The sequence below is a fragment of the Macaca mulatta genome, chromosome 14, assembly GCF_049350105.2.
Source record: "Macaca mulatta isolate MMU2019108-1 chromosome 14, T2T-MMU8v2.0, whole genome shotgun sequence".
NCBI classification, from domain to species: Eukaryota; Metazoa; Chordata; class Mammalia; order Primates; family Cercopithecidae; genus Macaca; species Macaca mulatta.
Window position 1 is genome coordinate 82,462,507 of NC_133419.1, and position 72,089 is coordinate 82,534,595.

Sequence of the window (72,089 nt, forward strand, 5' to 3'; positions counted from 1 at the left end):
TCTGTCTGTAATTGTGGATATTTCTGAATTACTTTGAAGTTCTATTCTTTTCAATATTCGGTGTACTAATAGAGACAATTATCAGTATACAAACAGAGACAATTAACAGTTAGGATATTAAAGATTATAACATTATCAACCAACTGCCTAATTGACATTCATAGAACATAACACTCAAAAGCAACAGAATATGCATTGTTTGTAGGTTCACCCGGGCATGTAGAATATTTCCAAAGATATATCATATTCTGGGCCATAAAACAAGACTAGATACATTTAAAATGATTCATGTAATAAAAAGTATGTTATCTGATCACAGTAGAATTAAATTAAAACTCAATAATAGGCTGATCTCTGGAAAATCCTCTTGTATTTGGGAACTAAATAATACATGTTTATATAACCCATGGGCCATAGAAGACATTAGAGGAAAAGTGGGAAAGTGTTTTGAATTAATGAAAAATTAAAACATTCATATCACAATTTGTAGAAGGAGCTAAGGCAGTGTCAGAGCGCTGTACACTTATATCAGAAAAGAAACAAAGTTCTCAAATAAATGATTTCAGTCTTAAGAAACTAGGAAGGAAGATACAAAGTAAGTTGTAGAAAAAAAAATAAAGTTCAGCGAAGAAATCAATAAAATAGAAGACATAAAAATATTCATTATGAGCTTCTTTTAGGAAATAAATAAAATTATTTAAACTCTAGTCAGAATGACAAAGCAAAAAGGTAAAATAAATTACTAAAATAAAGAAATAAAGAAGAAATAATTACATATATACATATATCAATGAATAGTTAAGAAAAAATTATTCACAATTATATGCTAATAATTTAAGCAACTTATGATGAAATAGAAAAGTTCCTTGAAGATACAACATATGGAAGCTCACTCAAGAAAATTTTAACATCTATTAAGGAAGTTTAATTTATAGTTAAAACATTCCTACAAAGGGAACTCCAGGCCAGGATATCTTCACTGGTGAATTCTAATAAAGCTTTCAGAAAGACATTTATACCAAGTGTACATGACTTCCTACAGAAAATTTGAGAGGAGTAGAATTTCTCCAAAACCTTCCCTGGCACTTACATTAATACATTACCCAAACGACAGCTATCACATAAAACTATAGATTCTATACAAAGTTTCAGAAAATTGATTCCAACAACATAAAAAAATATGTTATGTTATGACAAAGTAGGCTTATCCCACAAATTCAAGGTTGGTTTAACATTTGAAAATAAAATAATGTAATTCACAATATTAACACTCAATTTTTTAAGATGGAAATTCTACTCAAATTGATCTAAAAGTTCTATGTAATCTCAATCAAAATTCTGTTCATTTTGGTTTTGTTTTAGAAATGTATAAACTGATTCCAAAATTCTTGTCATATGAAGATATAGAGGATCTAGTCTAAACAAAAGAAATAAAACTACTTAATTTCAATACTAATCTAAAAACTACATTAGTCAAGACACCATGATACTGGTGCAAAGACAGTCTCAAATAACGAAATAGAGATTCCAATAATAGACCCTTACCTATATGGATAACTTTTTTCCAAGTTAATTTCTGGGGATGATAATATGTTCATTATATTGATTGTGATGATGTTCTTTTGTGTAAAATTTATCATATGGTATACATTAGTTATACACAGCTTATTTTATGTCAATCATAGCTCAGTAAAGCTCTTAAAAATATATCATTCACCTTCAGTCTTTCACCCTCCACATATTTCTTCCTTCCTTCCTGAAGTTTCTCTTTTTAATTCCAAAAAATACCTTCTGAAAAGTTGGAGAAAAGCCTAATTTTTATTTCATTCTCTCTCTATTGTTACTTCAGGTAGTCATACTCAGAACTAGCGTGGCTAAATGTAATGAGGAAAATATGTCTTCGAAGTTAGACGGCAATAGGTTCAAGTCCCTGCATTCTCACTTTGCACGTGTGTGACTTGGAGGAAGTCACTTACTCTCTCTTAACCTCAATTTTCTCATCTGTAAAACCATGGCAATTATAGCTTTTCAGTAAATATAACATATGGATTGTAGTTAAGTGTACACTATTTGAAGTAAGATTCTTTATCTGTTTGAGCCTCAATTCCCTAATTTAAAAAATATGGGGAAAATTGTAGCTAATGTCTCAAGGATAATATAAGGATGAAATTTAGATAATGTATGCTAACATTTCTCGTCCTCAATACTAAACATGATATTTTTTCTTCCCCTTTTTAAGAAAGGGTATTTCTGTTTCTTCTTTGTACAGGAGTTAGAAGTTTACTTCTAATAATGTTAGAATTGAAAATCATCCTAGAGATAACACAATTTCAAAGCTCTTATTTCCATGAAGATAGAATGCTGAGGTTCTAAATCGGATGATTCAAGACTGCCTGGATGTTTGTGTGCCTCTCAAACCACTGTATTTTTCTGCCACGAACTGTATAAGATTGAGTAGAAATTTCCTTAGACCTCTAACGTGCAACTGCCCTATTTGAGTCTTCAGGAAAGCTGGCAATCACTAATTCTAGGCTCACTTCATTACTGCTGCTTGCTATGAAAAGGCAGTACTGTCTTCCCTGCTGCTCTCTTGCAGCCTGACTGTTCAGAGTAATGAGGTCTAACTGGAAGCCCCAAGTTTTTCCTCAGTCATTGTAACTTTTTATCCTTCCTTTGCCTGAACTGCCTTCTGTCAATAGAAATCAAGTTGAGAGTCATCCTTTCCAAGCAGCCCAGCCGAGTTCTGCATTTTTAACATCACTTCACCAGACATTGAATGGATCTCTGCTTGGGCTGAATAAATTGTCAGAATAGAGTTGAAATATGTCACAATTTGATAATAACCAGCTGGAGCTCTCACAGGAGGAGAACAATCAGTTGGCTTTCTACAGGTATCTAGGCTGGGCCTGTAAAGGGCAGGCATTGGCCTTATTTCTCCTTGAGATGAGATTTGCATGGCCCGAAAGGCCCTTTACTATTTAGAGTTGTATAGCCATCTTCAACTCTGCACAACCCAAAGGTAGCAAATTATCTTCTCCTTCAAGCATATTCTTCCTGGATGTTTCAGTACCACCATCTCAAGTTCTGTGAACATGGAAAGAAGTGTCAAAGTCTGATAGGCCAATGTGAGGGAAGAAACTTTGGGAGGGAAAGCTAAAGTAAAGTATGTTCTGTGAACTAACACTGATCTAAGAGTTGATCTCTTTCAACAATCAAACAAACTTTTGAGATATTATTCCTATTTCACAGATGAGAAAACTGAGGCTTAGAGAATTGTGATAATTTGCTGAAAGGCACAGTTCTGTTAAGAATGGAATTAATTGACTTTACATCTCATGAATGATCATATAAATCTGTATTTATTGCCATATATATTCATTAATATGTTTATTAGAAAAAATAATTAAATACTGTGAAGGACAAATATTAGCATAAAGCTACTTTTGTATTTAAATTATGCCTTTATAAATATGAACATTATAATATATTTATCACATTACCAATGTGACTAACTTTTACCAACTTAATATTCTACACACTTGTTTAATTTTTCTCATCTCCCTTCAGTTTCCCCAATTTTAGATTTCTGATTGCTTAAAATGTTCAAAATGATATCAAATAAAGTTCAGTACAGACACTAGCAGGGAGGACTATAATACATGGTTCAAAATGAAAATTTCTAGTAATTGAGGTAACCACCATTTATTTAATGCTTTATATGTTATCTAGCCCATTTTTCTAGATAACTTCACTTATCATCACAAAAAAATGGTATCAGAACATACTTCGTCCTTTTAAAGAAAATAGCTAACATCGAAGCATGAAAATAAGGAATGTGCATTGCTATATATGCCAACTCTCACCTTTAAAATTGGGAATGGACGCGTAGAGAAGTTAATCAATCTTGGATACTCAGCCAGTAGTGTTGGGGTTGAGATACCTACTTGATTTAGTCTTACTCTGATTCATGTCCCTTCTGCTAAAGCTTTTTCACTGCTCAAAGTAATCAATTGACTCATCCCCACTATTACTCTCTCATCAAAAAACATGGCTACATTCAGTGTAGTATCCCCTCATCCTTGGAATTGTTCTTTCCTCTAAAATTTAGCTAATATTGGTGGCTGATGTATTTCAATTAGGATCAACATTTGTGATAAGGGTATGATAATACTGCAAAAATGGCCACATTGTTCCTTCCCATCCGTGGCCTTTAGAAATGTCCTCCCTTACTGACACTGAGAATGACCTTGTTACTTCCTTGTCTAGTGAGCCATTAGTAAATGGCTAGAGGAGACAAAGTCTTGAAAAGTGCTTATTCCTGAGGATGTGCTACTCATGGGACCCCTGCCACTGCCAAAACGTGAAGAAGACTGGCTAGCCTGGTTAAAAATGAAGCGCAGTATGTTCCAGGAGCCTTTCATCCTGGCTGAGTATCTCACTGCCAGATTGGGGTGAGGTCATTCCAGATAGTTTAGCCACCAGCTGACTGTCAGTTAACTTGAAATAGATAAGAAGAAAGCCTAGAAGAGATCTGCAAAGCCAAGTCAGACCAGAAAAAGTTCCCAGATGTCCCACAGAATCATGAGTTGCTTTAAGTGGGAGATGCTTTAAGCCACAAAATTGCAATGTGTTTGTGACACATAAAAAGTTATCTAATGCCAAAGGTCTATATTCCGCCCCCCACCCAGGAGACATTTGCTGTTAAAGAGCAGCTGTATTGTCAAGGTTTCTTAAGCTTGATGCACAGGCTAAATGGGCCTGCTGGTCTCCTCTCTCTAGGATTCTTAGAATTCCTCAAATATATATATTTTTTGATTCTAGAACTTGTCTATTTTCAATTTTCTGCAACCTAGAATATTCTACATTTCATCAAACCTTGGTACAGCGCCCTTAGTTGTTTATTTTACAGTTGTGCAATGTGTTTCTTTTTATGTTTCCTTAAAGCCTGTGACTTCAGGGTAACATAAATAGTATATATTCATACGGCTATATAAACAAACTGCTTTTGTCTACTTATGTTTTAATGTAGGAATTTATGAACATGTTTTGATTATGTATATGAGTTTGTTTGAGATGATGTCTCAAAAAAAATTTTTTTTGGTCTGTTTATTTGCATGAGTAGTGATATGGTTTTGCTGTGTTCTCACCCAAATCTCCTTGAGAATTGTAGCTCCCACAACTCCCACGTGTTGTGGAAGGGATTAAGTGGGAGGTAATTGAATGTTGGGGGCAGGTTTTTCCTGTGCTGTTCTTTTGATAGTGAATAAATCTCATGCAATTTGGTGTTATAAAAGAGAGTTCTCCTGCACAAGCTCTGTCTTGCCAGCCACCATGTAAGACGTCCCTTGCTCTTCCACCATGATTGTGAGGTCACCTCAGCCATGGAGAACTGTGAGTCAAACCTCTTTCCTTTATAAATTACCCAGTTTGGGGCATGTCTTTATTAGTAGCGTGAGAACAGTTGTAATACAGGTAGTGAGAGGTAACTTAAAAAAACAAAATGTTATGACTTAGAAAAGTTGTTGTTAAGCTGCTTCTTACTTGGGCAACTCTATCTAGCTTTCCTTGGGATAAGTTTAACCAGTTACCTATGTTTTACTCAGCCACATAGAGGGTACTAGCTAAGATGCTTTGCATTCATACTCAACTCCAGACTAAAATTTTCTTTCTCAGAGTTCAGGATAAAACACATCATTGGTGGCCTAGCACTGTGGTTAAGAACATGCAACTGCCTAGGGTTGAGGTACTACCACTACCTCCCTGGATATTTAGTTAATATTTGTTTTTTGTTGTTGTTGTTGTTGTTGAGACGGAGTCTCGCTCTGTCGCCCGGGCTGGAGTGCAGTGGCCGGATCTCAGCTCACTGCAAGCTCCGCCTCCCGGGTTTACGCCATTCTCCTGCCTCAGCCTCCCGTGTAGCTGGGACTACAGGCGCCCGCCACCTCGCCCGGCTAGTTTTTTGTATTTTTTAGTAGAGACGGGGTTTCACCGTGTTAGCCAGGATGGTCTCGATCTCCTGACCTCGTGATCCGCCCGTCTCGGCCTCCCAAAGTGCTAGGATTACAGGCTTGAGCCATCGCGCCCGGCCTATATTTAGTTAATATTTGTAACAGTACTTGGTATGCATCTAGTATAAATTCTCAGTAATGCATTAGTTAGATTAATCTATTTATTTTAGCAAAAGATGTTTGGGGAAAGTAAGTCAGCGGGTATGATTATCTGAAGGACTATATCAGCAGTAATCTCAATTCTCTTTTATACCACCTATCAGACAAAACTCATTTTGACTCATTTTTGTAGTCTGTAGTTCCAGCCCAATACCTTGCTCTTGATGTGGACTGAGTGTTGTGTAGAGACTAAGACCATAGGCTCTGAAGTCAGATACTTGGATTTAAATATTCATGGCAGCACTGTTTTGTTACAAAACTCTAGGAAACTTAAATACCTGCCGGGCACGGTGGCTCAAGCCTGTAATCCCAGCACTTTGGGAGGCCGAGACGGGCGGATCACGAGGTCAAGAGATCGAGACCATCCTGGCTAACACGGTGAAACCCCGTCTCTACTAAAAAATACAAAAAACTAGCCGGGCGAGGTGGCGGGCGCCTGTAGTCCCAGCTGCTCGGGAGGCTGAGGCGGGAGTATGGCGTGAACCCGGAGGCGGAGCTTGCAGTGAGCTGAGATCGCACCACTGCATTCCTGCCTGGGTGACAGCAAGCCTCCGTCTCAAAAAAAAAAAAAAAAAAAAAAAAAGAAACTTAAATACCTGTGGCACAGTATCGTCATCCATAATATGGGGGAAATAATCACTTGTTTTTCATGTTGTTGTTTTAAAAGGTAAATAAAAATATAAATGCTAACTGCTAAAATGAGTGTTTGGCACATAGTAAGCACTGGTAAGTTACTGTGAATAGGATTATACCCAGATTGCTAAGTGTTGCTAATAAAGTCAACTAAAATATAGCCATGTACCACACAACAATGTTATGTTCAAAAACAGACCAAATATAGGACAGTGGTCCCATAATATTATAATACTGTTTTTTTTTTGGGGGTATCTCTTCTATGTTTAAATATATTTAGATGCATAATACTTACAATTGTGTTCCAGTTGCCTACAGTACATGCTATGGTGTACAAACTTATACATGCTGTATAAGTTTGGAGCCTAAAAGCAATAGGCTATAACATGTAGCATAGGTGTGTAGAAGGCTACACCGTCAAGGCTTGTGTAGGCACACTGTGTGATGTTCACGTGGGTACAAAATCACTTAATAATGCATTTCTCAGAACATATCCTTGTGTTAAGTGGCACACGTCTGTATATACTGGAGCTACTACAAAGTCATGCCTTCCAAATTCAGCTGGATTGTACGATTATTTTCATTTTACTTAACTTTTTGTTTTTTCAAAGATTAATTCAGATAGCATTGTATTTTAAAAAGGCATGGATTTAATGAAAAATGTATGGATTCATATCTAAGCTCTATTTTTTGCTGAATGAATAAACTTGAACAATGTAACTCCTTTGTGTCTTAGTTTATTAATCTATAAAGATGAGTAACAAGATATAACTAGTATAATTGTCATTAAAGATTAAATAAAAAATCATATGTAAAATGTCTGACACACACTCTCAACAATTATGAGGGCGAACACAGTGGCTTACACCTATTATTTCACCACATTGGGTGGCTGAGGCAGGAGTATTGCTGGAGCACAGCTTGAGCAACATAGCAAGACCCCATCTCCACAGATTAAAATAATTTAAAATTAGCCAGGCGTGATGGCATATGTCTGTGGTCTCAACTACTCTGGCAGCTGAGGTGGGAGGATCACTTGAGCCCAGGAGGTAGAGGCTGCAGTGAGCCATGATTGCTCCACTGCACTTTAGCCTGGGTGACAAAGTGAAACCTTGTCTCAAAAAAAATTTTATATATATATATACACTAAACATTAAATTTTCAGTTATGTCTTTTTTGACACTCAACAATTAAATTTATTTTTAGAAAGTGTTAGAAAATTGGTAAAGCTTTGTTTTAATGATGAGATTTCACAAGTAAGTGGAATATGGTTTCCTATTAGTGGAAATCAAATTGGTAGTATTAGTTCCTATTGCCATAGTAACCATAACTTAGCAACAAGAAAAAGAGATGAGAATGCCTGTTGTACCAATGTGATGCTGTTCTGCTCACATTTTCATTCAATAATATTTCAAGAATTCTATATTTGGTAGATCAGAGTGATGATTGGAATTAAGACAATACTGCCTATCCGTTATATTGAATTGTTCTATTTATTATAACCCCCAGATTGCCCTAATTTTATTTGAGTAATAGCTGCACTACAGTACTTTTCTAGTAATGGTGTATAGCAGCCCCTTTCCAGCAACAACTGAATATTCTGTATTACATAAAAGTGCAGAACTCAAAAAACAAGTAGCAATTTCTGTAAATGTAAATATCAGGGCAATGAGAGCCAAAGGTAACTGAAAATTCTGTGAAGTCATTTGATTTGCAAGAGAAGAAAAAAGAACAGATTACTATCTAAAGATTATAAAGAGACATAAAAGACACACTTTTCCTGCTTCAGAATGTATCCATTTTTACCTTTGTCACCCTTGGTTAAATGGGCTCCAGTATCATATAAAGTCTTTGATGTTAACCATTCATTTCTTCACTCTACTCAGAATCTACTGTATTTAAGGCATTTCGCTGGGTTTTTGTTAAGCAATAATTGACAAAGATATTCAAATTTTAATTCTGTCATTCTTTTAAAAATCAAATATGCAAGTACCAGCAGGAAACTATTATTTTTCAACTATAAAAATGATTTTTATCACTCTGAAGATTCAGACATACACAAACAAGTATGTGTGTGTGTGTGAATAATTGCTAATATTTATTGAATGTACCTCATATAAAAAGCATGCTTTTAAGCTCCCCACATTTATTAGGACATTTAATCCTTCTAATGACATTATGAGATGGGTACTAATTATCCCCACTTTATAGAATAATTAGGTATTATAACTATCTCCATTTATAGGTGAGGAAACCAAAAGACAAATGAATTAGGTAACTTGCCTAGAGTCATATATCTCATAAAGTAGTGAAAAATTGATAGGGAACCCTGATAATCTGACCACATGCTCACATATTGCATGATAGTTAATGAAATACATAATACAGGGCCTTGAATTTGGAGATATTCAATGAGCAGTCCTCTCCACCAGTTCAGTGCCTAATGATCCACTTGGTTTTCAAGCTGAACAAAAGCCCAGAGAACTCCTGGCCCTACCCTCTTATTATTATACAGTTGAAACATCTGAGTCACCAATAAATAAGATATGCTCAAAGTTACAACATGGCAGAGCTGTAACCCAAACTCCGGTCTTCAGACCTCTTGAGCTATACTGAAATTTTATGATACTCTACTGCTACTGTCAATTACACACATTAATTTGTTATATAAATATCAGCGAAAATGAGCACAGAAGTTGGGATAGAACATCAGAGTTCTTATTTTTAGCATAAGTTTATTCTTACAACTGCATCAAATAATCTTGATTGCAAAGTAAATTGGTTTTGAGTGCTGACAACTTCAATCTAAATCAGATTTCAATGGTAATATTTTCAATCCAAGAAAATAAATCATATGAAAGAGAATGACCACTGTATCCTTTACTAGCCGTTATCCTCCCATGACAGCCTTCTGAGCATACCCTGAATTTAACTTCATCATCAGTTGGAAGCAAATTCATCATAAGTGACATCTTATTTTTTTTAGTACACAACTGTTTTTCATTTTGTTTTTGTTTTTATTTTTATTTGACTGGGTGCTTTATTTCTTCTCTTATTCTGTCTTTGCAAAATCTTCACTTTCTGTGCACCAAGCTGAAAACTGGAAAGTCCTATAGGTTTTCCCCCCTCCTTTGTAGGATACCAATAAAATCTCCATCTGTGTTAAAAAATTAATATTGCTGTGCAGATTGAGTATAAAAGTGTTCCTAGGCAAGCTTCAAATAAGTTTTGGTGATTCCATTAAATCTTTTTAATAGCCCTTGTCAAGCCAAACCCCATGTTCTCAGAGAAAATGACTTGCAGTATTTCTTCTAAATAAGTATTTGATTTTTTTCAGGAAACAGCCTGAAGCTAAAACAATAGACAATTAGTTTGCTTAAGACCAAATTAATTAAAACTCACTGGCTAACTTTCTTTGTGTAGCATTTAACAGATGTGCATGTTTTAACATAGAACAAGAAATCTAACTTAATGGATTCATTCTGTAACTTATTGGACCACATGAGAATTCTGTGTTTTCTGGATCAAGAGTGATTTTAAAATTACAAATCTGGAAAGAAATTGTGACATGGAGTTGGAATTCTGCTGTCCTGTGATTGTAATCAGAGTCCTGTAACACACTGTCAACAATCTATTGTTCTCTGGGTGGCTCAGAGTGTTCAGGGATTATTTATGGTTTCCCTATGATGGGTAAAGCTAATCAGTGCTTGAATTAAACCTTCCTTGTCTAGGTTTTAGTGTACGAAATATTTTCATATACACTGGCAGAAAAGTTATCAGTATTGCATCTAAATGAGGGTATGTAGTAAATGTTCAGTGGATATTACAGACTAAAATGTGAAGATGGATCCAAGAGAAAATTGGTAATCCTGGGGGAAAGAAAGATATCAAATTAGCTCTTAGCATTTGTGACCATCCTTCCACAAGACCACAAAGGACTTTTTTTAATAGAAGCAAAAATCATTAAAAGAAAGCATGTAAAAGATGAAAAAAAATTAAAAAACAAAATAAAATAGAGAATAGAATGGAGAGGGTTGAGCATAGATCACTTCAAGAAAAGTTTACCTGATATTATTCTGCATCAGGTACCATATTCTGTGCTAGGCATACCTACTGTGCAGGTAGTAAGGGCAGCAGACACATGAATAATCAATTAAAGTCCAATGCGATAAGTCCTACCATAAAAATGATGTATATACAGTGTTGAGGGGAAACACTAAAAATGAAACTTGCAATGGTAGGGCCCATGAGAAGAGGTGATATTTTAGTTTCCTTTTAAAATTCGATTTTCATTTTTAGCAAAGTCCCTCAGCTCCTCAGTTGTCATCTCTACTTTGAAGTTTTACTTCCTAGAGGACTTCAAATCTTTCTTTTTTCTTTTTTTTTAGATGGAGTCTGGCTGTGTCACCAGGCCACAGTACAGTGGCATGATCTTGGCTCACTGCAACCTCCGTCACCCAGGTTCAAACGATTCTCCTGCCTCAGCCTCCCGAGTAGCTAGGACTACAGGCCATGCCACCACTCCCAGGTAATTTTTGCATTTTTAGTAGAGATGGGGTTTCACCATGTTGGCTAGGATGGTCTCGATCTCTTGACCTCACGATCCACCCCCCTCGGCCTCCCAAAGTGCTGAGATTATGGGCATGAGCCACCGTTCCCGGCCCAAGGACTTCAAATCTTTCAATTGTTTCCTCTGTTTCTGGCTTCATTGTTCTAAATTCTGTTAATACCATTTTCATCTGCTTTTGGTTTTTGACATTATCTATTGAAAGCTTCTTGCTAACACATTTTCCACCATTTTATTTTTTTCAGTATATAATTACCACTTTTTTTTTCACTGTCTGAAAATACTGATGAATCAAGTTGAAAACTATGATTATGTTTCTTTTCTTCCTTTTTTTGTTTTCCTTCAACAAAAAAAATTCTAGATTCTAATTTTTTTGTTTAGTTTGTATTTATGAACTTATTGTTAAATTATTTGAAATGTTCCTAAGAACTATAAAGCATCTATTAATATTATCTTCTGAATGCTTGAATTCCTCAAATATACTATCAGTTAATTTTTTGGTTGTTGTTTTTGTTGGGTTGTGTTTTTCACTTTGTTGCCTAGTGCCACATGTCCCAGAATTCTCCATCCTTCTACCCCAACATGGACTTTTGGCTCTGTATCCCTTCTACACAACCATTCTTCTGTTTTTTTTTTTTTCTTTGATTTTACCCCAGGGTTTTCTCTGTTTTCTGATATTAATTCCCCTGTGTAGCTAAAATTTGTGATTCTATTTGGCATATGAAGATACATGAGGCCTTTATATGCAAGTAAAACAGACTCACAAAATAGAAGCTGAAATGGCCAAAGAACTTCCTGGCCTCCCTTACAACAAGGGCATGCACATGACCTGGTTTCCATAAACAAGATCCATCAACGTTGGACTTTGAATTAGGAGCTGTTGACACAATTAAACAGGAACCAGGCAGCTCAATCCTGTGTGGCAGTTGCAGCAACAGTGGGAGGAGTCGTAATTTTAACAAACCATATCTGCTGCTGGAGATTTTGGCAATAGGCTATGTGGCGTCTATGCCCAACAACAGCAGTGCCTGTGTTTTCACAGATCAGCTGGGAAAGCTATTGATATGTCTTAGTTTTGGCTTCTGTTTAGCTTTCTGAAACTTCTATTAGTTGAATGATGGATCATTTTCTTACTCTTTGTCTTCCACTTTTTCATTTTCTTTTTTAATGATATGTGTGTGGGTGGGGTGGGAAGCTTACTTCCAGAGAGAGTCTCTCCACTTCATCTTCCACCTCCTCTATGATTTCTTCTCTAAATTTACCATTTATATTTTTAATTTCAAACAATGCTTTCTTGATTTTCCATTGTTCCATCATTATTTTGGTGTTTGTAATGTTGTATTGGTTTATGAATATGACACTTTAATTCTTTATGCATAGTATTTATAGATTTTATTTATTTACATTTTATTCTGGCCCACATATATTTTCTTTGTTTTCTCTGAGTACCTATATTCTATGTTTTCTCCCTCCTTTCTTGGGGAGGCTTTATTTATATATAGGCTTATTTTTGTATTTCTCTTCATAGTTAAAAGTAAAGTACTAAAAAGCTGATTTAGAGTCAACATGTGTAGTCAGGGCTATTGACTGGCATCCTTGTCTATATGGTGATAAGGTAATGATCCGTATTTTTCTACTAGTGTATCCCTAAATATTGGATCTGGAGATCTTTTTTGATTCAGTTGCTCCAAAAACAATCTAATATTCTACCAGGAAAAGCATTCCTGACTACTGATGTTTTAGGTCCAGAAGAGAGATCTGCACACCCTGTCTTTCGCTATATGGCCCTGCTCTCAGTTTTTGTCCTCTCAGTTTTTGTTTATGACTCTCGCTTACCTGTGCTGTGCCGTTAGCTACAAGTTGGGTGACTACATAATTTAATAATCTAGGTAATTAATCTTGCACCTAATGATGTCAGTTCAGGGAGAGGACATGGGGGTTCTCAAATCACTTTTTTAGAAGGCTGATAACCTATCTTCTCTTCTTATCAAAAAACATCTTCCAGCTTTTAAAACTACTCAGTACTTCAGAGTTTCAATCCTCTTAGGAGTTCTGTGTGTAAGTCCATTACTTCTGTTTCTGCAGGCCGTTTGGTTGCTTCTGCAGGTACTACTATGTCACACACATTTCATCTTCAAAAATGTATTGAACCCCACTGTTTTCTCTGCAGCCATTCTGTGTTCTGTGAGAATCTAACTTTTCTCTATTTTGCTGTTATTTTATGTGTAGTCTTGAGAATTAGTTCAGATAAGTGCATGTGAACAATCTGCCATATTATTGGGAGTGCCTATATAAATCTTAAAAGATGAGTAAGATCCCACTAAGTAGGCAAGAATGAGAAGTAATGGGAATGGCATTCCATATTGTTAAAGGGATAAATAAGAGTTAACAGTTTAGTTGAAAAAACACAAGTAATTAAATGTGGTTAGAATAGAATATCCAGCCATGCCATTATTGAGTATATACCCTAAGGATTATAAATCTTGCCGCTATAAAGACATATGCACACATATGTTTATTGCGGCACTATTCACAATAGCAAAGACTTGGAACTAACCCAAATGTCCACCAATGATAGACTGGATTAAGAAAATGTGGCACATATACACCATATAATACTATGCAGCCATAAAAAAGGACGAGTTCATGTCCTTTGTAAGGACATGGATGAAGCTGGAAACCATCATTCTGAGTAAACTATCGCAAAGACAGAAAACCAAACACCGCATGTTCTCACTCATAGGTGGGAATTGAACAATGACATCACTTGGAAAACAGGATGGAGAACATCACACACCAGGGCCTTTCATGGGGTGAGGCAAGGAGGGAGGGATAGCATTAGGAGATATACCTAATATAAATGACGAGTTAATGGGTGCAGCACACCAATATGGCACATGTATATATATGTAACAAACCTGCACATTGTGCACATGTACCCTATAACTTAAAGTATATTAAAAAAAAAAAAAAAAAAGAAGAAATAGGAAAAAAATAGAGTATACCTAAGTGGAAGATTGAAGTTTGTGGGGAGGAAGGGTTGTAAATCTGGGTAGAGATGAAAAATCGAGCCAGATGTTGAAGGGCCTTTTTTCTCATGATAAGATATTTGACTGTCCACCTATAGGCAACCAGAAGAGGAATTCAATGCACTTGAAGGAGTAAAGACTTAATTAGGTAGAGTAGTGCACTGACCGGAAGTTAAGCTTTGTAACCATACAGATGAGAATATAAACCTTCCTACTGGTGAAACCTATGAACTCAGGGCCATTTTAAGGTAAGTTGGCTAATATCTCTGGATCTGTTTCTTCATCTATAAACTGAGGATTAGAATATAAAAATTAAATATGTGTCCTGAGGAACAGAGAAGGTAACACTTGTAAAGCATTTTTTAGCGCAGTGGCCAGCCTGTAGTAAATGTGCAGCTAATTATAGGTAGTTCTTGATTACTCTGAGAAAAATGTGGAAGATGTATAGAGACAGTGTAATGCTGAAGAAAGAAGAGAAGCTATAGTTATTTCAAAAATCTGAGAAAAAGACAAGACATTTTGGAAAGGGTGAAGGAAGAGAAAAAGTCTATAATGGTACTCAGGTTTGTGGCTTAAGGACCTGAATGAAAGACAATTATATATTTCTAAATAAGTGAGGTGGAAGTGTTTGATGATGTGTTAATCCACGGGTGATAAACAAGTATCAGGGAAACTCAAAAATGGGAAAGTAAATATTTTAGTGTAAGGAGAAAGTTTCGGTGTAGCAACCTACCCTTGAACATTTGGAGTGATTTAATAGATGGAGAAGGATGGGAACTCATAACTTGTGACCCTTGAAACCTAATCTCACCAAGACTGTCAATCAATTTCCTTTTTCATTTTCCATTAGTCACCTCTTATCTTCATTTCATTTAAATAGTAATCAACACTTCCTTGACTCCATCTGTAATCTCATCTATTTGGCTGAAAAATCTTATTCTTGAATCTAGACCAAAAAAAAAATTTTGGTTTTGCACCAAGCAGACTGTAGTTTGGAGAAAATCATACCATTAAGGAAGGTAGATCTTACTTTAAAATCCTGATCAGAAATCAAAAGGTCCTTCAGGATTTCCTGGAAATTCTAACATATTTCTATATTGCTGTCTTATCTTTCTAAGAAAATATTTTATGACTTCTCATTAAATTATCTTTATAATTTTCTCATTTTCAGATAAAATCTCATATTATTATTTGTTATGATGTACATAAAACATAAATATATGTACATGTGTTTACATGCATGTGTCCATTTTCATGTGTGTGTGTGTATATATGTTTTTCTTTTTTTCTATCCCTTCCTCAATTACAAACCTTTTAAATACCTAATTTCTGAAAGCTAATTCTTTTCCATCTTTTCTTTCCTGCACAATCTAGGTCTTCTCTCTTCAATATTATAGCCATTTGCTGCCTGTGGCTGTTCAAATTAAAAATTTTAAAGATTAACATTTCAGTTCCTTAGTCACATGAGGTTTATTTCAGGTGCTCAATAGTCACATGTAGCCAATGGCTACCATATTAAACAGCACAGATATAGAACAATTTAATCATAAGTTATATTCAACAGCACTGATCTAGATTAATGGATTGCATTGCCATAATTTTAAATAACATATGCTTAAGACTCCTGAATCAATTTCTCTATCCATATTAGACATAAGTAAGCTCACTCAACTCCAAATCTCATTTCCTTTCTCTCTTGTCTGCCTCTACTTTAGAGGCTGTAAAAGTAAATACCCACTTCCAAGATCTCATATGGACAGAGACAGGAGAAAGTCATTTGGTCATGGTTTAGTGAAAATCTGCTTGCCCAGTTCCCTTTTTCTTCCTGCTTTGACAGTAGGTCATGGCTGAAGCTGGAGCCACCATCTTTTATTCATAAGGAAATACAAAAGTATCACAGGGATGCAAACCCTAAACCACTGCCACTGGTTAGATACGTCCTGACATTTGTTATACAACAAGTAAGTTACTATTTAAAACTCATCATTTTGTCGTTGTATTGCTTGAAATGAAAGAGCTTTTCCAATGGACATTCCAGGTAAATCTGTTTGGAAGAACAGATGCTTCCATAAAAAATGTTTATTAAACACATTTCCTATACCATCACAGTGATTACCAACCCCAAAACCTGTTCACTGTCTCTATCCTTTGGAATATAAGCTCAGTGAGGTCTCAAACCTGGCCTGTCTTCTCCATAATTTTATATTCAATGTTGAGGGAAAAAACTTCTCATATGGTTAGTATTCAATAAATACATGTTGAACAAAAGCTAAATAACCTGTGTATTTCACCTAATGGGTAGAATGAATACAGAACTGAAGACCCTGAGATGCACAGACTGTGAAACGTACTGAGATAATAGGTCACCCAGCTAAAATCGTTTCAAATAAAATAGAAAAGCCCGATATCTTTTAGTGTAGGGGGGTAGAAATTGTGCCTGTGAGGGGAAGAAGTGAGACAGAGACTTCTGCTCTGCCTTTGTAAATGCCCAAAGATTTTGTTTTTGTTTTGTTTCACTTTGACTTCATTTTACTTAGCTCTCCAGTGGAAATAATAGAAGCTATTCTAAACAAGAGTAATCTCTAATAGAATCCTTAACATAAGTGCCCAACTCTACCTGCCTTAACATATTGATTATGATTAAAACACTAATTTTCCTCATTTCAAACTGAAGTGCTGAGAATTTGCACTATTCTTGTAATATATGCATTCCTTTAGAGGCTGTGCCAATCCTGGGACAAATCATTGCCCGTCAGATGCAGTTTTATTAGTCTCATGACATCAAAATATGCATTATAAATGGTTCTTTATGACAACAGTAAATTCATATCTTCCCACAGATGCCAGAATCTTTTCAAGATCAGTGTTAGAAAGATACACAGTTGGAGATGTTTGTCATGTTGTACTCTGATTTATAATAAATTATTAGAGTGTGCTAGGTAGCCATAATTTTACAATTTGTATGATATAGTGAAATTATTTAGTTCTCTGTGATAGAAAACTGATATATTGCTAAATGTTAACTGTCACTTGAGTTTTCCAGTTTATTGGGCATTATTAATCATTCTGTTTGTGCTGGCATGTAGCTGAAAATAATCCAGTACACACAAAAATTCATTCAAAATATTTCTTAAATAATAGTTTTATTATGTTTTGTATTTGAATGCCTTGTTTTCACTTAGCATGAGGCCTACCCTTAGTTTCTCACTTAGCATGAGACCTACCCTCTTAATACATTTTTAAGTGTACAATATAATATTGTTATCTATAAGCACAATGTTGCATGGCAGATATCAAGAACTTATGCATGTTATATAACTGAAAATGTATACCCCTTACAATATAACTGGCTGTTTCTCAGCCCTTGAACCCTAGGGAACCACCATTTTACCCCCCGTTTCTATGAGCTTGACTATTTCAAATACATTCTACGTGTAGAGTCATGCAGTATTTGTCCTTCTGCAACTAGCTTCTTTCACTTAGCCTAAATCCTCAGGGTTCATCCATGTTCTTGCATATGGCAGAATTTTCTACTTCTTAAAGTCTGAATAACATTCTATTTTAAATATATATATACACACACATATGTATACATATATATGCATACATATATATGCATAAATATGTTATATATAAACATGTTATATATATATACATAAACATGTTTTATATATGTATACACATATATAATATTTTCTTTATCCATTCAACTGTTTATGGTCACTTGATCAATAACTTTGGCCAATTTTGTTAGTATAAAATATGATCATATTTAGTTTTTATTTTTATTTTCTTGGTTAAAATTAAGTCAGAAATGCATTCATGTATTTATTGGGTATTGCGACTTCTTCTTTGGAAAAAACGGTGTGTGCCCTTTGGTCATTCTCTCTGTGAGATGGTTTGCCTATGTTTACATTGACATTTAGAAGATAGTTATGTATCTAGATAGTAATCCTTTGATAGTTATGTTTATTGCAGATATCTAATGAGAAAGTAAACTCCATAGAGGCAAGATTTTTGTTTTCTTCACTGATGTATCCCTGTAGAACAATGTCTGCCACACAGCATGCTTTAGGAAAATTTGCTGAGTTAATAAACTAAATTTGTATGTTTAATGTATTCCTTTATGGATTTCACTTTTGAAATATTTTAATGAGAAGTCCTTCATTAGCCCAAAGTCATAAATATAATTTTCTGTATTCTCTTCTAAAATATTTTGTTCCCTATTCATAGATAAGTTTACTTTTCTAATCACCTAGATTTTAATATTGCATATGATGTGAGGTAAGGATCCATTTGCAAAGTTTTTCAAGTGTCTGAGCATTATTAATTCTTAAGCCTTTCCCCAGTGATTGGCAAAGTAGGCTTTTTATATATCAAGTTTACGTATGACAAGCAAAATATACCTGTGTTCCTTACAATTTTATTTGTCTATTTTCTATTTTCAATCCAATTATTTCCACATTCCTGAGTAAATGTTTTAGTGACCATAAATTTAGATAATTATCGATACCTCACAGAAAATATACTTCCATTCTGTTCTTCATTTCCTTCAGAAGTGGTTTGGCCCTTTATATCTTATTGCTATGATAAAACTTTAAAGCATCAAGTTCATTTAAACAAAGAAACTATTGGGTTATTAATGGGATTTTATTAACACTAAAAATCTTAAATTGACAGAAAAAAAGTCTATAATATTGAGAGGTTTTTATTCAAGTCCTAATTATATTTTTCCCCAATTTAATCTTCATAATATCCTTCAATATTTATTTCTCAACTTTACAGTGAGGTTTTATACTTCTTTGTTGAATTATATTTCTACAAATTCTACATTTTGTTATTATGTAAATGGTAACATTTTACAAATTACATTTTGCATTCTGTAACTACTGTACAAAATTACCATGGATTTTATATATCTGTTTTATATCTAGTCATCTTGGAAAATATTTCTATTAATTATAACAATTTACAGATTCTTTGGAGTATTTCTTATTCTAAACAATTTTTTTCTGCAAATATTGGTGGTTTTGTTTCTTGCTTTATAATCTTTAAATTGTTAATTATATTGTATTTTTTCCCTTGGTTCAACACAACGGCAAAAATTTCTGATATATTGAATCAGAAACAGAGTGTATGAGCATTTCAATCTCCTCCCTTACTTTATGAACCACTTTGCTGTAGGTTTTTGGTACCTAATATCCGTAAGGTTAAGGAACTCCTTTCTATTTGCTACTAGTTAAGATATCTTAATGGATATTTTCTATTATCAAATGCTTTTCTCTACGTTTATGTAGATAATCACATTTTTGTTTTCTCTTTTAATCAGGTAATATGATGGATTTCATCATTATATTTCCTAATGTTAAACCCACCTTGCTTGCACAGTAATCTCAGTGTGCTCATGAATTATAATCTCTTTTATGCATTGCTGGATTTCGTTGGATAACATTTTGTTGAGGGCTTTTTAAATTCATTCGTAAGGGAAATTTACCTGTAACTTTCCTCTTAATCAAGCCCTGGCAAGGTTTGGTTATCAAGATTATATTAGCTTCACAGACTTAATTAAAAAGAGCCCTTCTTTGTGAATATATATATTCACAAAGACTTTTTGCTTAGCCAAATTTTAGCCAGGCTTTTCAACCTTCTCCTAATCCCATCTGTGTAACCACTTGTAAAATCCAGTTTCAGCAAAAAACTCTGCTAAAGTCAGTTTAGCAAGAACTGCCCCCCTTCCATATCTAATCACCCTTGAGAACTGATATTGTTCCTTATCCTCCATCATGCCCTAGGAGGCGGCTGATCACCCTGGGCTGATCACCCTGTCTTATTAGCAAGAATTGTATTAGGTTGGTTTAGCCAGAATCCTCCTTACATCTGATCTTTCATGTTAGCAATTTTCCATCCACTGACACTCACTGCAAGACCACCTAGGTGTAGCGGTACCTATACTTATAGTGATGGTCTGAATAAAGTCTGCCTTACCCCGCTTTAACCAGTATCATTTAATAATTTTTTCATCAATTTTACACACACACACATACACACACACACCCATATGTTTGTTAAAATTATGCTGTTATTATGCTTTTAAAATTTCTGTTGTAGGTATGGTAATGCCATTACCATTTTCATTCCTATTGTGGTTTTATTTGTGTCTCCACATTTTACTCATTTTATTTTGCTAAATATTGTTTATTTCACTCTTGTTTAAAGAAAAACTTCCATTATTTTGCTTGTTTTGATTTCCACTCTATTATTTCATGTTTTATTTATTCTTAAATTGTATTCTTGGCTCATTAATTTTCAGTATTTTTTCTTTTCTAATATAACCAAATACGGCTTCTCATTTCCCTTGAATTTCCAGCCTTATCTCCTTAATAGAAAAAATGAAACAAACAAATAAGTTTATTAGTCAACTCAATACTAAGCATTAGAAAAACTGTTATCATTTATCTTATAATCTATAACTTAGAAGGATTTTTGGTAATTTTCAGATTCATTAGGGGCAGGGATATCTCATATTTGCTGATTTCTAATTTAACAGCATATTATTTCTTAAAAAGTGGAACATATGATAAAAATGTTGCATCATTTTGAGATATTGCTTTATGGCCAGGAACACAAAGTATTTTGTAAATGTGTTATCTGTTTTTAATTTATATGAATTTTCCCTAAGTTTGATGTACAGCATTCTGTAAATTTCCATTAAATCAGGCACTTTGTGTTTAATTTTCTACATCTTTACTAGGATTTTGTCTCCTTTCTGTATAAATGATTAAGCAAATTATGTTTTTCATGTTTTGTATAATTTTCCCTCTGATATATATATATATACACACACACACCCCACACATATGATGGATATCATATATGCATTATACATAGTGTTATATTTAATATGTATGTGGTAATAATGTATATATAATATACATGTATCAATCGTTCTATTATAAACATGTATGTATGTATTTAAGATTATTTTGTTGGGTTTGCAAAATGTATATTTGTTCATTCTTTATTGCAATTGAATGTACCATTATTTCATGTTAAATTTCTTAGTTTCTAATTATTTTTTAAAATAAACTTTATTTTAGAACATTGTAAAAGGTACTGAAAAATTGTGAAGATATTATAAGAGCTCCTATACCCAGTTTTCCCTATTACAAACATCTTATATTAGTATGATGATTTTTTTACAATTGCTGACCCAATAGTACTACATTATTACTACCTTAAGTCCATAATTTATTGAGATGTCCTTAGTATTTGCCTAATGTCTTTTTTTCTCTTCCATTCCAGGATCCCATCCAATATACTGATTACGTTGTGATGACATGTCTCCTTAGGCTGCTCTTGGCTTTGGTAATTTCTCAGCTTTTCCTTGTTTAGGAAGACCTTGACGGTTTTGAGGAGTACTGGTCAGTTTTTGTCTTTCTATTGGGATAAGTTAGATGTTTTCCTGATAATTAGACTGGGGTATAGGTGTTTGGGAGGAAGACCACAGAGGTAAACTGCCATTCTCATCAGATCATATAATGGATACATTCTATCAAAATGACATATCACTGCTGATATTGACTTTGATCACCTACCTCAGACAGTATTTGTCAGTAAATGCATGAGGTTATCAATACCTTAAATACCTTGACTTGATCATCACACATTCTATTCAAGCAAGAAAATATTATATGTACCCCATAAATAGGTACAAATATTATATATCAATACAAATAAATAAACTTTAAAAAAATAAAGTTACTCCCCTTCCCCTTTCCATGCTGTACTCTTTGAAAGTAAGTTACTACGCGTAGCCCATGTTAAAGAAGTGAGGAGTTATGTTCTGCTTTCTGAAAGTGGAATATCTACATAAATTATTTGGAATATTTCATAAATTACTTAGAATATTTGCAAGAGATTTGTCTTCACTTCCCTTTGATTTATTCAATTATTTGTTTATATTTATTCAAATATTTGCTTGTATTTCTATATAGTCTCAATATTTATTTTGCACATTTATTTCTACATTGAATTATAATCCAATACTGCTTTAATATTTTTCACAAAGTTTTCCAGCTTTGGCCTTTGGAAACTCTTTTAGTTGACTCCTGTGTCTTTTTTTTATATCTCCATTTTTATGGTTACTTTTGTTGAATTGATTTTATTTTTGAACATTTCTCTAATTTTATTGCATTACAAGATGCCTCAGTACCATCTTCTGTATCTCCTGCCCCAGTTCTAGAAGCAGCCATTTCTACAAGCAGCCATAACTCCTTCTATTGAAGAATTATATTAGAAACTATGTTGTAGTTGTCCTCATTGCTTCTTGGCTTTCTGAACTTCCAGAGCAAGGAAACGTGGTGTGTGTGTGTCTGTGTGTGTGTGTGTGTATGTGTGTGTGTGTGTGTGTATTAACCAATGAATATGCATATATCTACACATTTATAAATATATATAAAACCATCTCTATCTACATGAAACCAAACATACATTTATACTGATACCTTTAATGTATTAGTATGTCTTATTCAATAGTACTTTTTTTTCCCTTTTTCTTCTTCTTCTTCTTTTTTTTTAAGTTCTGGGATACATGTGCAGAATGTGCAGGTTTGCTACATTGGTATACATGTGCCGTGCTGGACGGCACAGGGAGGGGAACATCACACATTGGGGCCTGTCTGTGGGTGAGGGGCAAGGGGAGGGAGATCATTAGGACAAATACCTAATGCATGCAGGGTTTGAAACCTAGATGATGGATTGATAGGTGCAGCAAATCATTAGTACTTTTTAACTCTAATTCATTATATGGACCATAGCCACTTCTTCTCCTTGCTAATTTGAATCCTCCCACTCCAACAGTGAAAATCCTGGGTAACACCATTGGTTATCTGTTTACGTGATTGTTCAATTTTAGAATATATGGCTAATGGTATTAAAATTGTTAACTCACAATACCACAGTAAACAACTGTATAAACTACAATGCTATGTACACAGTTACTTTGGCCTTTAGTTTTACACATTCACTCATTAGTTATTCAGTTAGTCTAAGTTATTTAGTTCAGCATCTTTTCCCCAAGTCCTTCTGTAAAATGCTAAAAATATTTCTAATACAGGTAGATTCTTTTGTCACAGTCTGCATTCCATGGCAGTATTCCCTGACTTCCTAAATATTTATAAAATTGCATACCTAAGGTTCAATCATTTTACTTCAGAGTTCTATGGATTGTGGTAAATATATAGTGTCATATATCTGCCATTAGAATATTATATATAATAGTTTCACTGCCCTAAAAATATTTCTGTGAATCGTCTATTCAACCTTTCCTCCAAAGAGAGGAGAATAAGAAAATTTAAGATGTGTGCAAGTGAGTGACTACAATGACTATAAATGGAATCTGAACCCATCTAGTTTCTCACTTACATTTTAAATATTATTTATTTAATTTTATACATTTTGGACATAGTTATTTTATATTCTATGTCTGATACTTTCAATATCTGAAATCTTTGGTGATCCAAAATTTTTGTTATTTCTGCTTACTTTTACTCATAGTTTATTTCGTCTTGAATATAGTAAGTAACATTGTTTTGTATTGTTAGTTTATATTTCACTGAAGTTAATCTGTCAAATTCTGGAAAACCTGAGTTGCAGGTACTTGCCTTATAAGAAAACCTGCCTTGTTTGCATTGGTTGCCAACAGATGCCATATAATTGGGATCATTTTAATTTAATGTATTTGTTGGAGATTTCCCTGACTACTTAGACCAGGCCAATGATTGCAATTAGCAAGACAAGGCAATTTTATTGTGTCATGTACTACCCATTGGTCTCATTTCATTATTTTTGGAGGGATCCCTTAGGGTTTTCCTTACTTTTATAATGACAGAGGAATGCTTTTAGGGGTATGCTTTTTTCATTTACCTAGGATCTAATTATACAAAATTAGGAGGGATCTTCAGAATATCTACAATGCCATATTTTCAGATGAAATCCCATTAGTTCTGTTTTAATCATGTGGACTGTCAGAACTCCATGGAACATTTAAGTAGTCATATGTAGCAGGCACCTAGAAATAGGAATCCAGCTGCAAGCTTTAGTTTTGGGAGTCATCCACACAAAAATAAGAATTGCAAATACAAAATTAAAAAATGGTGATTCAAGGGATATCGATAACACCTACATGTATTGAATATCCTTTCAGAGGGGCTCATAGAATTAGGCAGAGTCTATCACAATTTAGTGACACACACACCATGATAAACATATGCACTAGGTTAGATGGGAGATAAAGAAGGTTCATGTGATCATTTTTGACAGGCAAAGTTTTTTGTAGATGACAGCAAAGCTGTCGTCAGTCAATGTATATGTCAATTAGCAATGCATATTTTCAAAAGAATAGGCCGATAATAGTTCTTAAATTGTGATAAAGCTATATGCATCTATATTATTTTGTACAACTTCTAAGCTTACTTCTTAGGAAATATTAATTTTAAGCTGAAAAGGATCCACATTGTCTCCCATGCCAAGACCTTTGTGATTTGGTCCTTTATTATGGTTCCATCATTATTTCTTACAACCTTTTCTTTCACCAGAATGTTTCATGCACTTATCAGAATATTCATCTGGATATTCAGACTCATTTTCCAGAAATAAATCTTTCAAAATCCTCTCAGGTAGTAAGAAGCCACATTTTCTTTGCTTACTTCTATTATAGTTACTTTGAATATATTCTACTTCTATTCTGTTTGTCTATTTGCTAGTCTGTAAACCTAAAAAAAGTGAACAATGGTGTTTTATTTACTAACAGATTGAAACTGATTAAGAATATTATGTTGTTGTCCTGAATTATCTCATCCTGAGAAACAAATCTAAAACGCACTTAATTCTCAGCATACAATTACGAGATTGTTATAATTACCCCCTTCTTTTGGTTAGAAAATAAGTCTCAGAGAGTTTGGGTAATATGTCCAAGGATACAGAGCTTTTAAGTAACTTAAATAAGCATCTATTCTAGTTATTTTTTCCAAAGCCCCTAATTCCTACAGATGCTGTCAAAGCCAGTTGCTGCAGAGAGGGAAAAAAGATAACTAAGAAAAGATCAATAAATTCAGTGATCAGAAGTCCTCTAGTCACCTTACAGAGCCTAATTACACTAGAGAAGAAAAATTAGTAAAACATTTTTCAAAATATCATAGACTCTTTTACAGAAAAAAATTGTTCTTGTCCCCTAATACATGAGACAAACGAATTAGTTCCCCAGTATTTGAATTCTTTTTCTTTTTTTAAAAAATGTTGTTTTTTAAACCACTGAAGTGCGACCCCAAAACTAAGTGTCCTTTTTACACGGTGAAACATCCAGTAGAAACAAGGAGATGTGAAAAATGTCCAGTCGAGGACTCCTGGTCCCTAAATTTGACTATGGCCTCAAGTCTAAGATATGAACTCTGAAAGCATTAAACACAAAAGAAGTGAGTCTGATGAGTGGTAAGAAAGACTGTGTTATGAGGACAACATAGATCTAGAAAGGCTCGCAAAACCAAAAATGAGCAAAAGCATCAAGGGAGATTGTCTACAGGAGGAGCAAGTCAGCAAATTAGAAAAATCATCATAGGCAAGTACATTAAAGTTAGTAGTCCTAAAGAACACATGGGAAAGGATTCAGGCATCACCCCGCAGAGTCATCTCGATCAAGTGTGACAAGTGGAAGGCAAAGATCTGACACTTTTATTCATCCTTAGAAGTCTGAGTTCTGCTTGCTTTCACCTGCTAAGTCAGAGCACTCCAGCCTGCCAGGTCACCCTTAATCCTCCTTAGACATCTTAGGCAGAATTAAAATACTTGGTTCTACCTGTTCAGACTACAGTCAGAAGCTGACTTTTCAGCATCTCTTATGAGTCTTATTTCTGCCATTGCTGACCAGGATGAGTGCAACCCGAAAAGGCTACTACTGTTAGGGCCCTCAAGCTTTGTGACGCTTGGCATGTCCATTCGTTGGTTCATTCCTTCGTTCCTTTCTTGCTTCCTTCCTTCCCTCTGTCTTTCTTTTCTTCTGCCTCCCTTTCTTTCTCTCTCTCTCCTTTCTTTTTTTCCCTTTCTCCTCCCCTCCTTTCCTTCTTCCCTTTCTTTCTTCTTTTATTCCAAGACACTTGGTTCCCTTATTGGAAAATAGGATTAGAAACCAATATCTGGGTGCTAAGCATGCTCATTGCTGCTAGGTGTTGTTTCTTTTGGACCCTCCTAGCTGACAGGGTAAAAAGTATGTGCATTCGTACTAACCTGTGTTATGTATTTAACCAACTATATATATATGTGTGTTATATATATGTATAGTATATATTATATATATAACCAATAACATATATATATATCAGATAGTTACATATAGAAATGGTTTTATATATATTATATATAACTGTTGGGGAGCTCAACAGTTATATATATAACCATTTCTATATGTAACTATATGAATCTATATTTAGCTAAGCATGAGCTCATACTCGTGTTTAAGCCATCATTATATCAATCCATATACTTTTCTCCTTGTCACAAACTCAAAACTCTCACTCCAACAATGAGAAGTGTATATCCTCCTATGTGCCATATATTTACTCAATAGTTCTAATCTAGTATATATGTACAGTAGGATCAGAATTGATAGCTTGTACTCCCATGGCAAACAAAATTTTGCCTTTTGCCTTTAGTCTTATAGATGTCCATTGTCTGGATGTCTCACAGTTTATCCATTCACTTACTGAAGGAAATCTTGATTTCTTCTAAGTTTGGGCAATTATGAATAAAGCTGCTATAGACATTCTGCTTACAGGTTTTGGTGTGAACATAAATTGTCAGCTCCTCTGGGTAGATACCAAGGTATGTCATCGCTGGATTGTATGATAAGAGTACGTTATGCTTTTAATAAACTGTCAAACTCTCTTTTAGAAGAAGACAGAATGTATATTTTGCTATTTGGGGATGAAGTATTCTCTAAATATCCATTAGATTCAGCTGTTTTTGCATTTCTCTGAAAAATAAATCCTTCACAAGTAGAAATTGCATCTTGCGGTTCTTTCAGCTGTAATCCACTCTTACACCGACGTGGTAGTTGGGTATGGGGAGAAAGGAAGATTTCTATAACCCTACAATTAAGCCTGAGTCTTTTTCTTAGTGACTTGTTTTATGAACAGATTTTTTGAGGTATAATTGATATATGAAACACTACATGTATTTAATGTATGCAGTTTGATGAGTTTGGACATATGAATATATCCATGCAGCATCACCATAACCATCACCTCCAAAAGTGTTCTTGTGTCCCTTTGTGTGTATTTGTGTGTGTGTGTGTGTGTACTATAAGAACACTTAACATAAGATATTAAGAAATTTTCCAGTGAACAATATAAAAATTTTCCAGTGAACTATCAGAACTATGCTATATAGCAAATCTTTATAACTCATCCATACCGCATAACTGAAGTTTCAGCAAGTTCTTAACTTCCCATTCTGTCACCTGTCTAATGGTGATTATGGGAAATAGAGTGTCTAACAAATAATAGATGCATGATAAGTTTTAATGGATAATTTTATAAATGCTCAGTGAAACTCTATGTAAAACAAATAGTGCAATTGCTTAAGAAATTATAGTTGTTAGTGTTAGTACTATCTTACATATCATAATGCTACAAAAATGGCATTTTTGACAGTAGTGAGAAAGGTGAGCATATCTTCAGCAGTTCCAAAAATTATTTTAAAATTTAATATATATATTTGTAAATAGAAACAAAGGAGTTATACCAAGATATTATTTCCATCTTTAATGTCCCATTTCTCACTCTGTAATGTGTATAGATCTGACAGTAGCTGCCTACTCTTCCCTAATTCTCCCATGGGTAACAGAAACATAGCTAGAAGGAAACTAGGGGATGGATAATCAAGTATTATCCCTTCATATCACCCTAGAAGAAATTGAGGCTCAAAGATGTTGAATAATTTCCTCATATTCCATAGCTAGTTAGATTTTTCTTCTAAATAAGCCTACTGCACTTTACAGCTGCTCCCTAGGCCTGCATAGTTGATAACATCTTGCAGCTTTCAAATATCCCCATCTAATGCAACAGTCATTAATTAAGTAGTTCTAAAATCAACTGAAAATATCTCTGGCTATGCTTTGATGAATACAGTCTGCAGCATTTGCAAAGTGATTTTTTTTCCTTGATTATGTTCTTGGAGATTATTTTGGATACATAAAGCCATTTTCTCAAAGATAGGGAGATTGTACTATACTGTATTGTACTGATTGGCTGACAAGAAATGATTTTAAATTGTTTCATAACAATCCATTTAAAAGTAATATTTTGAATCTAAAGTATTTTCAATAAGGGCTCAGTGATATGTGAATGAAAAGAGAAGCAGTGAACAGATTACTTGTAGGATAAAGAAAAATCAAGTAAGAAAATATACCTGAGACTCTTGAAAGAATAATCTTGTTTAAAATACTCACTGTTTTGTTGAGAGTTTTAATATGAAAATTACTCAAATAGATGTCATTTTAGTGTTCTACATTAACAACTCATATGGGTACCTTGCTAATAGTTTTACTCTCATCTCTCTCACCAATCCCCACCATCAAGTCTGTAATATGTGTTTTTTCCTGCATTTCTTATCAAATACAACATAGATCAATGGCTAGAGTCTTATATATAATAAAATAGAAAAAAAATCCACGAATTTTAAATTGAAATAAGCTGAGACTGTGTCCCAGTGCCATCATTAATTATACAACTATGAGTAGGTTACTGAAATGCCATGAGGCTCTCTTATTTTATTGGTAAAAACTGAAATAATAAAATCTGGTTTTCATGCTTACTGCAAGAGTGAGTGAAAACATATATACAATACCTCAGTGTAATTCTTGATATGTAATTGATATGTAAGATGACAGGAATTGTACCTGCAAGTATTATTATTGTCTGTGAATCTGAGCAGCCATTAGGAGGCTAAACCTCCTCTTCCTAAGTTGCTCTGCCTTTTACAGCCTTCTGCTCTGTGCTGGTGTTTCCAAGAGTGATAAAACATAGGAAAGACTTTAATCAAATGTAGTACTTATATCTGAGATTTGAGTAGAACTTTGGCCCAATCTTTCATTTCATTCCTGCTTATTGAACAGCATCAACCTGTTGGTAAAGAGGTAAATATTCTTTTCTTTATTATGTAAAACTGAGAGGTTAGGGTCTTAATGTATTACATAAATACTTACTAAAGATTGAGTTTGCATTGAACATTTGTTGAAATCTGGGCATGCATTGATTAAAGACAGATTCTTGTCTTAGGGATCTTATTGTTCCTGTGAGATTTAGTAGGAGGTATTTATACTGATTGTAAAGACAAAGTCAGTACAAACTCAAATGAGGGAGCCTCAAATATATCAGCGACATCATGAAGTATTTACAAAAAAAGGTGAAACTGAAGGTTATATCAGAGTTTAGAGACAAAAATGCGAGCATGTTCTAGATAAAGATGAACAAAGCCGTGTAGCTGTGATATTATCTAATACACAGGAAAATACAATAAATAGGTGTTCTTGGGTTATAAAATGTTAAAGGGAAAATGTCAGAGGTTTAGGTCAGAATGGCATCTAACATCAGATTACCAAGGTTTATGCTAAACGTGCTGGGTTTTAGCTTGTGGGCAGAGAAAAGCCATTGAAATTTACTGAGTAGGGGAATCACAGAATCATATCATCATATTATGTAAGTCACCTATTAAGCCTTATATAAGGAGAACTAGAATTGAAGGAAACTGGTGAGAGGGTAACCAGTGAAGAGGTCTCTGCGACTGTCCAGGCAAAGCTAATGCAACCTTGGATAGAAGTTACAATGGTAGAGGGTGATTTAACAAGTATTACCTAGATTTAGTAATTGTTGGGAAAAGTGAAAGAAAATGAAGAGTTTAATGATAGAAGAACTTCCTAGATTGGGAAACTAAGTGGTTAGAGTTGCTTTTAACCAAAGTCAGAAAGTGAAAAGTAAAGCAAAAATGGAAAAATGAATTAATTTGGAAATATTCTTAACCTGAGGAAGTTACGAGACATCCAGAGTGACTTATAAAATGATTGATTTAAAAATATGGGTTTAGCAGACATTTGTGAACACTAAAAGTCACTGAACACAGGGAATCCATGATGAGATTTGCATTTTAATTACTGTATTCATGGAAGCAAATTAACTGGTAGCAGAATTCTGGAAGGAAGAAGATGGGTAGAGTCATCCAGATGACTGCTAGAAGTGGCTTTATTGTGATCGTGACACAGAAGATGGGTACAATTGAAAGAATTTTGAGTTATTAAGATGTCAGAAGAGTAGTTTACAGTAACTATTTGCTAACAAAGGTGAAACAGAAAGATCCTGATGACTACCTCTAAATTGCTACTTTAGAAGGCTGGGCAGAGGATGATACCATAGAAGGACACAATATAAGAGAGGAAGAATCTATTAGTCAAAATATAAAGTTGCAAATGACAAAAGTTACTTCTTCAAATTAGCTTACACAAATAAAAAATAATCTATTGGAAATGTACAGAAAGTGTTCACAGAATCAAAGAAATATCTAAAGGAAACATGACAGTTTGGGACATTTTGGAGATCAGAATGAAAGACACTGTCATCTGATATTGACTTCTGTTTTTTCTCTCCTACTGTGTATGGTTTTTAAACTATGTTTAGAAACATGGCTCCCAACACCTCCAGTTTAAATGTATCTACTTCAATAATTCAGGAATCAAGAAATTTGCCTCTCTTAGCTTCTCAGTGAACCAGCCTCAGTCATATGCATACCCCATGAACACATTTCTGGGACCAAAGACCACCAATGAATAGGCGTGCCTGGGTTGAATGAGGATGCAGGGTACACTGAGGATGTTGAGCAGACAAAAACAAAGAATGTCAACTTCAGGAAGAATTGTAGAATACAAATCATGAGTTCTGATTGGGAAATACTGAGACCAAAGTTACCAGTGATTTATTTGAGTAGAGTTGCCCAGTGATAAGTTGAATCAAGTAGAAATAAATTCTGGACTTGTGTTCAGAAAAGAAATTGGCTTAAGGTACAGTACCTTGAATGCACTAATAAGATCCTTGGTGGTTTCTGTGTAGTGAATGACCTGACTGAACTTTGCATCTACCAGGTGAATTTCCCAGTTGGGTGTTAGAAGGATTATATAAGACAGCATGAATGGAAGCAATTGAGAAATAATTAGGAATCTGTACATGGTGCTTTTTAGCAATCAGTGTGTTGGTCTTATAAATTCCTATGTTCAAAGTATATCATCAAATATCCTTTCTGCAAATGGAAAGTCATATGTAGATTTCTTCTGCAGTCTGCTAGCAAGAAACTCCCATTGTTTTCACATCACATGAAGCCAGGAACAGTAGACATATTCTTTGTGAGGATACGCTAAAGAAGTATATGAAGTGCTAAATTTTGCTTGAAATTTGTCAAGTTTCTTTTCTTCTCCTCTCATTCTCAAGACCCTCAATTCATCATTTTGACAGGTATCTTTCGCTGTTTCTTTCATCCCAACTTTTTTTTTTAAATAAAGCTCTAAACTAAGATTATAAATTCACTGTCTGTTTCACACTTTGCTGAGAATGTTATTGCTACATAACTTTTTCTTATGCAATAGTGTCTTCTTCAAGGTATCATTTAACCATTCTGTTCAAATACAGTAGAATTTCTGGCTTCATCACTGACCTCTTTAATAAGGACTTCTTCTCTGTGCAAAAGGGATTTCCAGGTAAGGCAGTGCTGGACTGGAGGACATATCAACTGTCTCTTCCTGTCTAGTGTGGATAAGGTGTCTATTTTTCTTACAGATATTGTGTGCACTAAAAATCTGTGAGAAATTAATGACTTGACCCATGTATAAGTCCTCCTAATAATGTATCAGCTTGCCAACCAAATTCTACATAACATCCCATTGTAGACAAGTCTCTTGGTCCTCAATATACGAGAAAAAATTATTGTAGCCATATTTTCCTGCACTTCTACACACTCCATGTATCAGTCAGCCTGAAGTTTCTGGAGACCAGCACACACTAGTTCATGTGAACAACGCAGTGTATAGTTTGAAATTTGAAGTAAGACTCACGTCAAAATAACCTAAACAATAAAGGATGATAGGAAGGAGGGGAATCATAGCCAAATAATTACTCATACATAAAGGAAGAAGTAAAGAATGAAGGAGTAATACTAACTAGAAAATAAATGGATGGATTCTTCATTATATATAAAGTAATATTATTATTCAAAAGTATAGATCATTGATCTGTCCATGTCTCATCAGTAGTGTCACCAATTGGCCCATATAAAATGAAGAGAAGTATGTGATGAGACCCATAGATTAAAACACACATAAGAAATTTACAGTGATGCTTGAATTTTTCAAATTTTTACAAAACTGCAGTTTCAGAGTAAAGAGTAATTCTGAGAAAGCTGATGAGTTTGACTTCTGGGACCAAAGAACAATTATGAATAGACCTGCATTGGTTGAATGAGGAGGAAAGGTAAGCTGTGGGTATATGTAATTCTAAGAAACAGGTTAATGTCTAGATGTCCATTTCTAGCAGGCAGTTGGCAATGTGGATCTGCATTTGCAATTTGTTCACACTATTATAACATTGGGTTGCTTCCAAAGGAACCTCAATATATTAAATACCTTATCTATATAATTCTAAAAACTGAAATTTAAATGAAATGGATTGAAAAACATTACTTAGATATTCTCTATAATTTCCTGGCCAGAATGGATGCTTTCAGCCAATGTTCATTTGATTTATAGGTTTCACATAGTCAGAGGCAAAATTTCCATAGATGTGATGGTCAAAAGCAAAACATTCTAAAGCAAAGAAAGAAGATGCTGAAGTCTTCTGAAGGCCATCATTGAAAAACAACTGACTTCTTTCTCAACAGGCTAGTGAATGGAAGACCCAAGAGTAATTTTACAAATGCTGATTGTAATCTAGAACGTGAAAAAGTTATTTTACCAAACTAGTACATATTATTGTATGTAAGTGTAATTAATCAAATCAGTGGTTAATATCACATTTAGAATTAAAAGTAACACAAAATTTAGACATATTCTAAGAAGACAACATTTTATGAGAGAAGACTTACTTTGGGGCCTCCATATATATTATGACTCTGTGTATTTCCAATAAAAAGTTAAATAAACAATGTTGTAATTTCCAAGCATATTAATTATATGATGTTACTAAAAGTATTTGTTTTAGTTTAAGCTTAAAAAAATGAATGAATGAAGGTGTCTGCATATGTTAATCCATGTATTATTAACTTATGTTCTTTACTAAATATTGACTTCAAAGCATATTAGTTTATTTAAATTAATGGCAACTTTTTAGCCTTATATTTTTACTCAAATAGAAAAGATTGAAAAAAGGTTGTGTCAGAAATCCCAATGTCCAAATCATCTTGGATTTTAAAAAATCTCTAAAATGTATTTAAAAATCAGAAAACTTTTTCATATGAACATTTATTTCTCAAGATAAACTTATTTTAACATGTGCATATATTACAGTAATTTTTAAGAAATGACCATCACACCACCTTTTAAGAGTGAAGAAAGTTTTTCAAAGGATTCCGGAATGTTCGTTCTTTACAAATATTCGTCAACTCTGCAGGAATTCGTATTTCTCAAATTAGGAAACAGCTCATGTTGGTTAGATGACAAATTATAGAGGCTAACAAGTTCTACAACTCTGACGAGCACCTTTACTGTATGCTATAATTCTGCTATGCCATATAGCTCTTGATTTTTTTTTAAGTTTTATCCGGATAGTATTTCTACTAAAGATATACAAAGTTTTTATTATTCCTGAAGACTTTCCTTTTAAAAAAGAAAGTTAAATACTTGGGTGTTTTATCCATTGTTTCCCACAAAAAGCTATGCATTACTCTGGTGACAGTATCAAACTGGATTATAATTAGTTGCTTACAAATTATCTGCTGTGGTGAGAATGTGTGTCCCTCCACCCCTCGGCTAATTCATATGTTAATACCTAATCCCCAATGCAATTGTATTAAAAGGTGATGTTCTTGGGAGGTGATATACCTCATGGATGAGATTACCGCCCTTCTAAAACAGGCCTAAGGGAGCTTGTTTGCCTCTTCTGCCAGGTGAGGATGCAGGGAGAGGGTGCCATCTATAAAGCGACAGTTGGCCCCGACCACACAGAATCTGCTGGGGTCTTGATCTTGGACTTCTCAGTCTCCAAACTGTGAGAAATAAGTATCTGTTGTTTATAAGTCACCCAGTGTAAGGTATTTTGTTACAGTAGTCCAAGTGGACTAAGATACTATCTTTCTCCCTAAAAAGTGACATATAAGAAACAGGGAGGTCGGGCGCGGTAGTGCACTCCCATAATCCCTGCACTGTGGAAGGCTGAGGCGCATGGATCACGAAGTCAAGAGATTGAGACCATCCTGGTCAACATGGTGAAACTCCGTCTCTACTAAAAATATAAAAAATAGCTGGGCCTGGCGGCGCAAGCCTGTAGTCCCAGCTACTCTGGAGGCTGAAGCAGGAGACTCGCTTGAGCCCAGGAGGCGGATGTTGCAGTGAGCCGAGATCGCACCACTGCACCCCAGCCTGGTGACAGAGCAAGACTTCATCTCAAAACCAAAAAAAAAAAAAAAAAAAAAAGAAAGAAAGAAAGAAAAAAAAGAAACACGGAACATTTTTTCCCTCAGCACAAAGACTCTTCCAACAATAAGAAATGACTAAAAATATTTGAAGACCTCCACAGGAAAAATTAGTAATATATTAAGCATATATTTTTGAATATTAACTATGTGTCAAATGTACAGAAAAAGCATTACATTAATAATCGCACTTTATTTCTCATAAAATGTCATATGATAATTATTATAATTATTCTCAATTTCAAAAGAGTTAGAATCTGTTTTTGTCATTCCAGTCATTCTGGAATAGCTTGGATAGGCTAATCTTTCTGCATATAACAATTATAAAATTCAAAGAATTATTAAAAATATGTATGTAGATACTCAAGTGTGACCAAAATCAGGCAGAAATTTTAAGAGATCCTGTTTTGAAAGACACACTGCAGCATGTGTGATTTGTGATTTTTCAGTCTATTGCCTCAGGGTACTTTTACAGTTCTTAAAATTTGGGTGGCAAAAATCCAAGTTTTCTGGCTTGAGATGTCAGATGAAAGACTTCAGGGATGTTAAAATAGCAATATACTTAATAAAGTGGGGAGAATGTTCCTGGAAAGTTAGAAGCTTTAATATGTGTATAAAAATTTATCCAAATAATTGGCTGAGTATATTACATATATTCAAACCAAATCTCAGAAGTTCCAGCAAGAATGTACAAATTGAAAGTGGAGAAAAACATATCTCAGATGCTGCCTTCTATAAAGGAGAATGAGTTCCGAGTTTGACACTAATGTTAACTCCTCACTAAAATAGAAAACACTTTTTTGAAATAATGAGAAAATACAGATCCTCTGCAAAATACCATTCACAGATGCCATTATCCCATCTAGATTATTATTAGACATGTAAAAACCAGAACAATGTGATGTATACTCAAGAAAACAAATAGCCAATATTATAATATTAAAGCAGATATAATAAATAAGCTTATGAACTTAAGGAAAATATAAACATAAGGATTGAACTGGTATGGAATCGCAACATAGAAATTGAAAGTACAAAAAGAACCACATGAAAAATCTAGAACTGAAAGGAACAACAACCAAAAAATAAGTCACTGGATTGGGGTAAATAGAAAACATAGAGAAAAAAAGAGTCAGTATACTTAAAGAGAAACCCATGGAAATTAATAAACCCGAAGAGTGCACCAAGAGAGAAAAGACTAAGAAAACAATAGAATCTCAGAGACTCTTATCATCTGTGGGATAATATCAAGTAGATTAAATAAATGTAATTAGATTCTCAGAAAGAGAGGAGAAAAAGAATAGAGCAGGAAAACAGGAAAAAAAAATAGAAAAAATTATAAAAGTCCCCAAATCTCCTGAATTTTAGAGAAGGACATAAAATTCTAGACCTAAGAAACTCAATGAAACCCAAGCAGGAGAAGCAGAGAAACAGAATAAAATACACACTCAGGCACATCATACTCAAATAGAGGTCTGGATGGAGTATCTTAATCTGATATCTGGGTCAGGTCATTAAAGAATTTCAAGATAATAAAATTATGCTTCAACATCTCTTATCGGCTGCACTTAATGCTGATATAAGCTCAGGGGTAGAACTTGGAAATTAAAGAGACAGAAGGGGGGGGCAATATACCAGAAACCTCTATTTTAAGGAGGAAGGAATGTAACACAGGGAATTAGCCCCTTAAAAAGACTTGCAAAGGACTAAAGGAGCAGAAAGAGACAACAAATAGTAGAAATAGTCTTCTCCTGGGGTCACTCTAAAGAGAAGCCTAGGTGAAACATTAAACATGTCTAACTCAGAATATTTAGCTCTTTCCCATCTTAGAAGGCTACATCACTTTTAGAACAGATTATTTGACATTCTCACTTCTGTGATGGAGAAATAAATACAACATCATTAACCACTATTTTAATTGATACCTACAAGAGCATGCTGACTTTCAAAGATGTATAGTGTTGGATTAAAGAATAACTTTTGGTGACAGATATAGATTTAAACCTCTGTAATATCATTTTCCAGTCCAGTAACTTAATATAACAAGACACCATAATATTATAGAACATTATAGCAAATTATGTACTAAATAATTACTGAGTCAGACACTGTTCTAAGGGTTTAGGTGTATTAGTTTATTTTGTTTTCATAAAAACCTGATAAGATTTTATTTCGTTCTCATTATTCTTGTCATTCTTATTTTGAAGTTGAGAAACAGAGACAATTTAAAATCAGTTCTGATAAATCTGGGCCTTTTTCCCATCATTTCTACAACAGGGTTGTTATTAGGGAAACATGAGGTATTACTACCAATACACCAATATTATTACCACCACCCTGTCTACTTCCTCTGCTATTATCACTACCACCATGACAACTATAAAAATCACTATGTGTCAGGCATGTTGATACACACTTTTATAACAATTATAATAATTTCAATAATCTAATCCATGTAAAAACTCCATGGTATAAGCAGTGTTGTTGTTCTCATTTTATAATTGAGGACCTCACATTGTAACTCATTAGGTTATACAATTAAAAAGAGGTAAAGTCACGTCTAAAATCTAGATATAAAATCAATGTAGCAACTTATTAATGAAGAAAAACTATGAGAATAATGACAATGAGGATAATGATGATGATGGAGATTATGGCAGATCTTTACTGATAAATTTTTCCTACAACAATCACTACTTACCTTACTATCCTAACATTCTCACCCATCCAGGAAAGAATCGACAATTGAGACATTAAACTTAAAAATTGTATCAAAGAGTCCATGCGATAGGTTTTTAAACATTTTTCTGGATTATAGTGTTTCTCAATACATAGTGGATTGAAGTAGTGCTTTGATGTAAGTGCTTTGGATTGAAATACTTATTCTAATAACAACAGAAAATAAAAGATGACAGTGTTTCAGGAAGAAAAAATATATAGTTGCAAAAATTTGAAAATCACTACAATGTGTAGAGCAAGTATCTCCAATTAATTCAATCATGAATGCAGTCATCACAATAAACTAATGAACATGCCGCCGTTCACTCTGAGTCTTGAAAAATACTGTAAAATATATTTTGTAAACTTTATTTTTGAACCAATAATTCATGTAAAACAATCAGAAATTATTTTAACATTGAATCTTAACACAATATGTGTTGCCAAAGACAGTCATATTGTATTGGAGAAATAATGAAAAATTGAGTCTTGGGTTTTATTTCCATCTCTACCAAGACCTTTACCAATTTTAGGTGCATATCAGACTAGCTTCAAAGTCTCTTTCACCTCTACCATTCTATAATTCAGTTAAACATTTTTGAAAATGTGCTAAGATAGAGGTCTTTATTAAAAGCTTGTCAGATAAGTTAGGAATTAATGTTGTAGACAGCAAGATAATGTTTATATTCTAATTCATTGGAACTGTTAATTTTTTATATCCCCTAATTATCTATTACACATCTATAAAAATTTATGAATTCTAATATAATGGTTTACTAACCATCTAGAAGAAGGGGTTAAAAAGACATGTTTAATGTTAGTTGTGCTGTAAAATTATATTTTGGTTTCATAACCATTAAGGCTATTATCTATTTATGTATATTTTATATATAAAAAATATATATATCCATGTACCTATTTTCTTTTCTGTTGTGCTCTTTGTAAATAGAGCATATTGTGTGGCCTCTATACTCATTTATAGAAAAGATTAAAACTATAAATCATTGCAACCCATACGCTGCCTACTTGAAGCTGAACATCCAGCACAGCATAAGAAATGATGGAGATTTATGATGCTCAGACAGTTCCTCCTACCCAACTTCAAGAAGACAAAAGGAAGGGGAAGATATCCAATTAACTCAGTGTCCATAGACAATACTTATATAAACAGATGGGACCAGCTACCTGGAGGATAAAACCTCTGAGACTGGAAGAAGAGTGAATGAGAAGAGATAGGAATGTATAGACTCTTGTATCTTCTAAATGTTGAGATCTCAGCTTTGCGTGAGGTCTAACTGCACATGCCTGCTTTTATGAAACTCTGTCCAACCAATAATTATTCATATTAATTTCCTACTGTTCTAATCTCTAGTACACATTATGTCTTATACCATATTCAACCATATATAACTCTTTTCGCAGGCATATCATGTCTTATTTAATTATGTAAATACAATTTTAAAGCTATTTTGCAATAATCATCGTATTTACCTTATTAGTACAGCACACAACATTTTATTTTTTCTATTTGCTAGTTTTGTTTTTTCTTGCTGTGATTAGGTAACTGCTAATGCAACTCTTTATTCCCTGAGTTCAATATTAGACTACATTATTCTTGCAGGTAGGTGTGGGCTTATGGTTACCCTCTGCCAATGGAATAGAGAAGGAAGTGACTGAGCATAGAGGTTTCACTGCAGTACGCTATCTTTAATCAACATGACATAGTTATTTTCTCATATTTCCTCCTTTTTAGGACTTAAATACATTTTGTCTTTGATAATTTTCTCTGTCTCTCTTACTCCATCTTTTTCTTCCTCTGTCCCTTTCTCTATCTTAGCATTATCTGCCTCAAGCACTCTGAATTTTAAAAATTTCTTTATATACTGGTATCTAATTAGGAACATATGCCATTGGTGTAGACACAAAGGAGAAATTTCCCTTTTGCATTTTGAAGGTTTACTGAAAATAACTGGCAAAAGGCAGATTGATGCACATACGCCTGTATCAGTGAGCATGGAGGGTGAATTACCTCAATGCCCAGTGTGGTGCAGATGCTTATATACCATTATTCTTAGAGGGAAAGGAGATGAGGAAGTGTGGATGATTTTAGCAGGGTAGTAATAATGTTTAGGGGGTTTGATGGGCTTGAATAACATTCAGCGGCCTGGGATGAAATCTGTTGGGCATGTAGAACAGACAATAGTTTGTAACAAAGTATATCCAGGTGTGTTTACAGACTTCAGGCTTTTCACAGGGATATGAATGTAGTTAAAGAAAACTCAGGGAAAGAAATGGAGGTAATTGTTTTCTTTTTGGTGGGTCCAGACATTAGTCAGATAAAAAAACTGCAGAGAAAAGTTTCACCTTGTGCTTTGGGAGAGTCAGAGGATTGAGAGACAAAGGTGGTGCAGAATGAAGGCCAGAGGGAATTTGAGGCTTTTCCTTCAGTTCAGCATCTTAAGATGTCATTGGTTGGGCGATTATTAGTTTCTGAGCCCCAACACTGGAAAACTAAAAGGTTAAGTTCTTTCATAAGAATGTAAGAGAATTTGACCAAAAAGGACTGGCCAAGAGGAGTGCTACAAACTTTGGTGCAAATAAGCACATAAGTCATAGTAAACTGTACTATGAACTGTACATGAACACAAAGACAAGAAAGAACATTCTGATGACAACCATGTCCTCTTAAAATCCCCAAAAATACTTGTAATTTCCAAGCATGTCTTTGTCAGTTTTCGGTATATGTATACTCTTGTTAAACAATCTAATATGCTTATATGGCTTTGAGATTTATATCTTTCAACCACATCTCTCCTTAGATTCAAAATTGCATCTTAAATTGCATACCTGGAATGTCTAACTAGATGTCACCTTATCAAAACAACCTTACAGTTCTCAAAATGAAACTCATTGTTCTTTGCTGAAAATGTGCATGTCTATTTAATTGTCAATATTGTGTAAAACAATTGTACATGTTTTTCAAGACAGATATTTGATTTCTTTCTATCTCTTACTCCCCACTTACGTAGTTATTGACTGAAAAAGTAAAGTTTATACCTCCTTAATCTCTATTTTAACTTTTGCCCTAATTGTGCACCTTAGCATATCTTCCTTGATTATTGCTATAACTTCTAAAATGATATGATGCATCAGAAAATCAACACCCAACAACTAAAATTACATTTTTATAATGCAAGTTTAACTATGTTTCCTTAGTTAAAAACCATTCATTCAACACTTCTCCATTACAATAGTGGTTTAAAAATTTATCCTAAGTAGGATTTTTTGTTTGTTTGTTTGTTTGTTCATTTACCAATGAAACCTTAGAAAACAGGTATTATTTCAAACAGATAAAATGATATTAAGACAAATGAACTTTAGGTTTAAAACACTCAATACTGAGCTAAGTATGGTGGTTCATGACTGGAATCCTAGTGCTTAGGGAGGCCAAGGTCAGGGAATGGCCTGTGTTCAGGAGTTCGAGACCAGCCACAGTAACATAGCAAGAGACAGTTTCTATAAAAAATAAGGAAATTAGCCAGGCAAGGTGGTATGTGCCTGTAGTACATGATACATGTGTGTAGTCCTACTAGGGAGGCTGAGGGGAAGAGAAGCTCAGGAGTTCAAGGTTATAGAGACCCACAATTGCGTCACTGCACACCAGCCTGAGCGATAGAGCTGGATCCCGTCTCTGATAAGTAAATAAATAAATCACTCAATAGCCACAATTTATATTCAAGTATGTTGTAAGCAAAGAGAGATTGCAACAGTCTCCACCATAAGTTGATGATAGCTTCTTTAGTTTATGTAAAACAAAATTTAGTTCAAGGCAAGCAAAAAGAAAAATAAATTAATTTGATTTAAATTCAGTTACATATGAAGTCACAAAATAGGCATAATTTATGAACTATTACCATTTACCACATTTAAAAATGTTTATTGCACTCCACAATTATATATAACATACTTTTCAAACCTTGATGCTTATACTAGCATATAGTTTTTCATTTCAACATGGAAAATAGATGTTCAGTTTTATTATAACTTGACAATTGGAGAGTTATTATGACTTTATATAGATGTCAGGAAAAGAAAATATAAGACCTGTTAGTAATTATAGAGTACATTTATCATAATTTGGTCATTTTGCTTCAGCCTGATAAATTGTATTATTCATCTATTGTGTTAGGTTGCAAATATTCTGGATTGTTTCAGCATTGTTAATAACTTAGAAAATAAATATAAAGTATTTGAATAAACAAAGTACTTCTAAGGTTCATATCATTTGTTTTGAAATTCCTATTTATTAGGACAGTTTTCTCTCTGACAGCTTGATATTTCTGAGGTTTCTCTAGCAACAGAATTATATACATATATAATTTCTATAGGGCTTAATATATAGGCATGTATATATTCTATAGGACTTATATATGTATATTCTATAGGGCATATATATATAGTTCTATAGGACTTAAGGACCACACATACAGGAGGCATCTATTGCTTAATATAAAGCCGGGACTCTGTCTCTTGGTAGAGATAGGCGATCAGAGACGGGACACGTAAGGGAGTCAAGTATCACTTTACTCCCTTAAAAACAGGGTGTAATTAACCATAATTTAGGTTCAGTAAAAACAACTTATTTTAAAATTTCAACAATGAGACTGGCATCATGTCTTTATTGTGATTTTTTATTGGAAGTTTCATCAACCCTAGTAATATAATTGACTCATCACTGATTATAAGAAGTAGCCTAGAGCAGAAGGCAGAGTAAGGAGTCCTAGATCTCCAATCTGGTTCTACTTTTTCTCTGTTGTTTTATAATATGTGAAAAGCCTACATCTCTGAAACTCAATTTAATTCTCTGAAAATAGAGATAATGGTATCTACCTCAAGGGAAGTGGTTAGGAGTAGGATTAATTCGGGTAGTGTTTATCATATCTGTGGATAAACTAAGTACATAATACATTATAAATATTTTTATTTTTATGGTTTTATAAATTTAGCCATCATGGAAAAATTGAAATTGAAAGAACTTAAATTTATATATGATGCCAATATGAGAAATGTAATATTTCAGATGTAAAGTAACAGTCAGGAAACAGATATTTAAATAAATTTTCCACACCATACATTACAAGAAAATGTGAAGCAAGATCTATCAAATGACTCATAATAGTTTCCACTCATGGAATATTATAGATGTGACCGAATATCTTAAATAAAAATTATGACATCTGGTCATCCTGATTTTAAGAAATGTGGCAAGATAAACTACTTATTGTAAATATAGGAACACAAAATTATTTTCTTGTTGTTGTTGTTGTTGTTGAAAGTGACATTTGGAGGCAGGTAGATTTTAGTGAAAACATGATTAGGAAAGTAAAGTTTCTTCCCAGGCCAGAGTAAGAGAATGCCACAGATTCCAACTCTTAATGACATGCTTTCTAAGGTATAAAAATAAAGTATAAGATAAACCTTCATAGGTACGCTGGGTTTTATATGATCTAAAATGCAATACTGTAAAATGTGAACTTTAGAAAAATGTTAATCTATATTACAGAGTTTCTCTCATGTCATAGCCACAACATTGTTCAATTATCACTCATTCCTAAATCCCCATATTGGAAGTTGTCAGTTGTATGTACCAACACTTCAAAGAGATTGAGAAGTGGCCAGGATCTAGAATATGCAGTGATGATAGGTAAAATTAACATGCATAGACTAATTGTGAGAAGAATGGAAGCCGTTTAAGGTTTACCCTTTGGTGACTATGCTCATCTCAAGCTGGAGTTGCTGTCTGTTCCAGTTTACAGTCACAATGGAGCAAGGAATAACAAGAGACACACACATGAGTGACCAGATCCCACATGTGTATCCCAGCCTGTGATGGCTCATATTGAGTGTCAACTTGATTGGATTGAAATATGCAAAGCATTGTTCCTGGGTGTGTCTGTGAGGGTGTTGCCAAAGAGATTAACATTTGAGTCACTGGACTAAGAGAGGCAGATCCATCCTCAATCTGGATTTGCACCATCTAATCAGCTGTCAGTATGGCTAGAGTAAAGCAGGCAGAAGGAAGTGGAAAGAGCAGACTTGCTGAGTCTTCCAGCCTTCATCTTTCTCTCACACTGGATGCTTCCTGCCCTCGAACGTCAGATCATCAGACTCGAAGTTCTTCAGCTTTTGGACTCTTGGATTTACACCGGTGATTTGCCAGGAGCTCTTGGGCCTTTGGCCACAGACTGAAGGCTGCACTGTCAGCTTCCCTACTTTTGAGGTTTTGGGACTGGGACTGGCTTCCTTGTTCTTCAGCTTGCAGACAGCCTATTGTGGAACTTCACCTTGTGATCGATCTGGTGAATCAATATTCCTTAACAAACTCCCCATTCATATATATATATCTATATCTATCTATCTATCTATCTATCTATCTATCTATCTATCTATCTATATATCTCCCATTAGTTCTGCCCCTCTGCAGAACCCTCATACACTGCCTTTATTGTGTAATAACAGCACTCCTCCTGATAACCAAGCTCAGAAACAGACCAATGAGATGACTTCTTGTATTGTTAATCTATTACTGCGTAGCAAATTACCATAAAACCTTGTGGCTTAAAATAACAAACACTATTTCACACAGGTTCTGAGCTTCAGAAACCCAGAAGCAACATATTTGGTGGTTCTGGCTAATGCTACCTGTGAGGTTGTGGCAAGATACAGGCAATGTCTGCAGGAATTTGAAAGTTTGACTAGGCAGGAGGATCTACTTTCAAACTCACTCCTGTAGCTATTAGCAAGAAGCTTCAGTTCCTTCAAATGGCTCCTCATGATAGGATGTCTGTACTCCCTCAGAATGAATAATCTGAGAGACAGGGAGGGAGGGAGAAAGAGAGAGAGAGAGAGAGAGAGAGAGAGAGAGAGAAAACTGAAGTTGTAGTGCCTTTTAAAAATAAACTATATGGAATTTCCACACTACTGCTTTCTCTTTAAGATGAAAAGATATAGTAGTCAAAGATTTAACTAAATTATCATAATTCTTATCAGCAATAGTGTTTCCTTATATAGTGTAATAAGAAATAAAAACAATCACCTACATAGTATTCTTGCCAAAATATTTATGCTGAATATCTTCGTAGGTATCAGACAAATCCAAAATATGAGACATGTGCCAAGATAATTGATCTGACTTCTTAAATATAATAAAGTCATTAGAATTTAGAGACTTACTATATCCCAATGAAATATGCAAACATTGGCTAGATTCTGATTTGGAAAAAGAGGGCTATGGAAGACATTCTTGGGAAAATTGACAAAATGTGAAGGTTTTGAAAATGGATTGAATATTTAGGTAATTTTATAAAATTAGTATTGATTTTCTAAGATTTGATGATGGTATTGTGGCTATATTGGAGAACATCTTTATTGTTAGAAGATACATAATGAAGTATTTAATGATAATGTGTAATGAAGCCTGAAGCTTTAAAAGAATTAGAGAAAATAATGAGAGAGAGAGAGAGAGAAGGGGGAAGGAAGGGAGGGAGAGAGAGAAGGAAAGTCAGAGGGGGAGAGAGAGAGAGAACAAATGTGGCAAATGCGGAATTATGTTACTTGGTAAATCTAGGAAAAGAGCAACAATATAGCGATGGTTGTTGAACTTTTCTTCCTAAGATTCTCCATGTTCTTGTTACACTCCTCTTCCAGCTTCCTTTAATGTTAACATCTTACATAATCATTGGGTATTTGTCAAAGCTAAGAAATTAAAAATTGGTGTAATACTACTACTAAATCACAGCTTTTATGTGAGTTTCATCATATTTTTCACTAATGTTCTCCTTCTATTCTAGGCTTTAATCCAGAATATCATATATCATTTAGTTGTCATGTCTTTTTAGTTTCCTTCAATCTGCGACCATTTCTCAGCCTTTCCTTGTTTGTCGTAAAATTAACATATTAAAAGCATCACAGTACTCATCAAACTACTACAATAGTATCTCATTGTGTGTCTCTAGTATATTGTATTTTCCATATTTATATGTCATGTTTGCCAAGTTATGGGCTTGACGCCAACTACTCTCAATCAAATACTGCACTTCAAACATAGCCTCATTCATGTCCACTCCTGGGCTTATGTACACCAAAGAGATAAATTATTGAATCACAAAGCTTAAGTGTACATTTTTATTTTTTGAATATTTGTTTTATTTCAATAGCTATTGGGTACAAATGGTTTTTAGTTACATAAATGAATTGCAAAGTGGGAGGAATCTGAGGTTTTAATGCACCCGTCACATGAGTAGTGTGCATTGTACCTGATAGGTAGATTTTTATCCCTCATCACCCTCCCACCCTTCCCCTTCTGAGTCCCCAAAGTCCATTATATCACTCTACATGCCTTTGTGTTTCCATAACTTAGTTCTCACTTATAAATGAGAACATATGGTATTCTGTTTTCCCTTCCTGAGGTACCTTACTTAGAATAATGGCTTCCAACTCCATCCAAGTTGCTGCAAAATACGTTATTTTGTTCTTTTTTATGGCCGAATAGTATTCCATGGTGTATATATACCACATTTTCTTTATTCACTCATTCGTTCATGAGCACATAGATTGGTTCCATATATTTGCAACTGTAATGTGTGCCACGGTAAATATATGCATGCAGGTGTCTTTTTATATAATCACTTCTTTTTCTATGGGTGGGTACCTAGTAGTGGGATTGCTGTATTGAATGATAGATCAAACTTTTAGTTCTTAAATAAATCTCCATACTGGCCGGGTGCGGTGGCTCATGCCTGTAATCCCAGCACTTTGGGAGGCCCAGGCGGGTGGATCACAAGGTCAGGAGATTGAGACCATCCTGGCTAACACGGTGAAACCTCCTCTCTACTAAAAATACAAAAAATTAGCCTGACGTGGTGGCAGGCACCTGTAGTCCCAGCTACTCGGGAGGCTGAGGCAGGAGAATGGCGTGAACCCGGGAGGCAGAGCTTGCAGTGAGCCAAGATTGCACCACTGCACTCCAGCCGGGGTGACAGAGCGAGAATCCGTCTCAAAAAATAAAAGAAATCTCTATACTATTTTTCATGAAGGCTGTATTAATGTATGTTCCCGCCATCAGGATATAAACACTGACTTTTCACCACATCCGTGCCAGCATCTATTGTTTTTTGACTTTTTAATAATGGACATTCTTTCAGGAATAAGTGTTATCTCAATGTGGTTTTAGTTTGCATTTCCCTGATGATTAGTGATGTTGAGCATTTTTTCATGTTTTGGCCATTTTTATATTTTCTTTTGAGAAATTATATTCATGTCATTTTCCCTTTTTGGTTGGGATTCTTGTTTTTTTATTGCTGATTTGTTTGTGATCCTTATAGATTCTGGATATTTGTCCTTTGTTGGATGTATATTTTGCAAATATTTTCTCCCATTCTGTGGGTTATCTGTTTACTCTGATGATTGTTTCTTTTGTTAGAGAAGCTTTTTAGTTTAATTAGGTCCCATTTATTTATTTTTGTTTTATTTGCATCTGCTTTTGGGGTTTTAGTCATGAATTCTTTGTCTAGGTCAATGTCCAGAAGAGTTTATCCTAGGTTATCTTTTAGAATTTTTATGGCTTCAGGTCTTAGATTTAAATCTTTGATCCATTTTGAGTTGATTTTAATATAAGATGTGGCTTTCAGGCCACAACCCTCCCGATCTATCAGCAAAGCCCCAACTCCTGTGCTGGTCGCTGCAGCACACTTCCCACTCGCTTCACCTTTTTGCCACAGTATCTTGATTCAGGTCTATGATAAACTAGATGCAAATTCTGGCAATTGTGCTTATTTCCATGAAAAGTTTTACTTAGTAATTAAAGAGGACTTGGCAAGGCCACAGAGAAAGAAAACAGCCTGTCTACAACTTTTCCTTTTTCTTTTATTCTTTCCTCATATTTCTTTCCATTTGTTTCTTATTCTCTTCCTCTCCACTTGATCTTAAGAACTACAGAAATAAAATATCTATAATTGAAGATGGATTCTCCTTTCCCTGAAAACTTTGACATCAGTGTCTTCCCAGGTACTGGAAGAGTTACTTTCCAGCAAAAATACCATTTAGTAGAAGCAGTTTTGACCTTAAAAGGATTTCTGCTGCCAGGGTTTAATGAAATAATGATATTGGCATCCCATAGCTCTTTTTAAATGTATTAATACAAACCATTGTCATTATGTTAATAGATAGCCTCATATTTACTGTTTATTATTTGCTGGGAAAAATTCTTTCTTCCTACTAATCTTTCAACATAGAGCAGAACTATATAAATTGTTTTTTACTTGAAGATTTTTTGTGTTATATTTCTTGGGTTTTGATGTCAATTTCATAAAATAAATTGGATAGCTATCTTCAGTTCTCCATGTTGTGCAAGAGTTTATATCGTATCTTCTCCTCAAGAGGTTAAAGTATCCTAATGTTACTGCTGGAAGATAGAGTGACTGTTTTATACATATCTAAGATAAACATCATGTAACTATATTACTGTATAAATATAATTTCAATATCAAATTTAGTTTCTCTATACACATGTTTACTGTTTCTTCCCAGATAAAATAGATTTTCCTCAGGAAATGGCTCATTTCACCCAGATTTAATAAGTTATTTACATGCAATTATATAGTGTGTTTTTTCAAAAAAATTTCTTATGTATTAAGCTTTTTATATTTAATTTACATATCTCCTTTAAAAATGTCATTATATTTTTAAATAAATAATTTAATGCATTTAAAAATTTACTTAAAAATACACACAATTTGACACAAACGCAAAATGTGATCCTAGACATACAATTTTCTATTCCCTTTTTGTACTTGTGTGTTTCTCCTATTCTGTTATCAACTTTGACTAATGTCTCACAAAGAAAATGAAAACAATTCATCTACTTTTAAAAATGATCAGAATAATACTATATGTGTGTGAGAAATACATATACACATCTACAGAGTTATGTATCATATAGCTCAAATTAATTACTTTATTGGCTAAATAATATTTATTATGTACCATAATTTCGTTATCGCCCTATTGATAAGGCAACATGAAATAAGCACCACTTTACAGATGCTTTATTTATCTTTTCTTCTATTTGGTTACTTTTGAAGTAGGAAAAGTTATTTATCTGTATATGTAATTAATTCTGTATTAATAAGTTCAACTTTTATTTCTAGTCACTCTCTCTACTTTTTAAACTTTATTTCTATGGTTCATTTTCAAATTTCTTAAGATGCCTGCTTAGGTATTTTATTTTCACAATGAAGGCATCTGGTGTTAAGCATTTTCTTCCAAGAATAGATTTTTTTTCTCCATCCTGATTTTTTTTTTCAACCAACACTCTCATTTTTGTTCTCATTAATATATGATATTCTCTTTGAATCAGGCATTATCAAGATTTACTTATATAATTTTAAGAAGTGATCTCATTTTGTTCTTCTTTTTATAAAAGGAGTTTCTCATTTTATTGAATAATACTAACGTGTTTTTACCATTGTAGATTGCTTGTCTCCTTTGCCTGAGCTCAAAAATATTCCCCAGATATGATAGATTTATATCTTTATCATTTGTTCTGCCTAGAAATAGGTGAATGGTTTCAATCTGCAAAATTTTATTTCCTCAGCTCATGAAAATATTCCTCCCTTATAAGTTTTTTATTGCCTTTCTTTCATGTATTACTAATGATTCACAATATAGCCTCAGAATCTTATATGCTTGGCCTGGTGATTTCAATTTTTATTTCTTTGCATATTTGTTCTGTGTATTCAAATATGCCTGTTACCTGATTTTCTGGCTACTCACTTGGTTTTTTAATGGTGATCATTCTGTTCTTCAATTCATCTGAATTTAGTAATTAATGTGACAGAAAATTCTAAGGGCTCATCCAATGTATATTTTCTCCTTTCTTACGAATAAATATCTCATATAATTTGGTAATATAGCCAACTAAAATGTTCACCTTCCTAGATACTCTTGCATTTGGTGGTGGCCAAGGAGCTCAGCTCTGGCCAATAAAGTTGAAGTAGAGATTGCTGGATTTGGGAGGTGTCCAGGAACTTTTTAAAAGAGGTTCAAACTTATCTGCCATGCTCCTTTCATTCTTTGGCCTTCCTATCTTGTACCCAGCTGACGGTGGATGGGATGCTTGCTTATTAGTGCAGGAATTATGTTAGGACAGTGAAGACAAAAGTTATAAATTAAAGAGTATGGATCAGACAAAAAGGATAAGCTGGTGACATTTATGATATTCCATAATCACTGCACCATTCTTTGTTTAATTCACGACTTTTCATTGTGTAAAAAAAAATCATTTCTTGTTAAACCACTGTAAACCAAATATTCTATTAATTTCAGCTGATTACATTTCTAACATACAATTAGATATATTGTTTTGGTTTTGTTTTCTGTATCAGAAGGTGTGTATGTGTGTGTAAAGGGTGTCCCAATTTATGTTATTAATCACTTTAATCTTTTTAATTTAAGTTTTACATGTGTGCCCAAAGTATTCTATTATTCGGAGCATATATTCTGATTGATATCTGCTGTTTTCCTCCCTCTGTACTCTGGACCTTTCCATGGCTGTGTTTTTTCTCTTCTGGTTCATTGCTGGTGGGGTCGAGTGATAGGAGTGCCTTTAAGGACTAGGATATCTCAGGAAATAGAAGCTGATGCAGCGGATGGCAATGCATTTGTGGTGCTGGAGCAACAAAGTCTCCAGGCTCCTGCTGCAGATCCTCTGATTTCTGCTGTCCAGGCTCTGCATTCTCTTTCCCTCAAGGGCAATGAGACTCAAAGTGCTCCTTCAGCTCTTTCTTTTCTTTTGGGTGTCAGAATGACCTGGCAAAGTCGTGCAAGTCTGATGATGAATTTTCATCCTTTGGGAGTTCACAGCTTTTTGAAGTACAATTTCATTTCATGATTTGCTGCCTGATTCTAATTTTCTATCACTTTCCTGGTTGTAAGGAATAGAAACCTTGGATCACCTATTTTTACAAAAAGCACAGCAAAGCGTCATATAAACTGCACATAAGCTGTATTATTTGTCTGTGGTTGCCAGTGGCCTCTGCAAATGCTGACAAATGAATTGAAGTTGGAGTGGAAGGGAAGAAAGGCACTGAATTTTTTTTTGTTTTGGTTTTGGTTATTAATGTTTTTAGAATAAATTTTTGGATTTTTAAAACAATCTCACTATTTTCCTTTTTACAAACTTTTTGCTTTGTTTCACCTTTATCTGAATTGTTTAATTCTTCATACTTTCCCTAGTGCTTCTTTGTTAAAGACAATCTTTTGAGCATTATACTTAGCTCATTTCTTTAAACTATTTCTCATCAAAAATCAAACCTTTTACTTATTAAACTATTGACATACTCTGTCATAATATTTGGTTCATCTTTAACTCTTTATTGTTATTTAAAATTTCATTTAAAAATTTTATTGTAGAGATATTTCTGTATAAACATTACAAATGATTCCTTGTTATTATCAAAAATATGGACAACATAATTTTCACACTTTAGAATTAGTGAGTCTTTTCAGCCAAGTAAGGGTATCTTCTCCCCTACATATAACATGGATATTTATAATAAAGTGATAACCCCTCTAAAAGCTTTAATGCATATTAATACAAATATTAATGTATTTACAATACAATACATATCTTTTGCACATATTTTATGGGTGTAACCTTTCATTAATTTATTTTTCTACTTAGCTTTCATTTGGTACACTTTGATACTACATTAAGCAATGAACAAGAATTTAAAACGATTTGGCTTGCAACATTGAGTGACAATTTTACAATTGTAATATGGTCCAATTCATATTGGCTAATGCTTCTTGCTTTAACTTTTTCCTGTTTGCTAATAGCATCTCCATGGTCAATTGCTTTCTGTTTTTTCATGCACAGTAAACTTTTACCCATTCTTTGCTTTGAAATGTTTCTAAGTCATTTTTGTAGGTGTTTTAAAATTTGATGTAGTTTTGTAATTCTTCCTGACAATATTTGTTTCTGAATAAACAGAATAGTTTAAAGCAATTTCCTTCACTGTTATCACTGTTATGTGTGGCTTTAAGTCTGTCACTTTGTTTTATGTTCTCGGTTTTGTTTTTCCTATTTCCTTTTGGTTGCCTTTGTTTCCTGTCATTTGCAATGCAAGATATATATGTTTGTTTTTAGTCTTCTACTGTAATGTAAAAAGTCATCATTCTTTCTAATTCTACCAGTGGGTTTCTATAATTTTCACAATAATATTTCACTATTATTTTTTGAAATAAAAATCAAAACCGATAACTTTTTGTTTTGTTTTTCCAAGTCTAACCTATGTTGTCTTTGCAAAATTAACTGTATTTAAGGACATCTCTTTCTTATTAGAATCAATATGGTATTTGTGCTATTTATTAGCATTTATGTTAAATTTTATGACATTCACAATATTGATTTCACTTAATGTTTTATTTTGTTGCCTGATATTCTTTCATACAGAGATATCTTCATTGTTTTAAATTTGTTTTTATTAATATCTTCTAAGGTTTAAGTATGTATTCAATGTGTTTTTCCTCAAAAGTGTTTATTAGTAATACATTTTCTAAAACTTTTCAGAAAGTTTCCAACTATAGAAAAAGCTATAGAGCTAAAGAAAATGTTGTTATACAGAGAATTTTTGAGAAATAATATTTTAACTTCAGAATTTACTAGAAATTACTCTATGGTTTTTCTGATGCCTAACACCGCAGAGAAGTTGCAGTTTTATTTTTAAATATATGTATGTGTGCATATATACACAAACTATATGTTTTTATGTATCTAGGTATATATATGATATATAAATGTTTGTATTATTTTAATACAAACATAACTTCTATTCAATATATTCATATATAATACTTTCTATTGTATATATTCATATATATGTATGTTTGTATTATTCTTTATTTTTAATAATTTGTCAAGGCATGTATGGGGGTTTTTTCCTTTATGTCAATTACTTAAAATATGATGATCAGTTCTTTCAAATTTAGATGATTTTTTCTTTATCTCCCATCGTTTTGGTTTATATTTTTATTTGTTAATGAACCTATGTTTATTCCTGATCTATTTGATCTACTTTTTGTTTCAGTGTAATTTTAATCAGCAATTTTGACCCATAATGAATATACAATAAAATTATCAATTATAATTGTATTACTTGATGTGTTTTGACAACTGTATCTGGTTTTGTAGTCCAACTACAATCATAACATAGAACAAGAGTATACAATTTATTTGCTGTTGAACCTCTACTTACTTTATTCATATCAGCTATTTATCTGTCATAGTTAATGGATTTAAACTTTTATTTTCATTATGGCATAATTTCACACACGTTTTTTGAGCATGAAGTTTTTTATAGTATATTTTTTACTTTCCATCTCCCCCAGTATTAATGGTAAATCTCTGCTACAGATTTAATTTCCTTGCAACTTTTTCTCACAGTCTTTTGTGATTTCTGATAGTCTTCTGTCTTTCCTTGTTCAACTTGGGACTGTTTCTTTTCTTGCAGGCTAACGTCTGCTTACTAGGTAAGCTTACCAGGTAAGCTGAACAAGTATTTTCAGGTGAGAGTAAGCTGTATTTGTTCCCCCACCCATTCTGCCACTTGTACTCACTATTAATGAGTAGTACATTAAAATATGGGAGCAGAAATGGAAACAATGTTTTGATGCAAATGAATTATTTGGAGAAACTAAATAAAATTAAATAAAAATACTGGAGAATAGTTGTGGGGATATTTATTTTAAAAATCTACAAAGATGATGCATGTAGATTTAATTATATTCTAGTATAACTTTAAAGAATAAAATAAAATTTTAGTTAAGACTTACAGAAGAGGGGGCGGAGCAAGATGGCCGAATAGGAACAGCTCCAGTCTCCAACTCCCAGCGTGAGCGACACAGAAGACCAGTGATTTCTGCATTTTCAACTGAGGTACTGGGTTCATCTCACTGGGGAGTGCCCGACGATCGGTGCTGGTCAGCTGCTGCAGCCCGACCAGCGAGAGCTGAAGCAGGGCGAGGCATTGCCTCACCTGGGAAGCGCAAGGGGGAAGGGAATCCCTTTTCCTAGCCAGGGGAACTGAGACACACAACACCTGGAAAATCAGGTAACTCCCACCCCAATACTGCGCTTTAAGCAATCAGGCACACCAGAAGATCATATCCCACACCTGGCCGGGAGGGTCCCACACCCACGGAGCCTCCCTCATTGCTAGCACAGCAGTCTGTGATCTACCGGCAAGGCAGCAGCGAGGCTGGGGGAGGGGCGCCCGCCATTGCTGAGGCTTAAGTAGGTAAACAAAGCTGCTGGGAAGCTCGAACTGGGTGGAGCTCACAGCAGCTCAAGGAAACCTGCCTGTCTCTGTAGACTCCACCTCTGGGGACAGGGCACAGTAAACAATAACAAACCCAGCAGAAAGCTCTGCAGACGCAAACGACTCTGTCTGACAGCTTTGAAGAGAGCAGTGGATCTCCCAACACGGAGGTTGAGATCTGAGAAGGGACAGACTCCCTGCTCAAGTGGGTCCCTGACCCCTGAGTAGCCTAACTGGGAGACATCCCCCACTAGGGGCAGTCTGACACCTCACACCTCACAGGATGGAGTACACCCCTGAGAGGAAGCTTCCAAAGCAAGAATCAGACAGGTACACTCGCTGTTCAGAAATATTCTATCTTCTGCAGCCTCTGCTGCTGATACCCAGGCAAACAGGGTCTGGAGTGGACCTCAAGCAATCTCCAACAGACCTACAGCTGAGGGTCCTGACTGTTAGAAGGAAAACTATCAAACAGGAAGGACACCTACACCAAAACCCCATCAGTACATCACCATCATCAAAGACCAGAGGCAGATAAAACCACAAAGATGGGGAAAAAGCAGGGCAGAAAAGCTGGAAATTCAAAAAATAAGAGCGTATCTCCCCCGGCAAAGGAGCGCAGCTCATCGCCAGCAACGGATCAAAGCTGGACGGAGAATGACTTTGACGAGATGAGAGAAGAAGGCTTCAGTCCATCAAATTTCTCAGAGCTAAAGGAGGAATTACGTACCCAGCGTGAAGAAACTAAAAATCTTGAAAAAAAAGTGGAAGAATTGATGGCTAGAGTAATTAATGCAGAGAAGGTCCTAAACGAAATGAAAGAGATGAAAACCATGACACGAGAAATACGTGACAAATGCACAAGCTTCAGTAACCGACTCGATCAACTGGAAGAAAGAGTATCAGCGATTGAGGATCAAATGAATGAAATGAAGCGAGAAGAGAAACCAAAAGAAAAAAGAAGAAAAAGAAATGAACAAAGCCTGCAAGAAGTATGGGATTATGTAAAAAGACCAAATCTACGTCTGATTGGGGTGCCTGAAAGTGAGGGGGAAAATGGAACCAAGTTGGAAAACACTCTTCAGGATATCATCCAGGAGAACGTCCCCAACCTAGTAGGGCAGGCCAACATTCAAATCCAGGAAATACAGAGAATGCCACAAAGATACTCCTTGAGAAGAGCAACTCCAAGACACATAATTGCCAGATTCACCAAAGTTGAAATGAAGGAAAAAATCTTAAGGGCAGCCAGAGAGAAAGGTCGGGTTACCCACAAAGGGAAGCCCATCAGACTAACAGCAGATCTCTCGGCAGAAACTCTACAAGCCAGAAGAGAGTGGGGGCCAATATTCAACATTCTTAAAGAAAAGAATTTTAAACCCAGAATTTCATATCCAGCCAAACTAAGTTTCATAAGTGAAGGAGAAATAAAATCCTTTACAGATAAGCAAATGCTTAGAGATTTTGTCACCACTAGGCCTGCCTTACAAGAGACCCTGAAGGAAGCACTAAACATGGAAAGGAACAACCGGTACCAGCCATTGCAAAAACATGCCAAAATGTAAAGACCATCGAGGCTAGGAAGAAACTGCATCAACTAACGAGCAAAATAACCAGTTAATATCATAATGGCAGGATCAAGTTCACACATAACAATCTTAACCTTAAATGTAAATGGACTAAATGCTCCAATTAAAAGACACAGACTGGCAAACTGGATAAAGAGTCAAGACCCATCAGTCTGCTGTATTCAGGAGACCCATCTCACATGCAGAGACATACATAGGCTCAAAATAAAGGGATGGAGGAAGATTTACCAAGCAAATGGAGAACAAAAAAAAGCGGGGGTTGCAATACTAGTCTCTGATAAAACAGACTTTAAACCATCAAAGATCAAAAGAGACAAAGAAGGCCATTACATAATGGTAAAGGGATCAATTCAACAGGAAGAGCTAACTATCCTAAATATATATGCACCCAATACAGGGGCACCCAGATTCATAAAGCAAGTCCTTAGAGACTTACAAAGAGACTTAGACTCCCATACAATAATAATGGGAGACTTCAACACTCCACTGTCAACATTAGACAGATCAACGAGACAGAAAGTTAACAAGGATATCCAGGAATTGAACTCATCTCTGCAGCAAGCAGACCTAATAGACATCTATAGAACTCTCCACCCCAAATCAACAGAATATACATTCTTCTCAGCACCACATCGTACTTACTCCAAAATGGACCACGTAATTGGAAGTAAAGCACTCCTCAGCAAATGTACAAGAACAGAAATTATAACAAACTGTCTCTCAGACCACAGTGCAATCAAACTAGAACTCAGGACTAAGAAACTCAATCAAAACTGCTCAACTACATGGAAACTGAACAACGTGCTCCTGAATGACTACTGGGTACATAACGAAATGAAGGCAGAAATAAAGATGTTCTTTGAAACCAATGAGAACAAAGATACAACATACCAGAATCTCTGGGACACATTTAAAGCAGTGTGTAGAGGGAAATTTATAGCACTAAATGCCCACAAGAGAAAGCAGGAAAGATCTAAAATTGACACTCTAACATCGCAATTAAAAGAACTAGAGAAGCAAGAGCAAACACATTCAAAAGCTAGCAGAAGGCAAGAAATAACTAAGATCAGAGCAGAACTGAAGGAGATGGAGACACAAAAAACCCTCCAAAAAATCAATGAATCCAGGAGTTGGTTTTTTGAAAAGATCAACAAAATTGACAGACCACTAGCAAGACTAATAAAGAAGAAAAGAGAGAAGAATCAAATCGACGCAATTAAAAATGATAAAGGGGATATCACCACCAACCCCACAGAAATACAAACTACCATCAGAGAATACTATAAACACCTCTACACAAATAAACTGGAAAATCTAGAAGAAATGGATAATTTCCTGGACACTTACACTCTCCCAAGACTAAACCAGGAAGAAGTTGTATCCCTGAATAGACCAATAGCAGGCTCTGAAATTGAGGCAATAATTAATAGCCTACCAACAAAAAAAAGTCCAGGACCAAATGGATTCACAGCTGAATTCTACCAGAGGTACAAGGAGGAGTTGGTACCATTCCTTCTGAAACTATTCCAATCAATAGAAAAAGAGGGAATCCTCCCTAACTCATTTTATGAGGCCAACATCATCCTGATACCAAAGCCTGGCAGAGACACAACAAAAAAAGAGAATTTTAGACCAATATCCCTGATGAACATCGATGCAAAAATCCTCAATAAAATACTGGCAAACCGGATTCAGCAACACATCAAAAAGCTTATCCACCATGATCAAGTGGGCTTCATCCCTGGGATGCAAGGTTGGTTCAACATTCGCAAATCAATAAACATAATCCAGCATATAAACAGAACCAAAGACAAGAACCACATGATTATCTCAATAGATGCAGAAAAGGCTTTTGACAAAATTCAACAGCCCTTCATGTTAAAAACGCTCAATAAATTCGGTATTGATGGAACGTACCTCAAAATAATAAGAGCTATTTATGACAAACCCACAGCCAATATCATACTGAATGGGCAAAAACTGGAAAAATTCCCTTTGAAAACTGGCACAAGACAGGGATGCCCTCTCTCACCACTCCTATTCAACATAGTGTTGGAAGGGCTGGCTAGGGCAATTAGGCAAGAGAAAGAAATCAAGGGTATTCAGTTAGGAAAAGAAGAAGTCAAATTGTCCCTCTTTGCAGATGACATGATTGTATATTTAGAAAACCCCATTGTCTCAGCCCAAAATCTCCTTAAGCTGATAAGCAACTTCAGCAAAGTCTCAGGATACAAAATTAATGTGCAAAAATCACAAGCATTCTTATACACCAGTAACAGACAAACAGAGAGCCAAATCAGGAATGAACTTCCATTCACAATTGCTTCAAAGAGAATAAAATACCTAGGAATCCAACTTACAAGGGATGTAAAGGACCTCTTCAAGGAGAACTACAAACCACTGCTCAGTGAAATCAAAGAGGACACAAACAAATGGAAGAACATACCATGCTCATGGATAGGAAGAATCAATATCGTGAAAATGGCCATACTGCCCAAGGTAATTTATAGATTGAATGCCATCCCCATCAAGCTACCAATGACTTTCTTCACAGAATTGGAAAAAACTGCTTTAAAGTTCATATGGAACCAAAAAAGAGCCCGCATCTCCAAGACAATCCTAAGTCAAAAGAACAAAGCTGGAGGCATCACGCTACCTGACTTCAAACTATACTATAAGGCTACAGTAACCAAAACAGCATGGTACTGGTACCAAAACAGAGATATAGACCAATGGAACAGAACAGAGTCCTCAGAAATAATACCACACATCTACAGCCATCTGATCTTTGACAAACCTGAGAGAAACAAGAAATGGGGAAAGGATTCCCTATTTAATAAATGGTGCTGGGAAAATTGGCTAGCCATAAGTAGAAAGCTGAAACTGGATCCTTTCCTTACTCCGTATACGAAAATTAATTCAAGATGGATTAGAGACTTAAATGTTAGACCTAATACCATAAAAATCCTAGAGGAAAACCTAGGTAGTACCATTCAGGACATAGGCATGGGCAAAGACTTCATGTCTAAAACACCAAAAGCAACGGCAGCAAAAGCCAAAATTGACAAATGGGATCTCATTAAATTAAAGAGCTTCTGCACAGCAAAAGAAACTACCATCAGAGTGAACAGGCAACCTACATAATGGGAGAAAATTTTTGCAATCTACTCATCTGACAAAGGGCTAATATCCAGAACCTACAAAGAACTCAAACAAATTTACAAGAAAAAAACAAACAACCCCATCAAAAAGTGGGCAAAGGATATGAACAGACATTTCTCAAAAGAAGACATTCATACAGCCAACAGACACATGAAAAAATGCTCATCATCACTGGCCATCAGAGAAATGCAAATCAAAACCACAATGAGATACCATCTCACACCAGTTAGAATGGCAGTCATTCAAAAGTCAGGAAACAACAGGTGCTGGAGAGGATGTGGAGAAATAGGAACACTTTTACACTGTTGGTGGGATTGTAAACTAGTTCAACCATTATGGAAAACAGTATGGCGATTCCTCAAGGATCTAGAACTAGATGTACCATATGACCCAGCCATCCCATTACTGGGTATATACCCGAAGGATTATAAATTATGCTGCTATAAAGACACATGCACACGTATGTTTATTGCGGCACTATTCACAATAGCAAAGACTTGGAATCAACCCAAATGTCCATCAGTGACAGATTGGATTAAGAAAATGTGGCACATATACACCATGGAATACTATGCAGCCATCAAAAAGGATGAGTTTGTGTCCTTTGTAGGGACATGGATGCAGCTGGAAACCATCATTCTTAGCAAACTATCACAAGAACACAAAAGCAAACACCGCATGTTCTCACTCATAGGTGGGAACTGAACAATGAGATCACTTGGACTCAGGAAGGGGAACATCACACACCGGGGCCTATCATGGAGAGGGGGGAGGGGGGAAGGATTTCACTGGGATTTATACCTGATGTAAATGACGAGGTGATGGGTGCAGCACACCAACATGGCACAAGTATTCATATGTAACAAACCTGCACGTTATGCACATGTACCCTACAACTTAAAGTATAATAATAATAAATTAATTAAAAAAAAAAAGAAAAAAAAAAAAAAAAGACTTACAGAAGAAAAACAGACCAAACTCTAATTCTATGACCCATGTTCAATGAAAAGCCCTTGTTCTAATAGAAAAAAAATGGGTAGATAAGTGTGTATATATTTTAAATTAAAATGTTGTGTTGCATATAATATTATTTGATTCCTCATTTATCCAGTCTTTTCAATTAATGGACCTAGTACTGTCCTTGAATGAACTGAATAAGAGGTGTTCTGATATAATTGATTAGTTTTCTTTGAGAAAATTGCTGTCCAGACTCATTATGTCTCAGAGAATACTCAGTCTTATCTTGCCAGCTCCCATGTGTTTTTCATGTGGAGAAGGTTTCTAACCTGTAAATTCTCTTTCTCTAAGTCATATTGCACCGTGGTAAATGTTTGCAACAAAAAAGCTTCATCCCGATTCCTAACTTTCTTCCCTCCCCTAAATCATCACAGTATTCTGCTGTGTTTTCAACAGCTTTGGAACAGGAATATATGAAATAACATTAAAATTTTTTTTAAAATCTCTGAATCATATCACTGTTGAGATGGACTAGCAATATTGAAAGCTGTTGGTGAATTGTCATCTGTGGGATGAAATGTAATTTCTTGATCTGAACTGTTTTGATATTAATTTCTCATATTAAAATGAGTATTTTTGTGCTCAAAAACATTCACTAATTATCATTTTAGCTATTAAAATGACACAACTAAAGAAGAAAAGCCCAGAAATTATTGTTTATACTGTTAGGATATGGAATTAAAAATTTGCAGATCATCTTGCTTGAAAAATATAATACTTTCTAAACATGTCATAAAATTGAGAAACTAAATACATTTTATTTTTAAAATCTCTATTTCATGTTTAAAAACGACAAGTGGAAGAATAGGTTATCCTCTGTAGGGTATAATATCTTAAATTTGAAAGATCTTATTTTAAGTTATAATTTATATAGAATGAAATACTAGCATCTTAAGTGTACCATTTAATCAGTTTTGATGAATCATATGTTGAAAGTACATTCAATTCATTTTGATGAATAATAGGAAGAATCCTAACATTTCTCATGCCTCTTCCTATACAATTCTCCTCCTAGATAATTTCACAATAGGCTAATTTTGCCTATTCTTCAATGTCATATTAATAGGATAAAAGAGCCTGTATATTTCTGTGTTCTATTTCTTTCACTCAACATACATCATGCATGTCTTTTCATTTATCAGATGTCTGTTTCTTTTTATTAAGGCATATATTAAATACTACATGCTTTCTCCATTCTCATGTTGATGGACATTTGGGATCTCTCAAGTCTTGGACCAGTATAAATAAAGTTTTTTTGAACATTTTTGTATACGGTTTCTAGTGGACAAGTCTTTCTTTCCTTGGTTATACACTTAACAGCAGAATTTCTGAATTGGTTTTAACTTATTAAGTTAGTGACAATGAGCTTTCCAAGATGATTGTTCATTTTGCAGTAGCAATAAAGCCTTCTCAACAACGTGCAGAACCTCATCCCTGGAACTTGTGAATAATCACTTGATATGGAAAATAGGACATTACAGATATTAGTAACGTTATATATCTTGAGATATATTATTTAGTATTATTTAAGTGGACACAGTCTATTTATAAGAGTCCTTAAAAGTGGAAGAGAAAGGCAGAGAGTGGGTAAGAAGTGTAACCATATAAGGAGAGGGAGGACAGGTTAGAAACATGAGAGGAACTTTTGCCATTGTTGCTGAACTTGAAGATGGAAGAAGGGAGCCACAGGCAAGGAATGTGGATGGCTTCCAGAAGCTAAGAAAAGCTCTTAGCTCATACCCAACAACAACAACAAAAAATGGTGACCTCAGTCTTAAACCACATCGAATTGAATTCTGCCAACAATGTGAATAAAAAATGAAATAGATTTTCCCCTGAGTCCTCCAGAAAGTAACACAGCCCTGATAAAACATTGATTTTAGTTCAGTGAGTCCCATGTCAGGCCTCTGACCTATACAACTATAAGATTAATTTGTGCTATTTTAAGCCACCAGAAGTACTAATTTATTATAGAAGCATAGAAAAATAATAATTAATTTTACCACCCCACCAATGATGTAAAAGAGATCCAGTTGCTACAGTCTTTCCAACATTTGATGGTGTCCTTCTGTGTAATTGTAGTTGTTCAAGTAGATGTATAGTAGTATCTCATTTTAACTTAAATTTGCATTTTCCTCATGTATAATGATGTTGATGTTATTTGCCATTTGTCTTTTTGGGAGGTGTCTGTTCAAACTTTAAATCTTTTTATTAGATGGTTAGTATTTGTTTTACCACTTTACAGTAATTCTGTAAATTTTGTGAATTCAAGTTATTTATCAATTATGTGTTTTGAAAACATTTTCCCCAGGCTGTGGATTTTCTTTCACTTTTCATAACAGAACTTTTAGGAGAGTCGTGTCAAATAAAAGTAAATCCAGATTTAGATAAGGATAAACTATTCACATAAAAAACTGTTGCAATAGAGAGAATACTCTGATCTCAGAAATCTGCAAGGATCTCAAAGTCTGTCAGAAAAGAGTTGGATTTTTTTTTTTTTTTTTTTTTTTTTTTTTTGGAGGAATAAGCAGTAAGAAAGGAGAAGTTAGGCAAATTAGAGAAAATGGTCAGCCATGTCTGAAAAAAATGTGTTGTTCGTGTTCAGCAAATTCTTGAGATAAGTTAATAAGGGGCCATGTTTCCCTTAGTGTTGTCTTAGGCTGGAGGCAAGCCGCGTTCAGAGACCCATAGGGAGGAGAAAGCCTGACTGAATTTGAGTCAGGACAAAACAGACGGTAAGAAGTGGGCAGTTGTGAGTGCTTGACCAGTAGAAGATAATGTTTTCTTCTAGTAACTATTGTTTTATTCATGTTTAATAGTTAGGTCTCTGATCCATATTATATTGATGACATGATTGTTAGGGATCGAGTTGTTTTGTTTTGTTTTGTTTTTTTCTGGGGAAACGTTGTCAAAATAGACTGATCCATATTTTGTGGTTAATTCTGGACTCCTCATTCTGACTTTCTTCTATTCTTTCTTCTGTAACACAAAATCTTTATTATTACAACTTAAAAATAAGTCTTGACCGCAATTACTGCAAGTACTGCATTTTTTTGTTTTTAAGATTATTTTAGCTAATATAGGTTATTTGCTTCTCCACATAAATTTTCTAAGAAACTTCTAAATTTCTACAAAATACCTGCTGCTTGGAATGAAATTGCACTCAATCTATATATAAACTTGAGGAAAATTAACATTTTAACTATACTAAATATTCCAGTCAATGGTCTATTGCATATTTCACAATTTATTTAAATCTTGTATTGATCTTATTCACAGTTTTGAGAAGAAAACATTAAATATTTCATGATAGTCTGTGATATCAACTTTAGGTTTTTCATAAATACCATTTTTCAGAGTAGGGAAGTTTATTTTCATTCAGGTTTACTGAACATTTTATATTACAAACGTGTGTTGCATTTTGCCAAAAACTTTGTCTGAAAAATTAAGATTATATGTGTTTTCTTCCTTTATCTCTTAATGTGGTTTATAAAATAGATTTCCTTTCATATATAAACTAACCTTGATCCTGTAGTAAACCTTATTTGATTATAATGTATTATGCTTTTTTAAATATTGCTAGATATAATTTGCTGATATTCTATGTTCGTGAGATATATTGGTTTGTAAATTTTTAATTGTAAAATCTTTGTTTATTTTTGCACCAAGATAAGTGACCCAATAAAACAAGTTGGAATTGACTCTCCTTCTCAGTTGGTATTATGTTCCCATTACATGTTTGATGCAATTAACCATTTTCATTATCTGTGCCTTTTAGTTACCTGTGTGAGAAATTGTTAAACTAAAAATTCATTTTCTCTAATGTCTCTGTTTCTATTGAATACTTTATCTTTTGATGATAAATCACATTTTCTCACTTTATTGCATGTATTATCTATACATATATATACACATACACATACACACACAGTTGTATGTGTATGTAAATGAATGCCACACAAAGTATACAAGTATAATACAAATAGATATTCTGCTGCTTCTCTCAATGCGCATGGTCAATATATTATACAAATTCAGTGTTTTGACTATAGTCAGGTTTCTATTGATTTTCCCTGCTCACTCTCATACTTTGGAATTGCCAGTACATTAGCAACAGAGAAGAGGTTTCTCATGTCCAATGGCCTGCCCTAATGTTTCTCATGGTAGGTAGGTGCAGATTTCTATTGTGTTTGGGCCTCCAAGGAATTCTAAGTTATCACACCAGCTATATTTGTACTTTAAGTTAATTTCTTAAAATTTTATCTATTTTTAAAATTTACTTCCATGGCTACGATATGCTCCTACAGTTCTTTCAAAGAGGAAATAGTTCATGTGTACTACTCTATTGGAGGAGGTTAAAACCCTTTGGATGTATATAATTAGATTACCTTGCCATCTGAGGTTGCTGATGGACTCTAAAAAATATGATTTTGTATGCCATTTGGGCTGCTGCTTCTTGTTAGAATTGGAGCAATGTTTTTCTGAGACACTTAATATTCTAACCTAAAACCTCTTGAGGATCATAACATTTTATATAGTTCAAATCTATTTTATTGTGGAGAACATGAAGCCAATAGAGTATGTGACCTGTTTCAGGTGGAATACCATGTTCCATAACAGCATGCTTCACAACCCAGGTCTCCAAATTTCAACTGAGGGTTCTTATTCTTAGCTAAGATTTGTGTAATGAGGTGGTTTATTCTGTTCTTTTCCACAACCTATTTGCCTTAATATGAAAAACCCATTTTGCTTACTGGACATTCATAGCTACAAAGAAATTACAGTACAAAAACCTAGGTTTTAACTTTTCACTTCGACCATGCCACCTTGTGTGCTTATGGGAAAAAGTTTGAACAAACAAGTAACCAAGAAGTTGTTTTTCAAAGTCATGTTTTCCTCATAAATCGAGAAAGTGTTTGCATTCTTCAAAGAAGGTTGCTTTAAATCCAAAACATCTGGTAATAAATTGCTATACAATCATGTCGTCTCAAGTGATATTGTGGATCTTTTTTGTGCTAAATGTAATTAAGCCAGTCCAAAAGCTGAGAGTGATACTTAAATACTGTAGAAAAGGTATTTCAGTTGCCTTTTAATAAATATTGCCTTAGAATGTGAAAATAGAATGTATAATATGTAAATAATTAGTGTCCAAAAAAGACTTAAATTTCATTCGAAACAAAGATCTATATACATAGGTAATATTTTGTGTGTAAGATAGAATAACATGTGTATTTACTCTACATTTAAATAGCTTTAATTTTTGCTTTAATTCTCTAAATCTTCTCTAATCTTCCTCATGCGCTTGCCACCCCCTGAAGAGCAAGAGACAACTTAGACTTGCCAAATTAAAATATTTGGTTCCAGTGTAATCACTCTCCCTATTAGTTTAACATTTTGTCACTTCAAATTTCATCTGCCTGTTAGTTTTGGCTTAACTCTTTTATATGACTCTGTTTTTTAATCAAATTAGATGTCTTTCAGATTTTCCTATCTTGTCTTTCTCTTTTTTAAGTTTCCTTCAGTGTAGAAGAGGGAGAATTGCTGTGTTCCTGTGACACTGGGGAAAAAGGAATTCCTAGATGCACCTGCAGGAGAAAGACTGACCTGGTAGAACATCAAAGTGAAGAAAGAAGAAGATATGCACAATAGAGGGGAAGACATTGGCAGAACCTCACTAAACATTGCAGATATCCCTATGTGACTCAGAATCAACACAAGATCCTGCCTGTAAATACTGATGCTGAAAATCAAGAACATTCTTTAAACTGAAACCATCAGAACAAACATGTTTTAAAAGTACAAATGTTATTATTAATGCAAAGCATATCTAAAATGCTTTTTTAAATGTGAAAAAGCAATGAAATTTTTAGTTCTGATGCCACCATACAAACAGCTAGGAAGCAGACACTTCTGTCTTTACAACAGTAAAAACAGAACAAACTGAAAATCAATATGTTTTGTGGACCTATCAGAAAACTGAGATTATAGGAAGAGCTGTTACACCCAAATATGAAGAAACAGAAGACTTCAGAGAGACAAAACCAAGATCTGCTTATCAGAAGTAGAAGACATTGGAGACATAAACTGGTAAGAACACTTATATGGCAATGTTAACAGATTCCTGGAATATGAGTGTGGACTATCTTGAGAGTGATAATCCCTTAAGAGCTTCAGTATTAGAGGGGCCTGCCACATTTATGGCCTTTACCCACAGTCATCTCACCAAATACTCACATTGAAGATGCCCTTGTAGCTCTGGCAGGGGCGGAGGAAGAGCAATCCTTGTGAATTACCTCCAGACTATGCTCTGTAAAACAGGTTTATTTTTCCAGGAAAAAAGACACTAATATCGTCTTCTAATGTCCACGAGATGATGAATGATGACCCTTATTTCATTTCTGACATGGACAATATTTCTCTTTTTTATTCTTGGTTAGCCTGGTTAGATGTTTATAAAATTTCCTAAATTTTCCAAAGGTGTAGATTTGGCTTGTTAATCTTCTGTATTATTTTTTATTTTCAAATTTATTGATATCTACTTTAATTTTTATTGTTTGTTTTCATCTGCTTGCTTTAAGCTTAAATTGTTCTCTCTTTCCTGTAGTTTATTATGGTGGAACATTATATTAATGATTTTAGAATCTTTCTTCTTCTCTAAGATATGCATCTAAAGTTATAGATTTCCTTCCAAGTTCTACTAAATTTGCATTGCTCAGATTTTGATAAGTTGCATTATATTTTAAATTATTTTCAAGTTATTTTGAAGCTTCTTTTTATATCATATGTTGCTTAAAGTATGTTTTTAAATCTCCAAATATTTGTATATTTCCAAATCTCTTTCTCTATTGATTTCTAGTTAAATCTCATCGTCATCCAAGAACATAATTTGTAAGTTTTCTGTTCTTATAAATATGTTAAGAACTGTTTTAAAGCCCTACATATGATCTATTTTAGTGAATGTTTCATTGGAGAGTAAGAAGAATATATATTCTGCCTTTTTAAGGTAGATTATTCTATAAATGTCAATTAGTCAAGTTGATTGATAAGACTGTTCAGGTCTCCTATGAACTACATGATCTGTCAATCAATGACAAAGAAATGTTGAGGTTTCTGACTATGACAGTGGATTTGTCTATTTCTCCTTTCAGTCCTCTTGGTTATTGCATTTAGAATTGTTATGCTTTCACAAAAAATTGAATTTAGGATTGTTAGACTTTCATTAAAAAATGACCCCTTTATCATTAAGTAATACAAAATGTTATCCCTTACAATTTTCCTTATTATAAAGTCTGGTTTGTCTAAATGTAATATAACTACTGTAACTTTCTTTTGATTATTATTGACATGGTTTATCTTTCTTCATCAGTTTACTATAACCTATGAGTTTTTATATTTAAACTGTCTTTTGTAGTGAATGTATCATTGGGTCTTGCTCTTTCATATTTAAATTGAATATCTCTGTCTTTTCATTGTTTGTATACCAGGCACCTTTAAAGTAATTATTGATGCAGTTGGATAAATATCTATCTTTTTTTTCTTTTACACTTTCACCAGTTTCAATTGAGTGTTTTATATTCATTCCACTTTATATGATCTCTTAACATATCAATTATACTAAATATCTTTAGAAATGAGTAGACACTATAAGAGTAAAGGCAAAAAGTATTATCAATAATCAATATACTCTAGTTGAAAAAGTTATTTTCCATATACATATGTATTAACAGCTTTGATACCACTAGACATGTATAAACAATTAAATGGACAGAAAGTAGCAGCTGGGCGTGGTGGCTCATACCTGTAATACCAGCACTTTGGGAGGGTGAGGCTGGCAGATCACGAAGTCAGGAGTTTGAGACCAGCCTGGGCAACAAAGTGAAACTCCATCTGTAATAAAAATATAAAACATTAGCCAGCCATGGTGGCAGACACCTGTAATCCCAGCTACTCGGGAGGCTGAGGCAGGAGAATTGATTGAACCTGGGAGGCAGAAGTTGCAATAAGCTGAGATCTTACCATTGCACTGCAGTCTGGGTGACAGTGTGACCATCCCCTGACCCCCCACCCCTCCACACACACATACAAAATGTGTGAGCCTGGTTTTTCACTGTTGAAATTGAAGATTACAGTAAACAAGGAGAGGAGGCCAGAACAAACCATGTAGTAACAGAGCAGAACTAGTTATTTCAATATGAGCACTTAGCACAATATTGATGCAGATAGTCACATACAGAAATACTTACAGATAAATGAAGATACAAGGGTTAACATATGCACATATATTCACTGTCTGCTCTTGGTCTGTCAGCTAAGAGGGACTAGAAACAATGACACCCAGTAGCAGTGAGCACATGAAGTGTTCAGATTTTGGTTTCTAGTATAAATTTGCATTATGGGGATCCTTAGAGAAATACTGATTCTACGATTATAGCAGTAAATACGCAAGATGGACATGGAGCATTTTTTTTTTTTTTTGGCAAAAATTTTGAAAGAGTTCAAACACACATAAACACACACACAATAACAGAGTAAGTCAAATAAATCTAAAGTATAGAATAAGTATTATTGTATTTGTATTCACAGAAATAAATGATTAAATAAATAAATGGAGGAGTCAAGTCTTCTATGAAGAATTCCAAATAGTTTAGGAAGACATTCCATCTTCAAAGAGGTGAAGCATCACTCCCAACTCTTTGAGTGGGGACTACATATAGTGACTTTCTTTTAAAGTAGGAAAACTAGGAAAAAATTAACTTTATAGTGAAAAAAATTGACAAACACCATCTCTACCAGGTATTAAGGTAAACGTCAACAGTAATAAGACATGTCAATAGTACATACCATTGATATGATATGATGAAAATGGAACTATACCTCTGTGATCTTTCTCCCAAAACCCAAAACTCCCCTCCAATCATGAGACATACAGCAGAAATACCTCAACTGAGGATTCAAACGATGATGAACCTCTGGTTCATCAAATCACATTTCATTTTTAATCTATCAGATACTTTTTTCTCCAATAATTTTTTCTTACATAACAGTAGGAGAGTTACTCAACCAGTGCTTATATTTAACCTCTTCAAAATGATCTTCTCTGAATTATTAAAAGCCATGCAATACTTTTTTTTTTTGAGATAGAGTCTGGCGCCATCTTGCCTCACTGCAAGCTCTGCCTCCCGGGTTCACGCCATTCTCCTGCCTCAGCCTCCCCAGTAGTTGGGACTACAGGCACCCGCCACCACGCTTGGCTAATTATTTTGTATTTTTAGTTGATACGGGATTTCACCGTATTAGCCAGACTGGTCTCCATCTCCTGATCCGCCCGCCTCGGCCTCCCAAAGTGCTGGGATTACAGGCGTGAGCCACTGTGCCCGGCAGCATGCAATACTTTTAAATTATCCTGTAGATTTCCAGAGCCTGAAAAACTGCCTTAGAAAACTGCAAACCTCTTGGAATACTCTAGCAGATTCAGGGAGAGAAGTCTCTCATCAGCTCCTAATATAGGCCATTGATGAGGTTCAGGACATCCCCAAAATATGGTTCCTCAGTATTTGAGACAATAGCAGAAGCAAGAAGGTCAGTCTCACCTCCCTCTTGCTCTTTTCTCTTGAAACAGGCCATGGAACTAAGCTGACCTTCCCTTAAAGTAGATCATAAGACCCTCATTCCAGTAGGGTTCTTTCTGTACCTGGAAGAAAGGAATGTCTTTAACTCTGAAAACACAGGGAAACAGAGAAAAATCTAAACAAAAGGGCCATGCCAAGTTCCCCCACCCCAGTTTTTCTCCATCAGATCACATCCCCTTTGTCCAATCATACTTCTGCATAAGTCTCCTCTCCTTAAAACCTATGAATAAAAATATACAAGTTTTCCTATTTCTTTAGGTTTTCATTTCTGAAGACTGTAGTGTCATATAAAACATATTAAATCAATTTGTATGCTGTATTACAAAAGAAAAATCTCAATATTTGGCAGAATCTCACATTCTGCCAAATATCTGAGAATTACTCCTCAAAACTATGACAGTCATCAAAAACAAGGAAAGTCTATGAAATTGTCACAGCCAAAGGAGCCCTAAGAAGACATGACAACTAAGTAAAATATGGTGTCCTGAATGGGATTCTAACACAGAAAAAGGATTAGGGTAAGATATTAATAATTTGTGGAACTAGGTATGGCATTTATTCCCTCTACTATCTTTGAAATTTTTCTATAGAACTAAAACACTTCCAGAAATAAAAGTTCAATTAAAATAATAAGGTTGTGAAACATGTATTAGTGTAGAAAGACAATAATGTCATGTAGTAGCAAGTTCACAGGAGTAGAAGTCAGGAGACTTGTGGCATCATCTCTATGATGCAGTAATTTCTCTGTGAAACCTTGAACATATCACTTATCTTTTCCAGGCTTTTCATTTTTTACATGTAAAAATATGAGTTTTGTAGTAAAAAGCCTCTTCTTTTTTTGGAATTATGTTTCTAATCTAACAATTCAGTTCAATAAATCCTTATTTGACTTGCTTTGATATTTTCAAGAGGAGTTTTGTCAGAAGGAAAATTCCATTACCTTTGTTTCATATATGGAGTCCTTTTCCATCTGTGCCCAATGTATGAATAATGCAGAATGACAGGGCAATTTCACCCCAATTTTACTGTTTCTGAAGGTATTTATAGGAATCTAAAATATGAAGCTTGTTACCAACTCGAGATATTTCAAAATAATTTATATTTCTTTACTACTGTTAATACCTTTTTTGTTGGTGTTATTGTACGGTTGTGGTGATGAGACACCTTGTCAGTTCGTGGAGCCTTAAATTAGATTGAAAAGCAGCATTACAAATACAGTTTTATTATATTACCAAATTAAGAGATGTTTAACATACAAGTTTATATATGCAGGTCCCATTTTTATGTTTACAACAAAGTAAGCATTGTTTTATAAAGAAGGAAATGAAAGAACAGAGTGGTTTTATAACTTGGTAAGACTCAACACACAGCAACTAAGATGTAGAGTTGAAATCAGGTCTCACGCTTCTCACACAAAGCGGAGAGTTCATTCTAATTGGACCACAAAATCCCACTAAGCACAGCACCTAGCACATGGTTGAATAATAAATATGCTTCATTTGTACATTTGTAGCATACATACTTGATTTCAGTTCTCATTTCATGCCCAAACATACAATGACACACACACACACACACCCCCCAAAAAAAAACAAAAACGGATAATCAACAGATTCATTGCCTTTTATTTAGATCATCAGAGGTGCCAAGACAGACAGGTGAATTGAATTCCAAAATGTGACAAGCTTTTTGAAGAGACCAGACAGGCAAATTGATTTTGCCTTTTGTGGAACATGAGAAAAAAATGTGACGGCTATAAAAGGATTAAAAAGAAAACTGGAATCTTCACAAATTCTAGCAATTGTTTGCTAACTTAGAATTCCTACAGTCTGAGACTCTAGGAATCTCTTTTTCATGGATCTCAATAAAATTCTCACTAGAAAGATTGGTGGTGGAGCCAGGGACCTGAGAAATCTCCTTTCAGGGTGCACAGGTACAAAACACTGAAAATTTATGTGGTCCTTCTCTTATATGGCGCACGAGTTTCCTCAACCTGATAACATCTCAAAAAATCCTGTATCTTCTATCACACTGAATGAAGAAAGACTGAATTCCTCCTTCTGTGATTAAAGATGAGGCAAGGATATCCAACTCAAGCTTTCTGTTCAACACCAAACTGGAGACCCAGAAATAAAAAGAGATGCAGTACACACAGATTGAAAAGAAAGTAGTAAAACTGTCTTCATTTGCAGATGGTACAACCATCTACACAAAACCCACAAAACATTTTCAAAGATGTAGTAGAACAAATGGGCACTTTTAGCAAGGGTGTGGAATACCATTTTGTTCCTTTATACTAATATTCAATAGTTAGAAGTGGAAATTAAGGGAAAAAAATTACTGTTTACCTAGGTGCAGGTAAAGGCTTTCTAAGAGTCAAAATTTAGATTCACTAAAATAATATATTGATACATTTGACATAGTAGCAACTTAAAAAATAAAACTTTTTGTTGTAAAAAAACAAGGTTATAAAATATAAGATAATTG